Source organism: Phoxinus phoxinus (assembly GCF_949152265.1).
Source record: "Phoxinus phoxinus genome assembly, chromosome: 20".
Taxonomy (NCBI): Eukaryota; Metazoa; Chordata; class Actinopteri; order Cypriniformes; family Leuciscidae; genus Phoxinus; species Phoxinus phoxinus.
In genome coordinates, this window is record NC_136895.1 from 1,261,085 (window position 1) to 1,329,172 (window position 68,088).

A 68,088-nucleotide genomic window follows, 5' to 3' on the forward strand; every position below is an offset into this window, starting at 1 on the left:
GAACGGCGCGGCGCATGCTGTTGTTTACTACAGCTCGCGGAGTTTCGCTTTTAGCAAACTATCTATATTGCCTACTGAGATGAGTAAAAATCGACTGAATACGTTGAAATAAAATGTATTTGTATAAGCAACATATTAAACTGCAAATTAACATTTATTCCCTAATATATATTATAAAAGACCATATGTTACAGACGAAATATGAAAGACAAAATTTCGTTTTGGATAGATTATTTATAAAGCTTTTACTGCCACATCAAAACCTAATTTACAAGGTGCAAACAAAATCTTAAAAGGTCAATATAAGCCTTCTCTATAAATTATTTTTGTGTTTTATTAGTGACAAATTTGGGGAGAGGATAGCCTACATAATCCAAAACTTTCTGAAAATACGAATGAGAATTAACTGCACAATTACTAGAAATGTTTACCTTGGATATTATACAATTTGCAAGCATACAGTTTGTGGAAAAATACACTTTTTTCAAGATGTTTCCAACTCTGAACCAATTCTGTAGTAATATATATATATATATATATATATATATATATATATATATATATATATATATATATATATATATGTATATATATACCGGTGTATATATATGTATGTATGTATATATGTATGTATATATGTGTGTGTGTTGTCTTTGCATTTTTTCTTGTAGCCACAGTGACACCTAAGGCTCATTAGTATGCACTGCAGCATTAGCAAGTCTTTGTCTCCAGGTGTGAATGAGGACATTATTCATGACCTTCTTGGATCATTCACGCCCACCTGCATATTGCCTTTCCAAACAAAAAGTGTCTTACAAAATTTAAATCAATCTATTGTTTAATGTGAACGATTAGCCCGGATGATTTTCAGATCATTTTGAAGTAAATACTCTAGCCGACAAGATCCATTAGTCAACAGTATTGTGGGAATATGTGAAGTTGGTCGTTTGTGGTCTTATATCAGAAAATTTAAGTTTGAGTTTTTTGAATAACCACGCATAAATAATATTCTCTCAAAAATGCAAACATGTACATATATGTTGCTCACATATTATGATAGCCATGTTCGTGCTAAATAGAGTGTAATTACACCTTTGCCATTAATATGTTTATAAGCAACTGAAAAAAATACAAATATCAGGGCATTTCAAAACATCTCAAGGACCCCAAAAACACCTTAGACTCCAGAGGGTTAAATGTCAAGAAGTATCCCAAATCTTTAAGATAATTATGTATAGACATCATACATCTCTTGTGCTCAACAAGGCTTAATTTATTTGATCCAAGATACAGCAAAAACAGTAATATTGTGAAATATTTTTACAATTTGAATTTTTTTAAAGTTTTTTATTTGAATAGATGTTTATTCTGTTTAAATATCTTTTCACACAATCCTTCAGAAATCATTCTAATATTCTGATTTGCATATGACACATTCATTATTATTATCATCAAATGTTGACAACAGTTGTGTACAATTTATTTAAGGATTATTTGATTATTATTAAGTTCAAAAGAACAGCATTTATTTGGAACAAAAAGCTTTTTTAAAAGTAAAATAATAAATTGAATAAATGTATGCCATGTACATTACGTACTTTCTATATTATTGGTAAGGTGATGAGGTGATGGGCTTACACATACTGTTGCTGTAGGACTGAAATAATGACAGTTGTTCACTTTTATGCTATTAACTGTGATCTTGATCCTCATCTTTGCATTTTTTATGTTTAGGTTACTGCAGCGGAGTTGGCCCATGTTTACCACACTGTAAAGCACAATATGAGCTACGTCAGTGCTGACTGCGCTAACAAATTACTGCATTGGACAGTCAGTGATTCAAACATAGTGAAGAAGATGTCCTGTGGACGTACAAAAGCTGAGACCATTGTCAAAAACATTCTTGCCCCTAAGTCAGTTTCTGAAGTGGTTAATATTTTGAAGGGCTCAAAACCTATCCCATTTTCCATACAAACAGATGCATAACAAGGGCAATCAAAAAATGTTTCCCCTGTCTATTCAGTATTTCACTCCTGAGAGTGGAGTGACACAAAAAAATGATTGATTTTGTGGAGAATCCTAATGAGTCTGCTGATGGTATTGTGGCATGTATAGAGAACAGTCTTGAACAACTGTCCCTTACTCTGGATCAAGTGTCTGCATTTAGTGCAGACAATACAAATGTGAATTATGGTGTTCACAACTCAGTTTACACAAAGTTGAAGAAGAAAAACAGCTACCTCCTAACAGGCAACTGTCATGCCCACATTGTCCACAATACAGTAAAACATGCACTGGATGAGTTTTCAGTGGATGTAGAGAACGTTGTTCTCAAAATCTATGCATTCTTCTCAATCTCTGCAAAAAAAAGAGAAAAACTTAAAGAATTTTGTGAGTTTTGTGATGTTGAGTTCCGTGAGTTTTTGCGTCATGTTGTGACCAGATGGCTATCCCTGAACCCTGCAATCACTCGCCTAATGCAAATCTGGACTGCTCTTAAGTCGTACTTAATTAGCCTTGGAGATGACTGTCCAAGGCACCTGAGGATTTTGCTGAACCTCAACATGGATGCAGAAGAGCTGCAAGAGGAAGGAGATGTTGTTGAGGTTTATCTTCTCTTTTGCAATAATATTCTCCCACTCTTTGAAGAGGTGGTGAAGAATCTTGAAAAAGATGGCACAACATCTGTTGATTTGTATGCCATCATGAAGTCTTTCATGGACAAGTTGATTCAGAGGAGAGATGATGAGTTCTATGGATATTTGACAAAACTGAAGCTCCAGCGTCTTCCCCCATCTGATGCAAACACTGCCAAAAAGGAGTTCAAAGCCTTCCTCAGCACTGCCATCAGGTACATCAAAAAGTGGTTTGACTTCACTGAGGACAACTGGCTTTTTCACCTGCAGCCTTTGTCTCTCCGGTCTGAGAAAATTGACTTTGGTGATATGGAGAAGGTTGCAGTGAAACTAAACCTTGTTCAGAAGCTGCAAATCAACATGGATGCACTTTACGATGAGTGTGTCACTACCAACTCCATTTTGGTGAAGCTGAGAGAACAAGACCAGTGGCAGCATTCAGACACCGCTAAAAAGTGGATGACAGTGCTTCAAGCAGCAGATCTTCCAAACATACTGGCTTTAGTCTCATTTGTCCTCAGCATTCCATCATCCACAGGCTACGTGGAGAGGATATTCTCCATAATGAAAAACAAGTGGAGTGACTCAAGAAACAGATGCTCTGTTGAACTCATGAAAAGCGAGCTGCTTATCACCATGAACTTCAACACACCATGTTATGAATTTTACAAAACTGTACTTCATGACAAACAAATCCTTGCCGCTGTAAGAAGTGAGAAAAAGTACTCATGGAAAAAATGAGTAGGTTCTGAGAACAAAAAAAAGAAGAAAAATACCAAAATCAAAACTTTTTATGCACTTGAATTAGTTGAATTCTAGCACATTTGTTTGTACCGTTCATAACAATATAAACAATGAAATTGTGGTTTTATACATTTATTGTAACTTTTCTACAAGGATGTCTACATTTAATCAGTTGCTGTGGTTATAAAAAAGTTGAGCTTATCAAAGCCTACATGCACATTAACTTTAAAAAAATCTATTTTCATGTTAAAAATGATAATTAAAAATAAACATGCACTTAAAGAAACAATTTGCTCCTCAAAATTTTTGTGTAGCTACTAGTGGTATTGCTCAGGCATTGTGATATTACATTTTAATTCTGATTAGATTTAAATTGTAGCCTACATAAATTGCTTAAGCTAATATTTTAACTCAATTAAAAAAAAAATACTTTGTATACACATTTATACACAGTATGTGTATAAAAAGTATATTTTTTTTAATGGTTAAAATATGAGTTTAAGAAATGTATCTGCAATATAAATACTGAAATTGAAATTCTGAGACTGAAATTGCACAAACTATGTGATAAATTACTAATATTTTGAGTGTCCCTTATAATGTCCCTTATTTTCCTACAAAGAACCAAGCTCGTTCCTTATTTTCCTTTGCTGAAGTTGGCAACCCTACGAGTTAGCTTACTTACATTAGTTAGCTAGCTAGTTAAATAACTGCTTGATAGAAAAACAAGCATTATCTTGACATTTTAATGTAATAATGATGTAATATAGTTCAACATAATACACAACATTACCTTAACTGCAACCATCTCCAACGAAAAAAAATCAAATAATCCATGCCCCGCCTCCTGCTGTCGCTGATTGGACGACTGAGAGAACCAATAAGATGCAATGCTGCCCTAAGAACATATGTCAATAACTAAAAGTCTAATCTGCGAAAATCGCACAGTGAGCCGCCTTTAGGCCTTGTCCATATGAGCGTGTGTATTTTCAAAACTGCAGCTGCGGTTTGGCGGTTTTGTCCAAACGCAGAATCCGGTCACTGAAATTTTTTTTTTTAAAACTCCTGCCAGGGTGAAGATTTTTAGAAACTCTTGTACATTGTTGTCGTGTGGTAACTGGAGATTTTGACTGGAACTGATAATAACCTTTATCCAGGCTTCTGATTGGCCAACATGGCTTTATGGTTGGGGTTGTATCACCACCTGTTGGTTTGGCATGATCTTGACGGCTCTTCAAATTATTATTATTATTTTTAACGAAGGAGGAAAAACTCTGTTTATGAAAATACCAGTGTACGTGTGGACTACGCCTCATTATAGGTGTAGTGATTCAGGATAAGACAAAAACACGCTTTGGAAGATGGATTCATGATGTACCTGCTCATTTTATAAATTTTGTAAAATTTGAACAAAAATACAGACATCCCAAGTCTCCGGGAAGTTCCGGGAGTCTCCCGCATATCGATAGCGGCTCCCTGATGCCCGCAAATCAGTTAAAATCTCCCGGAATCCAGAGCGAGCAAGAGCCAGGAGATTTCTTGACTCCCTGAAATTACTTTGTGCTGGTTGGGATGTCTGAAAACATGTTCCATTGTGTGGTTTAATGTAATCTGCTAACCTAGGTAGTTATTTTCATTTCTTCAGTTTTTTTTTTTTCAAATGTAATATCCAAAAACAATTTTTATATATCAATATGTATGTGATGAACATGGTTTATGCTCATTTTTAGTAGCTCCTTTAAATGTCTGTTCTTGGTCTTGGATTTTGTGAAATAAATTTCTAAATAAATGCGACTAAGGGCTGCAGGGCTTAATTCCGATTTTTTGAAGAAATTTTAAAATTTTGCAAGGCCGTTCACATTTCCAATTAAATGCAACCTTTTGTGATCTCATGTGTGAATGTGAACTTGAAATAACCCAGAAGTGACCCGCATGCGCAGAAGAGTACTCAACGGTCAACGACGTCACTTGTTGTTTGTGGAAGTAGCTAAACATGGATGTCAACAGTGGAGCTTGTTTAGCAATATTAAAGTTTTTTTTTAAGTGATACGTTGACGACCACTTCGTTTGTTCCAGTCTTTAACCTCCTTGTATTTGGCTCGGAGGCTTTTTATTTTTCGCTGGCATTGGAGCCAGGATCGTCTGTAACCACGCTCGGCCATTTCGCTGGAAATGTTTTCATAAACCGCCCAGTTCCGATAAGAGCCCTCAAGTTTGGCCTGAATAGAGCTGTCCCCCCAAATATTAATTAAATTTGAAACCTCGCTTCCCTTCCATTGACTGGTCTCAGCATCATCCGCCATAGTTGTTGTTTATCTTCTCATTCCCGCCTACTTCAACGCAGAATTATGACGTTTGTAGCGTATCAATGACGTGCGGGTCGGATACATGTGACCTGGCCGTTCAGACTGAAGTTTCAAAAGATCGGATACGTATCGGATTTGGACCACATACCCAAGTGGCCTGGGTCGCATTTGAAAAGATCGGATCTGTGTCGTTCAGACTGTCATGAAAAGATCAGAAACAGGTCGCATAGGGGCAAAAAAAATCGGAATTGGGTCGTTTCAGCCTGCAGTGTGACCGTAGCCTTATAGTCCAGTGCGACTTATATATGTTTTTTTCCTCTTCATGACGCATTTTTTGACTGATGCGACTTTTACTACGGAGCGACTTATAGTCCGGAAAATACGGTACATGTTGCTGACTGCCTGCAAACCACCAACAATTCACATTCTACATGTCCCACAGCTGGAAGCGAAAATCTGTTTGTGCCGACAAATCTCAATGCACAAGTTCAACTTCAGTCTATGTTGACAGATTTACTGGAGTGGAGCAAATCAGAAAATTACATGTATAGTAGTGACCTGTACACTACAGTGAAGAGGCCACACACAGTGGCCTTCAATCGTTTTGGCATTGTGTCAAGAAAACGAAAAATACATGCACTTCATGCTTATCGCCAGCGGATAGAGCAAGCCAAATGAGAGCTTTACAAAAAGCGCAAAAAAAGAAGATACAAGCGATTGTAGCACCATTGCCAGATGTTGATAGATAAAGCATACATGTTCTATTTTGTTGACTTATTGCATGGCTAAGAGGTTTCTTGACATTTTGCTAAACTTAGACAAAACACAGACTTTGTGATTTAATGCATTCCAAATTGTCTTCTCCCCTTTTGCCAGAGACATTAACGCGTGCTGAAAGCTTTTAGTTGATTCTCTGCCTAGATAAGGTGAGATACCCCGGAGTTTTAATTGAATTTATCGTCGGGTGAAGACGCACACAGCGTCTGGGGTCTTTCAACCACGGACCTCCCCGTCGTGAGAAGCTATTCACGCATTATTTCAAAGCTAAACACACGCACACAAACACATGTTTTACACCCTTTTAGGTTAACAGGTCAACTGCGCGGTCAACAGGTCAATTTGATGAAGAATGTGCGTTTACCGGATTAAAACAACCAGTAGAAGCGCATAATACCCAAAAATCAATATAGCTCTCTTTAACCAAATCTAAACTCTATCAAATTTGGTATGATCAGAAACCAGAAAATTAGACGAACCCGAATCTACGTTGAAAAACAAGCTATTATGCATTATTAAACATTTACCGATGTGTAGAATAATGTCAGAATAAATTCTGACCTCTCCCCACGCGCTGAATAGGCGTGTCGTCACAGACAAAGGAATCTTGGCGCCACAAGAATCCCCACTCGTGACTGGCTCCCAGGCTCAGAATGGGCGTGCTCCTGTTTCATTCATATTTCGGAGACGCGCTCATCTTCGGTGTCTTCCGCTCTTCTTCACTTCTGCGCTACAATTCTAGTTTACCACTCTAGCCTCTAGTTTCTAGTTCTAGTCTAAACGGCTAGCGTCTCTAACTGCTAAACTTCAACCTCGCTTCAGAGAGCCTTGCTCTCCGTTTACTTTCCGTTTCTAAGACTAAGTCTTTATTTTTATACAAGTTTTAAAGCTACTTCCTTGATCCAGCGTTTTAACGACCGAAAGCTTAGCGTCTCCACTCTGCGTAAAAACAACCACGTGACGCAAGCTGGAAACCCGCGAGGCTCCAAAAGAAACAGCGCTCGCACCAGACGACTTTCCAACGACAAACACAGTAGGCTAATTCCAAATCTGATCTTTGAAACAAAGCGAGTTAAGGTTGTCTGAGAATCCTCCGGTCTCTTGATTATTGAAAGTATTCCTTAAACGGTGTAATCTCTCTCTCTCTCATACCTCACTCTCTCTCTCTCTCTCTCTCTCTCCATCTCTTGGTTAATATCGTGTTACTATATATACACGCTACGTAATCGTTTTATAATCATTTGTCTTGTTTATGCATATTGTTAAGATTGATCGTATACGTACTTTAATGTGTCTTTTATTAAACTTCATTTAATCCTTGCCTGAGTTCACATGTGTTTTATGAATCCATAAAATCTGAAATCCCTGAAAATCAGATCTTCTATGCTACCTTTTAAAAACGCTCTACCACGCTTTTAAACATTGCATAGTTTAAATATTCCCGATCTGATCTCTTGGGGGGTAAGTTATCTCCATTAATGGCCATATGGATGTAATTTTGCTTGCCAAGAACTAAACGGATCGAAGTGTTGAGGTAAATATTATATGTTATACGCATTAGTGGTTAAAAGTTGTATTTCCAAGTACGACTGATTAAGATCATTCCTTTTCTCTGTATGTATATTGTCCGGAGTAATCCTGATACATATTCATATGGTCAAAACGGTATAAGCCCATATTTGGAACCATTTTAGAGCGTATGCAAATAATATTCATCAAAACCATGAATATTTAATTTCCCATTTGAGTGCTAATTTCCCCAAGTTATACTTAAAGTCAGTATTGCTACACGCTAAATAATAATAATAAACAGATTTAACCCAAAAATATTGTTTAATTGCATTTTTTGCAGTGATTTAACAGTGAACAGTTTGCAGCACAGTGTAATTGTGTCAGAAATAGTGTCAAAATTAAATTTTCTAGAGCCCTTGCTTTTGCAACAAGGCACTCTCTGATGATCTGAAACACAACCTGGCATACTTGGGGTCCAAGTGTGTGTGTGACGTTTGAATACATGTCCATGTTGTTGCCCAACACTTGTTCGATTATGTCGAGTTCAGCACTGTAAACAAACAAAAGAAATCTCTGAGACAAGTTACATTATATACAGACAGTACAATTATGAATTGAGTGACAGCACTGGCATAACAATATTGTGCCAATTCAGAAGGAGAAAGACTTAAAAAGTGGAAGGAAAAAGTACGCATGTTTTACCTCAAGTCATGATCCTCTCTTCTGGAGCCTCGCTCGGCCAGCTGCTGGCCTATGATTTTGAAGGGTATTTCCTTGGTCAAATATCCTAGGTCTTTAGCAAGACCTTGGCACTCCTCTGTGACACAAAAGGAGCCAATGAGTAAATGAGACCTTAACATGTTACTAATGTAGTTTATATTTTAGTTACTAAACCGTTTACATTTTGTAATTGACATTTGTTTGCCTATGCCTCATTCATTCACCTAGGCTACTTATGCCTCCAACATGGCTGACATTCTAAAACTTGTAGTTCTACAACCTTTGGTGGGAACACCTAATCCAATAATAAGGGAATCTGTTTGAATGTACACCTTTAAGAAATCGCTTAGTTCTGACTGCATACATGTTACCTTCAAATAGTTTGGTGCACATTATAGTGTTTGAGCCATACGGACTCAGCTGCACCCCTGCCTCTTTCAATTCCCTCAAATAATTGAAAGGGATAAGTAATATAAAGATATAAGCAAATAATTGCCTTCCTCAAATAAGTCACCATGAGGTGACTGGAGAACCTTTCTGGTGCAGAGCTTCTCCTCTGCAGCTCCTCTACTGAAACAAAGTGCTTGTGTCTACAGATATGTTGGTTTTTGATGTTCACAAAAATGATGTGTTAGGATTGCAAAGATCACCTATAAAACCATGAGGCTTAAGTGAACAACATCATATTGTTTGACAAATAAGCCATTACTCTAGCCATAAGTCATTACTCTACTCAACATAGTTGTGGTGCGCACATCCAAAAAAATCATCAATTGTATCAAATATAGTAGAAGAGGTCTGCTTTTGTGGTGTGGTCTGCCCCCTGTTTAATGCTCCAAAAGGAAATGTATTTACTTGAAAACAACGCAACGTTTCAATCCCATCAGATCTTCATTAGGCATTGAAAACACGGGGCGAGACGGCCTATATCACATAGCCCAACCTTACATGTATAGATAGAACATAAAGTACAGTATCATAATATTATATACCCTTTTCCCCCGATGCCTCCTCCTCCTCTTCCTCTGCATCTGAAGTATCTGCATCATTTGAACAGACAGGAAGTCAAATTGACACATTCAAATTTTATAAATAAAAAGGATGATCCTGTATAACTCAACAGAACTAATTAATTGTTTACCTGCAACAACCTCCACCTTCGTTTTTGCTACTATTGACACGTGAAAAAAAAAAAAAAAAACGGTGTGAGTGTAACTGAATAAAATCTCAGAAATACATGTTTTACCTTCAACTGCCTCTGCAGTCTCCGTCTCAGCTGTTTCTGCCTCTGTTAATACATGAAAATAATCTACATCGCAAATATGTGACATATTCTCAAATTGTGATTTTCAATACGTTTTTCAGTCACCTTTAACAGGGGTGCCTACAAATTTGTTGGGCGCTGTATGAAACATTACATTGCTTGTGTAATGTAACGTGCATAAATAGAATATAAAATATGTCTAGCCACTGCAATCCAACTAACATCAGTAACAACGCTGGGGCCAACTGAGAGTAGCCTCCGTAAACAAACCTGTTTGTGTGTGTGTTGTCCTACCTGGTTTTGGACTCTTTTCTGTAGAGCAGAATGTGCATGTCACCTGCAAAATATTTTGCATGATAAATAGTTATGCCAAGTACACATCAAACCATTATTTTGTCACAGACCTGTCACGCCGGCGTGATTTGCACGATTTTTTTCACATAGCAGCTAAATAAACGTAAAATACTCCCTCATTTATGGTCATACCCAGATAGCAATGAGTCGGCGGACCACCGGAGGCAGTAGAAGCGTCAGAATGGCGTAATCGCAAACACGTTTGCGGGCGCACCTCTGGCGGCAGCCGCTTTTTAAAAGCGGCAGCCGCCTTCCTACCGCCTTCGTTCCGCGGCCGGCCCGTAGGCCAACCGCTGTCCACCACCGTTATATCGAAGGCGGCCCTTCAGCGGCCCGTCGGAGGCAAGCGCTGTTTGAGCGATCTGCCGCCGCTTATTGTATATATTTTGTTTTATATTTATAGCATGCAGTTTCAAACCAGACAAATTTACATTTGGCGTTTTAATTCCACATTTCAAAGTACAGTAACTGTCATTGAAACAAAATTTGTAAGATCACTTAAACATAAATAATAATAATTAAATATATTTATATATATATATAAAGACAAGATAAAGAACATGCAGGTTTCCAAATAAATGTTGGTAAAAAAAAACAGCCTTACAGTAAATTATAGCACTTGCAAATAATTGTTAATAATATAAAGAGGTCAGCTCTAGGATGAAAATAATTACCAGTAAACATAACAAGTAATGAGGATATTTGGTACCAAAGAAAGTGCAGGATACCAAATAAATCAAGATATAACATCACATTTTCAAGCCATTTCTAACAATAGGATAAGTGGTAGCCTAATAATTTAGAGTAAAGCTCTGGACTAGAATATACCATTATAATGGCATTGCTGACCTGGGGCACAATATTTACACTGTGCTGCAATAAGATCTGTCTCTTGTATCTGTGATTAAACAAAACTTGACATGTATATATACATGTATAAAATGTATATATTAAAATACTAAGGTAAAAACAGTAGTAGAACAGACCATTATAACTACAATGCTGACCTGAGGCACAAGGATTTACAAGCTATATTTAACAATAGAATAACAACAGTTAAAATGCTGTCAGTTCCACTAACTCCCAACCTGCGTTTGCAACATGGCTGGTCGATTTGAGAGTAGAAATCTGTATTTCAAAGCGGCTTGCCGCCAGCTGGCCACGGTCCATTAGACGGAGGCAACCGCCAGAGAAAATGAAGCAGCCGGCCCGCGGGCTATTCGGCGGCGGCATCTCGCAAAAAATGGGTGTGACGTATTCGGCGGCAAACGTTTCATCCACGCCAGCGGGACGCACCTATAGCCGACAGCTTAGCGCCGGCGGCAAAAAGAAGCCGTGTGGATATTTTTTGCTATCTGGGTACAGACTTAATACATATGAAAAAAGAATCTGCAGTCTTGTCTACTTTTGTATGTGTCCACTTACAATCAAAACAAAACATTGTGCTTTTGTAAAATAAAGAAATTAAACAGGGTGTGCTTTCTGCCTCTCCGTCTCGTGAACTTTTTTTTTTGAGCACGTCTCAAAACATAAACAAAACTCAGCGAATACTTGTCACACATTTATGAGCTCTGTATCTTAATCATTTAAGTGTGTAGTTTTAAATTATGTCGACTTGGAGTCATTTTTTATGAATCGTTAGAAGACCGAAGCTTTTTCTCTGACTAGATGACGTCAACTTGTCAAGTTATTTGAATACGATACGCCCACTTATTGCGCTCCAAGGCCAGCAGGAAAAATATCATGGCGACGAGATGCTGTGTTCTGAAGTGCGACTCAAAAGCCAACTTTTTTCATCTGCCCAAGGAGGAGCATTTGAAGACTAAGTGGCTACAATTCATATATACAACTATACCACAGAAGTATAGTCTGAGCCTTGAGCTTTGTTCGCGCCATTTTGAAGACGATTGCTTTACCAACTTAAATGCAATCAAACTTGGATTCGTGAGCCGGCTGATATTGAAGGAAGGTTCATTTCTAAGTGTATTTGCATCAGCTTCCTCCTCCGCATCACAACCTGTAAGTGTTATTAATAATTGTTGATTTTATGTTTTATGTAGCATGCTTAATAATTATTTTGTTTGTTGTGTAAGCACCGTTTAGCTTCTAGGTCTTCAATGACAATTGTATTGAGATATGTGAAGTGTTTGTCGTTGTTTTCGGAGTTGTCTTAAAGAATAGAATAATACCTCGTAGTAACTGCATGTTTTTTTTTTTTTTTGTAAAAACGTTATGTTTATGCATCGGGCTAATGCAAACAAAGACTGATTGTGCTTTTACAATATGAACTCTGGGCTATGCTCGCTAACATAACATTAAATTCTTTATCTTACTTTTAGTTTTTTACTATAAACTACAAAGCAGTGGACTATAATCATTATTATAACACAATTTAATTGATAAAAGCATCATTGTCCTCCGTGTTAAACAATAAGTATTATCTCTGTAAACACTGCTGGGTCATCTGACCAATCAACGCAGATTAGCGTCACGCAAAGGAGGGGTTTGGAAAAGTGAGTCGTTGAACGAATCATTTGGGAGTCGGTGAACAAATCAGGTAAAAATAAATGCATATTATACGACAACAAAAGTGTTTTTTGTCATTGCATGCATGTAAAACTGTTGTTGGGGACTCCCTAAACAACATTAGGAACATTTTAAATGTCATAATAGGTGCCCTTTAATGTGACCACACCCACACGCGCAAAACATATCAGCAAATGTCGCGTGAACGCGCTCATTACCTCAAAAACAAAGCGCTGCCAAACTTTATCAGTCCTCTGCAGTCGTCGAGTTTGGAAGACACTCTGTGAGATTATTGGATTTACATCAGAAGAAGAAGAACGTGATTTGAAGACAAGAAATATTTTAAGGTAAGAAATAATTCTGAACTATATTAGGTAGTGTTATTGTTGCATAAACTTCATATTGCCATTGAACTGTTGCTCGATGCTTCAGGGAATGTTCCCTGCACGCGCTGTGAGAGTTTGAGTCAGTCGCGCGACGTGTGTTTGAAAAGCAAAACGCACCATGTTTTTACTCCAATCTCATTTCATAACGTCATATCGATTGTAAACATTTGAAGTAACCCAGACAACAAATTAGCTCTTGCCGACGTTGGAGCGCGGGTACCTGCCCGACATAAAGTGCCTCGGTGAGATGTCTTATGGAGATCGGTAGCTAATCGGCAAGATATCTGGAAGATGGTGGCATTAGAATGATCGCCGACCGTGATCCAACGTAAACCCGAAATGAACGCCGACCGTGAGCCAACGTAAACCCGATATAATTATTATGACCTATGCGGCGCGATCCCACTAGAGCGAGGAAAGCATTCGGTCGCCTCGCTCTCCCATTGTCTTAACACTGGAACAGCTGACCCTTACAAAAATAACCTACAGGAATCCTGCAGGATTTTCATTTTTTCTGCAGGTATCCTGCAGGAATGATAAAATCCTGCAGGATTTTTCACTTGTGCTGCACAGCAGTCCTGCAGGAATTATAAAATCCTGCAGGATTACATTTTTTTTCTGCAGGAATTATAAAATCCTGCAGGACTTTTCACTTGTCCTGCACAGCAGTCTGGGCTGTCGTGCACCTCATGCAGAAACAAAATGTTTCCTTACATGAGTTTTTTCCTTTAAATAAAAAATAAATAAATACAAAATGACAAATACATACCTACAGGTTTTGGATTCAGGATAGGCTATATAATGTCTAGACTAGAGAATAAAACTCTGATAGCTGCTGTAGTTTTATACAATTCATGCAATTTATTTAATTAGATTCATTTCATGGAACTATTTTTTTATATTTTATGCTCTGTCTGTTGGCAGCAATAGAAACAATGAATCTTAACAAATAAATTAATAAAATTAAGAGTAAGAAAAGATATATGCAATTATAAAAAATTAACCATTTCTCTAAATCATTTCAAAATTATGCATTTATGCAAGCATCCGAGACATTTCAACATTCACGAGATAGGAGTCTGTATACTGTACACTTTTACCTTGTATAACATTAAGATGCAAATCCAGCTATTTATTTTTAATCCAGCTTATTTTTAATCCAAAAAAAAATTTATTTGCAATACCTGGTAGGTCCTTGAGGTAGACACAGGTTGAATGTATGTCTGTGCATTTTACAAGTTCAACTGAGTCTATTCCTCTTTCTTTTAAAATGCTTGTTGCTGTTATCCCCGATTCTCTGTCTTTGCTGATGTCATTACTTGTTGTTTTCATAACATCAATGAAAGCATGACCCTCTCCTTGTGCATTACCTACATCTATAAATGATCGTATTAATGCTATAGACCCATGTTTGGTTTGAACTGCATGATTGATTCTTTTAGATAAAGATTTTGCTCCTTTTGAATGGATTCGCTTGCCATTAACCACAGCCCTAGAATAAAAACTGAAAGCTTTATTTACACTAAAACCTGACTCTTGAAGGAGATAAGACTCTTGGGGTTGGCTGTCGTACATGTGGGCATCCAAGAAACATCACGCTAGAACTACCAATACACTTTTTCACAATCTTGGTGCCTCCCAACATTTTTTCAACAAAGCTTTTGCTTTGCTGTGTTTGTTCATCATTGAATACAGCAGCAATGAGTCGTGGAACATGTTGGTAAAGATTAAACATGTAAACAATTTGTTCTGCTACAGCTTGTGTGCCATGAAAGAGTTTCTGAAGGTGTCCATTATGGGACTCATATAAGAATGCACTGTGACTCCATAAAGGACCCCAATTTTCCACAGATGCTGCTGCATGTACAAGTATGTGGACATTATAAGACACATGACACTTTCCATACAGAGACTCAAAACGGCCAACAAATGCTTTTAAAAGGCCATCAGCTTTATCAATGTCGTGGGGGGGAATTGAATCTTGAAGAAGAATGTATGTAGCCTGTACTAGAAGTAGTACATGTTCAAGATATTTTCTGGGTAAAATGCCGAACAAACAAGGAAGGCTGTAAAATAAGAGAAAGTGTCTGTATTCCGAAGCTTTCCAATATTTACGCAAAGAAATTGAACGAGGTGGTCTGGTTATACTTGCAGGTGGTTTAATGGCAAGTAACCTTCTTTCAATTTGCTCGATTTCTCTTCCAATGTACCAAGGCTCTGTATGGTATTTGGAGTCAAACCATAGGGTAGTCAGCTGGCGACAAACACCAAGTAATATGCCATGCATGTAATCATATGCAAATCCAGAAACCATGTTAAAAAACATCAGCAGCATTAGAGGAGATGGACCTTTTACACCATTTATGCATGTTCCAGAATCAACAGCTTGCTGAGCTTCTTTAGTGTGTTTTTTGTGTGATCTCAGCTCTGGCTCCGTTGACTGCAAAGGATACACCCTTGTAAACCCATTACCCTTTTCTACAACTTCACCCTTTTGGTAACACCAGTTACAACCATGCTCTCCATTAAATTGCTTGACATTTTGTACAGCACACCGAGCCACTGAATCACAAATGCAAAGCAAACTGTAAACATGGACTATTGAGTTTTCTCCTTTCCACTGACAAGGTAACCCTTGGTTTTCAAGACTTCGCAATTCATTAACAAATGATTGCAGAAATGAGTTCATTTCTGGCTTTCTTGGGCCAAACCACAAACCGCCAAGAATGACATGCTTTGCCCTAAGATTAGGGGGGAGCTCGTTAATTGTAACTTGAAGTGGCCAGATATGAAAAGGAGAAGATTTGAAAATTGGAACACCATCAACATTCCATGACACTGAAATATTCGCCAAATGTGGGTGATTTAGTGCATCAACAGATTTGTACATAGTGCCATCAAATATGTCTTCAACATTTTTTGAGTTGCGCTTTGTCCTTGACCATTTGTAATTCAGAGACTGACAAAAATCTGTATCCTGAAATTTACCTCTTAATTGATCTGAAATAGATAACTTGATAAAGACAGAGCCAGATTTGATTAGGTGTTCCATGTCCCCTGGGGTACCATTGCATGAAGAACAATGGGTGGGGATTTCATTACCAAAGAAATATTGGCAGGATGGGCAAATATACTGGACTTCAAAAGTGTCACAGTGAAAGGATTTCATGAACTTGTATAAGCTATCTGGAACACCATTGGTTGAATCAGGACAGTGGAGATTGATAAGATCTAACAAGTCACTCAAAGCCACTTTGGATGTTGTATGCCTGAGGCTGTAGGCAAGTATACACAGTAGAGATTCTTCATTAGTGATTTTGGCATTTGGATATATTTTTTCCTCACTGGCACACACCACTCTTCTCTTTCTTCTGTGCTTCCCTCACAAACTGCACTGTGGTTTCTGTCAATCTAGAAAGTAAAAATTGCACTAATTACAAGCTTACACATAAAGAAGTGTGTGTTTTTAAAAAAGTATGAGACTATAGACTAGATACAAATTCAAAGCTGCATTCTCACATGAGTCTGTGGAAAGTTCTCATAAGCAGCGCTAAAAACATCATCCTCGTCATCAGCGGAAAAGCTTTCCTGTCAGAAATTGCGCATTTATTGCACATTAAAACAAAATCCATATATGAACACAGATATTTACAAATGTATGCAAAAAACATTGGATTAAAAAAAAAGATCGGAAAAAACACTCACATCAGCATCTGAAAAGTTCCCATCAGCATCGCTGACGACCTCATTCTCATCATCAGAAGAAAAGGTTTCCTGTAAGACGTACAGATACTTGGACCACCAGTTTTATGCATGTAAATTCAATTGAATTCAATATACTAGTGTATATACTTTTCACTTTCCAATTTAGATATGTAGGCTACTGGCTGAAAAGGAACAAAGAATTGCCAACCTTATGACAATAAAGAATCACAATTCTAAAAAATTTTTTAAATAAACTATTCTCACATGAGCATCAGGGGAGTTCCTGTTAGATTGGCTGATATTGTCACCACTGTCATCAATGGAAATGTTTTCCTATGCAATTATAAACATACAGGAGCATGTTAGACATGGCTTCTTGTCTACAACAAATGACCATGAATTTATCACTGAAAATGTTTTTAGGCCAACATCAAAACCTGAATTACTTCAACTATATCGGGAATAAGCCATGTCTTGTATGATCTTCTCTTTTTTGCGCCTGAAGAAGAAGAAGAAAGAGCAGACGTCTTGCTTATTTGATTAATGTAAGTCAATGTGTAACTGTACAATAAGAAGCAAATTGGCTGAATTACAGTTATTTGCATATTCTGAATTCAGCAACCTATTATATTCTGTGTCCATCGTCTTTTTGTAGCTGCTGGAACAGGTGCCTCTTCGTTTAAGTATACTTTATACTCCATTTGTATCCTTCAAAAAGAAACAATTTAGTGTTATTTCTTTGTAAATATAATGTTTTTTTTTTTTTCATTAACCAAATAGCTTAATCCAAATTTTAATGAGAACATTTTCTAAATGGCTACAATAACGAATCTGGGTATTTGACAAAATTGACTTAGTATTAATAGGATCACATTGGCCTATTTTATTTTAGAAGGCTATTTTTTTTAAAAGAAAATAAAAGTTTGGTCGTGAAAGACTCTGTGTTTCAAGGAATGTTGAATAAGAGTCTTTCCCCCCTTAAAAAAGACGCTCGTGTAACTTACATAAACAACTGGTAAATGAATCTTTTTAGAGATTCGATTCACTGAGGTGACGTGTTTCATTGACGCCCTACTCGCTACACGTAGCCGATTCACGTGACGTCATTAAACGTCATTCAACTGTCACTTTGTCTTGTGAAGGTAAGTCCGCCTTTTATTATATATTAATTGTATCGTTATAATGCTTTAAATTACTGTTCTGTTATACTTTTCTAAATTAATGTGTATTTGTAACACTAAAACATATGAAGATGATTTTTTTCTTTCTTTTTTTTGCTGTCGATGACATTATAGGCTATATTATAGGCTAATGATACAGCCTATCAAAACTTTTTAAAATAAATTACTATACAAAAATTTGCTTTATCTATTGTTAACAAAAAACATTAATTTGTTTTGTATTATTTTCATCACTAATAATTGATATATTGTACCCTTTTCTTACCTTAGATTAGAAATAAATTATCTGCACCGGACGAGACCGCTGGCTTGTTGACGTTAAAGGTAACACTGTTGTCATGGATACAATCAGCTGAAGGCAACAGATGAATGTGAATGATGAGACTTTAGAGTTTTGTACACCTTTGGATTAATATATATTTTATTAATGTATACATTTATTTATGTACATTCTATTGTATGTATGTAAATATGTATGCATGTAATTATTTATTTAGAAAATGAACAAAACATGGGTTCTGGTGGAATGGAGGGAGGAGCCTCCCACCTATGATATTGTCCCTATAAAAGGACATACTAAAAAAAAAGTTTGAACCTGGAGATGTTGTGGATGTGGTGTATGAAGAGGAAAGTTCCCCAGCCACAGTTATAGATATTGATGGTAAAAGTTCAGCAAACAAGACTCAGTCATTTGAGTATTCCTACTTGAGTATTTTTTGTCCCTTTAGAGAGCAAAGAAACCCTCAGGAGGATGTTTAGGCTAGAGGGGAAAAGAAAAAAACAGCCATGCATGCTAAATGAAGCAAAAAGAGTGGCAAAGAAAAAAAAACCATACACTCCAACTCAGTCCCCATCATCTGACCAAGAGCCTCCGGTCAAACATCAAGTAATACCTACATCTTTTAAATGGCTACTTTTATGATACTTTTTTAAATCACAAATATGAATGACACCGAGATACTAATATTGTGTGTCCATCTTTAGGTCATCCAAAGAAAGGATAGCGTTTTAATGCAAGTAATAAACAGCATGGACAGTCAGGCTGGAGAGCCTTCAAGCCGAGAAACTCGACTTGAAAACGAAATTCGCAAACTGAAACAAGAAAATGAACATCTCAGAGCTCTTAATATATCTCTGCAACAAGGTATTATTACTTTATGTATTTCTGTCTATCCATATATCAATGTATCTGTCATTGTGGTTGTCTGTTAATAATCTTTGTTTTATTTTTATTTGTTTAAAGAAATTCTTCCAATGCTCAAGAGCATGAACCATGAACCTCTTGTTAATCAACCACAAGATAGTTCAAGACAGAAGAATCCCCCTGAAAAGGTGAATAAAAATATATTTGTTTGTTTATATAGCCTATATTCACGTAACGTGTTCTGCAGAAGTCGTAGAGGGCATGTTAACTTTTGTAACAAAATACAAATTTGGTATAATCACCCCCTTGCCTATAATACAGCTGGCACACTAAAGCAAAATATAGAACTTTTTAGAATCTATAAGCCTAACACTTTTGCACAGTATCTATGTAGTCAACGTTAAATGCTTTTAGATATAGTGTCCCTCATTTTTTTTCTTGACAGACACAGGGGCTAGGAGTTAGTACAGCTGTCCTGACAAGTTGTGGACGGGGTGTTCAACACATCATGTTCTGCCATGGTAAAAGATCTGGCGGTGGCAGTGTTTGGGAGAGAAACATTGGCCACACATGGGCTATCTGGAAGAGCTGGCAATGCTAACAAAGACGCTATAGCAAAGCCAGCTCTTGACCAGGACAAAGTTGTGCTGATCCTAGGTGAGTAAAATGTAATGATGAAAACATGATTTTGCAGTACAGTGTAAAATTGTAATCATGTTATCAGATATGATAAGTGGAATTGCATTTACAGACACAGTGCAAAAAAGTTTCCTGATGTTCCCAAAAAGTTAATCAGGGCAGCACTAAGGGAAAAGCTAAATGATGAGCACAAGTTACAAGTAAGGTAATAATTTGTCATTCGCTCGCCTCTCTCTCTCTCTCTCTCACTCTCTCTCTCTCTCACACACACACACACCTCACACATTCATCTCTCTCTCTCTCTCTCTCTCTCTCTCACACATTCATCTCTCTCTCTCTCTCTCACACCTCATACGTTCATCTCTCTCTCTCTCTCTCTCTCTCTCTCTCTCTCTCTCTCTCTCTCTCTCTCTCTCTCTCTCTCTCTCTCTCTCTCACACACACACACACCTCACACATTCATCTCTCTCTCTCTCTCTCTCTCTCTCTCTCTCACACACACCTCACACATTCATCTCTCTCTCTCTCTCACACGTTCATCTCTCTCTCTCTCTCACACCTCATACGTTCATCTCTCTCTCTCTCTCTCTCTCTCTCACACACACACACACACACACAATTAAAAACATTTTTTGTTCTTTTTTTTCAGGAAACCAGTGTAGAGGCTTTATTATCTGATAGAGCAACATTTGGCTGTGAATTGGACTCCGCTTCGCTCTGCTCTGACAGTTTCAATAAATAAAATAAATCATTTGTGAAAATACATTGTTTGTTGTGAAGTAAATTCCCCTGCATGAATCGTGCAGAAGACAACTTGCAACTCTGCAATAATTGCATCATGCACAACAGTCCTGCAGGAAGTTAAATATTATATTATATTATATTAAAACCCTGCAGGGATGTAATTCCTGGAGGATATAATTCCTGCATAGCCTGGGAAAACCCAGACCACTTCCGGCAAATTTAGATTTGCTCTGCAAGTGGGTCTGGCAAAGAGCCCATTGAAACCCATTTCCAATCCGTCGAAATCGCGGCACCAATCAGAAACGTTGGGGCGGGCTTTACACGATGACGACAGAGCAGAGACGGTGACGCAGATTTTGTACATTACAGAGATGGATGCCGCCGTGGAACATCACAACATCACTCGTTCGAATCAGCTATCGCGTCTGTTTCAAGCGATTTAAAATTGTCATTTTCGTTAACACAAACAGAGAATTGCTGAGAGTCTCGAGATGCTTCTCCGTCGCTCTGCATACGTCATGTCATTCATCGCTCTGATTGGTTTTAGATCTATCCGACGTCCGTTGGTGACGCCCCTGTGGAAATGAATTGTCTATGGAGCTTTGCCAGACCCTTACTCAGTTACAACTGAGAGTGGTCTGGGTTTTCCCAGGCTAATTCCTGCATGTTTTCCTTCATAAAATTCCTGCAGGTATTCCTTCAGGAAAATGAGCTGAAAATCCTGTAGGAAATCTGCATAATATTCCTGCAGGATTCCTGTAGGTTATTTTTGTAAGGGTTGAACCAGGTTTTGGTTATTTTGGCAGTGTGGGCAGGTGAAAATCCTGCTGAAAATCATCTTCATCTTCATAAAGCATCTTCATAAAGCTTTTCTGCTGAAGGAAGCATGAAGTGCTCTAAATATCCTGGTAGACGGCTGCATTGACACTGGACTTCCAGGACATTAGAGCACTTAATGCTTCCTTCAGCAGAAAAGCTTTATGACATTTAGATTTTGTGGGTTTCATAAGCTGAAAGCCACAATCACACTTTGAAAAAGAAGACAGGGAAAACAGAACAGGGCATTGCTAACATCACATCCAGTCAGCCAGCTCCGTTTCTCGTAACAAGCGCGCGTAAAGCTCCGTTTGTAATGATATTGTCGTCCTCTGTCACTTGCCTGCTGCTGGATGTGTACATCTGGTTGTTCCGGTCCGAGATCCTTAATCTTTTTTATTTTTTTCTTCAAGCGAAAGTCTTGAGAAAGGGTTTTTTGTAAATAAATAACAGAATTTGGATTAACTGCTGCCATTGCGTAATAAAAAGTGATCAGCCTAGTAGCAAGCAAGGTTATTTCTCGCCGCGTACAGTTGAATGGCAGGTGACGAGAACCAATCAGATTGGATAAAATAACATGTATCCAATTATGATTGGCCAGGGACGCAACGACTTGCGCCCCGAGGAGGATCTTTAAGAAACCAATCAGAGACCAGCTTCAGGTCACATGCTGCCCGAGAATTTGTGTACTCACATAAACACCCATGTGTCCGGCGTCCCTCGACCATGAAACGTATTGAAAATAGTAAATAGTTAATCGATTAAAGACAGTTTTTATTAAATTCTGAGGCTCTTACTACCAGCCGGCACATGAGTAAACTATTTTTTATTATTACATTTTAATATAATGTTTTTACACATGTTAATTTCTGAAATGTTGATGGGGGGACAAGCCGCCACTGTTTGTTATAAAGAAGTTCATTTGTGTATACTTACGAGTTCAGCCAGTTGTGTAGCATGTCTGTACATATGATTAAGGTTCCTATTAGGGCTGTGCGATATATCGAAAATATCGAAATATCGCAAATTCGCATATCGCGATATGCATATCGTAATGATTTGCGATAAATGAACAAAATAATACAAAGCTATATAGTTTTACGACACAGATCATCTGACATGCGGACGTTAGTTGTGTGTGTGCGCCCGCATGCTCACTGCTCTGACGTCTGACCATCAACAAGCCAGCACGCAGTGAGTGACGCGCTCATAGCAAACTAATATGATAAAATGAGCCAGCCTGAGACATCCGCAGCTGCTGCCGACGATTTAGTGCCAAAACGAAGAAGCACCTCAAAGATATGGCAGTTTTTTGGATTTAAAAGAGATGACCACATGCAGACTGAAGTTATATGTAAAACATGTAAATCTCGTGTAGCAACGAAAAAGGGAAACACTTCAAATCTGTTCAGTCACCTCAAAGCAAAGCACAACGATTTGTATCAGCAATGCTCGGCAGAAAAATCTTCAAGCTCAGGTGAATCAACCCTCGTTCACCAACCCAAGCAACAATCCATATCATCAAGCTTCGAAAGCATAACACCATATCCTGTAAGTTCCCGCCGTCATAGTGAGATAACCAAGGCCATTACACGCTATCTGGCAAAGGATATGGTTCCGATCGCCACAGTCGGGAAACCAGGGTTTTTGCACCTGATGAATACCATCGACAAACGGTACAACATTCCCTCTCGAACCTATTTTTCACGCATTGCTATCCCCCAAATGTACGAGCATACTCGCGACCGTGTCATGTTGGAACTGAGAGATGTCGAACATTTTGCGTGTACAACGGACCTCTGGTCCAGTAGGACAACAGAGCCGTACATTAGTTTAACGGTTCACTTTATTGACAAAGCCTTTAAGATGAGAAGTCTGTGCTTACAGACAGCATATTTCCCCAGTAAACACAGTGGGGAAAACATAGCGCTGGGACTGCGAGAGGCTTTGTCTGGTTGGAATTTGAATGAGGCGCGTCTAGTGTGTTTTACCACGGACAACGCAACCAATATGATCAAAGCGGCGGAAATAAATGGTTGGCCCCGACTACAGTGCTTCGGGCACAGACTGCACCTTGCTATTGGTAAGTCTTACTTTTTTATATCAGAATATTTAATTAGTTATCTTAACATATAATAACTTCATTAAAGGGTAACTAAACCCCTGGTCAGAGCCTGACTCCACCCACTGGCAATATTTGAAAAATGCTGGAAAAGTGGGCAGAGCCCAACGGACGAACCGAGGGCGGGGCTGAGCGGGTGATTGACAGACCCGCAGTGACTGACAGCTGCTGTCAGACTCGCTAAGATGGAGAGTGACGCAAGTAGCTTTGCAACAGAGCGGTCATTTGAAGTTGAGGACTTTTCTCACCTGAAGTGGAGGAATTGTCTGTGGACACAGAGCTAAAATCATATCAATTCGAGCCGCTAGCTCAAACTGCGGTGTCGCATCGCATTAACTCCCGCCTCGCGATCGGCATCCGACGATGCTAGCGAAGCAGCCGCGCTAGAGAGAATGGGTCCAGTATCTGAGTGGATTATTATTACTATTGACCTACGTTAAGCATATTTTGCCGCTATGTGAAAAAAAAAAATCCAGCAAAACGCGCCGGCGGTTGTGGAGTCCATGCAGGAAGAGCAGCGTTTGGCACACAAGTGCATGTAAACACTGGCGCCTAATTTCTAAGTCTGGTGGGAAGTTATAACGTTACAGTCCAGCAGTGCTGTTGCAACCGGCAACACTAACTTACACCTATACCAGCCTAACCACTGTACTAAATACAGATAAAGCTAATGCTAAAAATCTACACTATCCTAACTGATGCAATACTATGCTACTAACTAACTATGCTTCTAACAACACTGACAACTATGCTAAATAACTACCTAGGCTACACAAAATAATCTAAATAACTATAAATGCTATGCTAACTAGATGCTAAAATACGCTATCCTGATCGTTTTCAAAACTCGTAATTCCAATTTCCAGCTCCTGACTCGCTCTGGTGTTGACTGAACCAGATGCTTTTATACCAGGGGCTGCCAGGGGCGTGGTGACCTCGCAGCGTCAGAGAGTACCCTACGTCAGAGAGTACCCCTACTTCAGGAGATTCCGTTTGACCTGAAGAGGGCAGCACTCAGACGTTTTTACACCATATATTTGAAAATTAAAACACTTTATACTCAAATGTTTAAAAAAGTACTCGAATCAATGAACAGCATTTATGAAGCTCCATTCGTACAGATCATTAACTAAAAAAATGTTGGTTTAGTGTTTAGTTACCCTTTAAACACATTTTATTGTATACTGTCACAGATATTTTAGTGTTGATGATATTTAAATTAATTGTTTAATTGAATTATACATTAAATTATAGATGTAAGATTTATTCAAATTAATGTTTAAAAAATATGAAACCAAAACTTAATTAAAACGATTGAAACTATTTTATTTCTATTTATCCAGAAAATGCTGTCAAAGGTGATACACGCATCAGTCGTGCTCTAGGAGTGTGCAAAAAGCTAGTGGGACATTTTTCCCATAGCTGGAAAAAGAAAGAAGCGCTAAAGAAAGCACAGAGAGAGCTTAACCTGCCAGAACATGGTCTGATCACAGAGTGCCCTACACGATGGGGCACTAAGCAACAAATGATGGAAAGGATCCTGGAACAGCAGAGGGCTCTGTCACAAGTTCTCTCTGAAAATCGGAGTACAAGACATCTGGTTCCATCTTGGCAGGACATTGAGGTCCTTGAGTCCGTAAACAAGGCATTGAAGCCACTTCAAGATTTTACAGATGCTTTGTCTGGGGAAGAATACGTGAGCATTTCCTATCTACTTCCAGTTCTTCGTTTACTGAGCACACAAACCCTTGCTGCTGACGAGGAAGACACAGAGCTGACATGCTCAATTAAAACCAAAGTGCTGGGCTACATGGAGGCAAAATATGAGGATCCTGAAACCCAAACTCTCTTGAACATTGCCACTTTTTTTGATCCAAGGTTCAAAAAAGACTACATTCCTAAGGAACAACTGGAAGAAATTAGTGTAAGGATAAAATCAGAAATGAAGGTAAGAATATTTTATATAGCAAGAATGATTTGAGCTCATTAATAAAATATGGAGGTACTAATCATTATTTTCCTTTTCTTTTTTTTCTAGGAGGCACAACCTGCTGTTGCCATATCATCATCAGTGGGTGCTGCTGTGTCAGGTGCTGAGGCTGAGCCATGTCAAAGTGCCACAGCCACAAGTACAAAGAGGATGAAGAAGTCTTTAGGAAGCCTCTTACAGACCTCAGTCACATCTCCCTATGAATCCTCTGACCATGCAACCATTGAAGCAGAATTTAACAGCTACATTCTGATCCCCAAAATCCACAGTGAGCAGGACCCTTTGGCATGGTGGGGAATTCACAAGGTAAATTTCCCCCACTTAAGCAAGCTGGCGGAAAAATATCTTTGTGTGCCTGCCACTAGCACACCATCTGAAAGACTTTTCAGCACATCAGGCAATGTAGTTACATGTCAGCGTGCATCCCTGAAACCAAGCAAAGTGGACATGCTGGTTTTCTTGTCCAAAAATCTTTAACAATTTTAGCATGAATGCTAAAATCTGACTTGGCAAAAACAAAACAAAAAGAGAGCAAAGTAGTAACTCCACTGTTTCTCAAGTGTTTTTGTTTACTTGAATGTTCATGTTTTCAGGTTGATGTAGGCCTAACTATATAGTGGAGCAAAGTATTAGTGATATTTTTATTTTCTGTTTGTTTACATTGTTAAAATGTAATTGTAACATTTAAATGTAATGTTAAAATGTAATTTGTGTTAATGCAACATAAAAAAAACTGCTGTTGTTCACTTTCAAAAGTTGTAGTGATTTCTTTCCCCTAAATAATTTGAAATTTTGGTTATATGATTTCTCTTAGTACAATTTTAATTGATTTTAGAAAAATAAATATCGTATCGCATATCGAATATCGCATTATTTAGCAAGATATCGCATATCGCATTTTTCTTCAATATCGCATTGCCCTAGTTCCTATCTTGATTTATTTATTTACTTATTTATTGTGATTTGATTTAAGTATATGTTATATGCATTTCAATGTATTTATGAATCATGTGATTCAAAGTGTCTTTATGACTCTGAAGTACAATTGTTTATTACTGTATACACCCTGTTTAATCAACAGTTAAATTTAAGACTTTTTAATACCACATCTAAATAAAATTTAAGACCAAACTTATGATGGAAATACATATCAAGTGTAAATATACAGTAATCTTTCCAAGTAAACACACTGATGTTTGTTCAAAATGAACAGTATGGTAACATGACAATCAGTTGAGTTTAAGAACATTTAGAAATGTGTGTAATGCAAAAAGATAACACAAAAATGTAATTGCGGTCCAAAATTATTTTTACATTATTTATTTATTTATTATTACAATATTTTCAGAACATTTAGGTCCCATGAACAAATGCTACAATCAAGTAAATGTGAATAGATGTGTGTGTGCGTGTATGTATGCGTGTATGTGTTATGTCTGTGTTCTCATCTCTCTATATAACCTGTATGTTTACTCCTGAACTGTTGTGAATATACTTGGTAAACAATCCTTTATATACTGTATGAATATTTTTTTTTCCTCAACTTTTTTCTTTACTTAAAATTTTTGCTTTGCACATGCGATTCCACCGCTCTGATCCCCATTGTCCCAAGTTGAAAATTCTTCCGACACACAACGCAGTATGCTTCGTGAGCATTTCCAGGTACTGACCTTAACCAAGAATACTCGTTCTTTTCAAGCCATTTGTTATTGAACTTGCATTTCTCCATGTTGCTAGCAATATTAGCTACCTACTGTATCAACCGTTGCCGCGCATAGGCTACACCAGGGACGGACTGGGACTAAAAAACGGCCCTGGACTTTGACTAGGCCCGGCCCAAAGCAATCGGCGCGCGGAAACTCGTCAACAACAACAATAACGCCTGGCATGAGTGTCACAAGACTTTAATTTTGGCTCATGATACTATACCATCTAAATTATAGCAATATGTGATGCCCTGTTAAAAGCATATTATTCTATATTAACTTGAATACTACATATAAATGTCTCAACACACTGCAGTCCTGTGTAAAAAACATCTAGGCTGTGATTGTCTGACTTGGGGCACTTAAAGTAATTTAAAGTTGAGCTGGAGTGGGTGTCTTTCTCTGCTCTTGGTCTAAGCTCAACCTGAATAAACAAATGATGGAATGGATAAAAAAAACAAAAAAAAACAGGTTTTATTCCAAGATAGCATGGAATAGATAACAGCATATTATATAATCTATTCCATGCTGTCTTAAAATGAATTTATTACTTTAATAATCTAATAATTAATAATCTTAATTAATTTATGCACTAATTAATCTTACACAAGATTAATTAATCTTGCACAAATAATAATACCACATCTAAATGAAAATACACCATTACAAATGTAACCTCTGTATTCAAAATCTTCAAAGTTTGTAAGCAATTAGCCTAACTGTAACGTTACCAAAATATTTAAAAGTAAAAGCACAACATATTTCTTAATATTAGCTACTGCATGTGGCATTTTACAGCTAAAATGTTGAAGTTTTGCTGTTTTAACTACTGTACTGTAATCATTAAAAATGTAGCAACCTGAATATCACTTCCTAACATCATCCCTAGCAAGTAACTCTCTTTCTCCTCTCATGTTCCATACTTACTTGCCCTGGATCTACCTGTGGAACAGCTCATCTTTCTGTCCCTCATCATCACTGGTGGCATGTTGCTGCACAGCTGTCTGGCTCACTTTTTCACTGCTGCTAATATTTAACTGCGAGGTGCTGCTGCTGGCTGTGCTGCTAAATATTTCAGTTAGTTTGCGACATTTAGCGGCTTCAGTATCTAAATTCCGCAAAAAAAATAAATTATTTTGCCTTCTCAGCCCCGCCCTTTTCTTTCCGTTTTTTACCCGCGGCCGCGTTAACGGAAAAAAAACAGGTGATGACTGCGTGCGTGGCGGGTGGTGGGCCGGCCCGCCGGCCGTCCTGGAGTACCGGCCGTTCTGTGATTCACCAGATCACACAGATGGCCAGTCCGCCCCTGGGCTACACTCGCTAACGTAATCAAAAGCTGAGCAGTAGGCTACGCTCTGTTACTATGGTTACGTTCTGAACTAACCATAAACAACGCAGCGCATAGACTACCGGGAAGAAATATATTTGGCTGAACAGATTGACTGCATTTTCGCGGTGACATGAGAAAAAATATTTAAGACCCATCAAATCTGAAAATAAGACAAAATAATACTTTTTAAGGCCTTATTTTCAGGAAATGTAATATAAGACTTTTTAAGGACCCGCGGCCACCCTGTTAAAAGACAACAAATAGGACCTTTAAGCAACCACTAACTATTGTCTCTCTCTCTCTCTCTCATTTACTGTTAAGTTTTTAAACTGCTTACAGTCCTCCCGACTGCCCGGGACCTGTACATATATATAAAATGTATATAAAATGCATAAAAAGAGCCTCATTGATTAATTTTGCCTGATTTTCTGGAGCTCAGAAATGGGTAAATGATTTATTTCTTAAAATTTTAACTTTGAAATTGTAATAATAATATAAAGATTTGTTAAAAAGGTTAATCTTAAGATTAAAAAATTATTTTTAAAGCCTAATAATGTTGAAATTGATGGCAGTTATACTGTAATGTAAATGTCTATATGTAAAAAAAAAAAAAAAAAAAATCTATTTCATTATTTTCATAGAAACATCAGTACCACTATTAGTTTCAGTGATTAGTAACTGTTAAAACTATTAATTTTTGAGTCCCTGACCTTGACCAATATGTATTCCTTATAGTTAAACATGTCACTATTTTGGTAGAATGCTAAAAACATGAAAATCATGTACTTTTTCGAAGCCTATAACACCGCATACCAGGAATGACCATATATATGTATATGTTGATTTTCTCTCTGACAGGTTTGCCGTTTCTCACCTGAGACATCAACACCAAGGGCATGGAGACACAGAGTGTAAAGAGACAAAAGGTGTCTGATTTATTAATATGTAAACAAGAATGTATTTTCCTCAGAATGAGTTTCTCCTCATACAGGTTTGTTATGAGGAGATTAATCATACATTACCTGTATGATTAATCTTAATGTTTAGCTGACAGAGTGTTTATGTCAGAATGTTTATTTTTATACCACAGAACTCGCCAGAAAAAAATAAGAAATCCTTGTACCAGCCAATGAAACCCACAGCTTCACATTTCCTACAAGAAAAGTGGGATAAGGCGGACTATGTTTATTTTTATACCACAGAACTCGCCAGAAAAAAAGAAGAAATCCTTGTACCAGCCAATGAAACCCACAGCTTCACATTTCCTACAAGAAAAGTGGGATAAGGCGGACTATGAGAGGCAGTGGCGCAAAAAGTGGGTATGCGCTATATGCGGCGCATAGGGGCGCCGCACCATGGGGGGCGCCAAAGCGATGGTTTTTTTTTTTTTTTATAAAAGTTATATAAATTTTAGAGGACTAACAGGCTAGGCGCCGGTGCTATAAGATTCCATCATATAATTTATTTAGACATAGAAGGGTAATATCGCGAGTGGGCGGGGCGCCGTGAGCGCTGAGTGGGAGCAGCAGTAACGTTAGTGAGTTGTCGTTGAAATTTGAAAAAGATGGATAAACCAAAAAAGCTGTCGGGGGCTACAAATAGAAAAAGAAAGAGTGAAAAGGAGATGGCATGTCAAGGGATGCGACAACAGCTGAATAAGTGGATGGTGGTGAAAGGCAACAGGTAGGATTTAAAATGTGATGTCTATGCTTAGAGGCTTGCAAATACGATATTCATGTTAACAAACAAGCTAGCGTTTGCTAACACTGAGAATGTATCAGACAGAATATTTAGCTAGCTTAGAATATGCAAAACCGAGGTTGCTGAGCTGAAAACTGAAAAATATAAGGTAGCATGTACAATAAATGACAAAAATCTGGAAACCGACTATAATATCTCTGAATCATGCATAGATTTTCTACCAAACTCGGAGGCTTGCAAATATAAATGTTGAATGGCAAGTGTTTGCTAACTTAATGCAAAATAATGTTGCTGCTGATATCTACATTTAGATTTTGGTTAAACCCTATATTGTACCAATCCCATGCATGACATCTCAATTTTATTAAAGTAAAATAACAACTGGTAAATATAAGGTAGCATGCACAATAAATGACTAGAAGCTGGAAAACTTATGCAATAAGGCTGGTTTATCATGGAAACAAATATATATTTTTTTACCATTAGCTGTTCATGTTAGCTCAGCTGTGCTGTCAGACATACAGGCTACAGTTACATCTGCTGGGTGACATGGACGCTGTAATCTCTCTCTCTTTAAAGATCTGTGCTATATGTGTGTGTATGTCTATATATGTGTATAATATATATAGCACATACCTTTAAAGAGAGAGAGATGTGACACTGTAATTACTTTTCTACACGTGTGTGTGCCATATTTGTACTTTTTAAAATCCAAAATGTTAATGTAATTTCAACAGCAGCACAACCTTACTGCATACTAGTTGTCTTATCTGATGCCATCACTAGGCTGATTTAAAAATTGAATTTAGGCTGCTATATTTAACAGCGAGTTTATTTTATTCAGGTGTGAGGATGGTGGATCAGGAAAGACAGGGGAAGGCAACAGGTAGGTCTAACATTAGGTGGAAGTGTAGAGGGAGCTTGATACCAACTTGATACTTGATACCAACAGATTAATTTCTTAATATTATTAATATGGAAAAAAGTAATATGGAACATCTATTACATAATGTTTGTTTGACAATGTCTTAGTGGAGAAGAACACAGGCAAGGGGTAAAAGAGACAGACATGAGGTCGGCGATGGCATCAAGTAAAGATGAGACCAGTGATGACATCAGGTAGGAGTTATATTAGTTAGACCACACCAAACTAAATGTCCAGTATGGTTTGAAGTTCTGTTGACCAACCTATTCACTGTGTCCTTTTTGGGTAAAAATTAGTGCAGAAAGAGATGGAAAGCCACTCACCACTGAGGAGGAATTGGAGGAGAATGTGGAAAAGGGAGGTGAAGATGAGGTGGAAGAGAGAGTTGAAGAAGACAGGGAGGTGGAAATGGAACAGAGAGGTGAAGAAGAGAGGGAGGTGGAAATGGAACAGAGAGGTGAAGAAGAGAGGGAGGTGGAAATGGAACAGAGAGGTGAAGAAGAGAGGGCTGAGACAAGGCATTACTCAGAAGATCATCTGACTGGCCACCACCACACCAGATTGGGGACTCATTTAGGCAGTGTATGGTTGAGAATGGCCCACAGAAATGTCCTGATGGACCATATCCAAGATCAGACAAGAGTAGAAGGTGTTTTTCCAAAGCATACTGTTCGTTCAATGTCCAATGGAGAAAAAGTGCAGCGGGATTGGTTACTGTACTCCAAGAGCACAAATAAAGTGTATTGTTTTGCATGTAAGCTTTTTGGTGGAGCTAGAGTTGTTGACACACGCTTTGTGGTGGGGTACAATAACTGGCAGTGTCTTTCAAAAACTCTGCAGCACCATGAAACCAGTGGTGATCACATAAATGCTTATCTGTTGTGGAAAGAATTAGCATCACGCTTACGCCTTGGTAAAACAATTGACAGAACACTGCAAAAAGCCATAGATGCTGAAAAGGCACATTGGAGAAGTGTGTTAACGAGAGTGAATTGACTGCATATTATTCCTTGCAGAAAGAAACTTGCCACTAAGGGGGAAGAATGCTAAGTTAGGAGATCCTAAAAATGGAAATTTCCTGGGTGTCCTTGAGATCATAGCACGATATGATGTCACACTAGCAGAGCATCTTAGGAAGGTAGCTTCTAAAGAAACCACAGGATATCTTTCCTGGTGCACTCAAAATGAATTTTTAGATTCAATTTCACAATGTGTACTTGGTCAAATTTGTGCCCAGGTCAAAGCCTCCAAGTACTTTGCTGTGGAGTTGGATTGCACACCTGATATTTCAAAGCAGGAGCAGGCCTCCGTAATAATCCGGTATGTTCATACAGACGACAAGAAGAATGCCACCATCAATGAGTCTTTTGTTGGCTTCACAGTCGTGAAAGACACAACTGGTAAAGGCCTCACAGAAACACTGACTGGGGTGCTGGATAAACTGGGGTTGGAGTTGGCTAACTGTAGGGGGCAGAGCTATGACAATGGCTCAAATATGAGGGGTATACACAAGGGTGTGCAAGCACTGGTTCAGCAGAAGTGTCCAGAGGCACCATTTATCCCCTGCTGTAGCCACAGTCTGAACCTTCTGTTATGTGATGCTGCGTCATCAAACAGAATGTGTCTAACCTTTTTTGGCACTCTCCAAAGACTGAACACCATTTTTTCAGCTTCAGTGAAGAGGTGGGATATTTTGAAAGAATTTGTGGACATAACACTGAAGCCTCTGAGTGATACCAGGTGGGAAGCAAAAATAGACTCCGTCAAAGCTGTACGTTTCCAGTTAAGGGGGATTCTTGATGCTTTGGAAAAGCTTGAGGAAGTGGAAAAAGACAGCAAAACCGTCTCAGAGGCAAAGTCGCTGTCTAGCGAGATTGTCAGCATGGAGTTCCTCATGTGCCTCCTGGTTTGGTATGATCTATTGTCAGAGATCACCTACGTCAGCAAGGCAATGCAAGCAGTGAACATCTCAATGGACACTGCCATTAGAATGATAGATTCGCTTAAAGAATTCTTGCTTAAGTATAGAGTGGAGGGCTTTCAAAAATCCCTTGACATTGCATGCCGAATAGCCATTGAGATGGATGCTTCCCCTGAGTTTAGAGAGAGACGTTTCAGAAAGCAAAAGAGATTTCATGGTGATGATTCCAGCACTGGCCATCATGAAAAGGAACCTGAGACCCATTTTAGGTGCATGGTTTTCAATGCAATTGTTGACACAGTAATTCAGGAGTTGTCTGACAGATTTTGCAATCTTCAGCTTGTGTCCGAAAAGGTTAAGTTCATTTTTAAAATGGAACACATGACAAAAGCTGAGTTGGAGGAATCAGTGACAAGATATGCCCTAGCTACCAATGATGTTTCAAGGGATATCATTGCCAAAATTGTTTCTGCATACCCCCCTAACACTGGGTAGTTGCGCCCCTGATGAGAGGCACAAGGAGAAGGTGTGACTTCGCTTTTTTTTAACATGTTTAATATTGCGTGAAATTTAACTAATTTGGGCCACTCAGTTTTAGTTATTTTGTAACTTTAACTTTTTAACTTAACTAAGTGAAAATTAGAAATGTTGGCAACCATAGCTGGAAATGGAATAAGTTAGTTTTATTGTATTTCAGTTGATGCCTATGCTTTTATCGGGTTGTTAACTATAATAATCCTGCTTTGTGTGTGTCAGAGAGTGTGTGAGAATATATTATATATATGTATATGTTGATTTTCTCTCTGTCTTAGGTGAGAAACGCCAAACCTGTCATTAACACCAAGGGCATGGAGACACCGGCGCAACACAGTGTAAAGAGACAAAAGGTGTCTGATTTATTAATATGTAAACAAGAATGTATTTTTCTCAGAATCAGTTTCTCCTCATACAGGTTTGTTATGAGGAGATTAATCATACATTGTCAGCTAAACATTAAGATTAATCATACAGGTAGAGTGTTTATGTCAGAATGTTTATTTTTAAGAATTGTGTGTTTTTTTATTTTTTTATTCAACAATTGCACAGTTTACAGGAACGTTCATCCCCATTATAACAATAACATATTGTGCAGTTTCCAAAATTGCAGGTGTTTTAACAAACAAAACATAAACAAAAGACTCACATCATCACATTTGCCAGGGGAAGTACGGATTTACAAAAAAATATCAAATTGTTTACACACATTCACAGTTTTTGTTGCCTTTTGATTAAGAGAAAACTTAATCGTGTTAACATATTGCTTGACCTCAATGTTAAAAGCGATAAAAGATGTTTTGGAATGCACAAACTTACATTTATGAAAGTAAAATTTTGCCAAGAGAATAATGAGATTAATTAAAGCTGCAAGCAGCATTTATCGGGGTTCAAGCTTTTAAGGCCTTTAAGCACATTAGCATCAAAAGACATTAAGATTTATTTAGCAAGCATTTAACCACTGACATAGATCGAAAATACCATTTACAGCCAATACAGGCAATTTACCAAAGGAAATATGGTTTTCAACACTTTTTTACCAGTTATGGCACCACCTATGGTCCGATCTCCATGATATTTTGCATGCTTGTTAAGGATGTTATGACACATATGCCCACCATTTTTGCAAAGTTCTGAGTTTTCCTTTAGGATTTATAAGCTTTTGAGTGTATTTTGCCACGCCCCTTTTCTAATTGACCCGGTTATAGCCATCTAAATGCAAAAGTTAAACTTTTGTAGATAATTATTGATCTAGATTGTCCTAGACTGGTTTGATTCCGATCGGGCGAAAAACCTAGGACTAGTTTGCAAAAGTAGGTTTTAAACATAATCGTGAATATTTAATGAACGATTTGATTGACAGTAGTGGTTTTATAGGCAAAGTTGTTCAGTATGAGAAGATCTATCAAATTATATGCATATATTGTGTTGATGTGTGTCACACCACGTGATAACAGAGCCGTAAAATTTAATTTTATTAAATTTAATTAATTAAAATTTAATTAAAACTAGTGGCCGCTCTCTTTCAAAATTCTTACAGACCTCTAGGATCACGAGTTGAATATGCCCATTGAGTTTTGTTCCAATAATACGCTCCGATAATATAGTCTAATAGGTGCTCAAATTCATTGGCCGATGGCTGCCATGTTTTTTGAGATACCTCAAAGACATACATGGCTCCTTGGACCAAGACACTGCATACCAATTTTCCAAGTCAAACGGTCAGGTGGTCGTAGCCCTTTTAATGTTTTTTTGATGTTATAGCACCACCTAGTGTTCTAGTGTACATTATTCTCTTCCGGGTCTGTTGTCAATCTGCGTTCACGACTCCGCAGTGACACTGCTGACGTAAGACGTGCTGACGTGTTATCTCGTCCGTGTAGTATTCGGGTTCAAATAAATATGGATGGGCAAAAAAATGCAAGTCTTCCTCTGTGTAGAAATCCTTAGACATGTTTGCGCAGATTGTTTTGTTTACATCGTGCGTCTCCCTCAGACTGTAAACGACGCTCGGGCGCACCAGATAACACGTCAGCAGCGTCTTACGTCAGCAGCGTCACTGCGGAGTCCTGAACGCAGATTGACAACAGTCCCGGAAGAGAATACAATGCTGAATAAAGTCGTAGTTTTTGTTATTTTTGGACAAAAATGTATTTTCGATGCTTCAAAAATGTCTAACTAACCCACTGATGTCACATGGACTACTTTGATGATGTCTTTATTACCTTTCTGGACATGGACAGTATACCGTTCATACATTTTCAATGGAGGGACAGAAAGCTCTCGGACTAAATCTAAAATATCTTAAACTGTGTTCCGAAGATGAACGGAGGTCTCACGGGCTTAGAACGACATGAGGGTGAGTCATTAATGACAATTTTCATTTTTGGGTGAACTAACCCTTTTTAAAAAAGTTAACTGTCTAATGGGACAATGTGTATTTTATAATGGAAGTTTTTCAGATGTAAAAGAGTTGCAATGTGGTGTGTAGTGGTTGGCCTATATTCAGCATTTTTAAAATATCGGCATCGGCCAATAAGTTTTTCTGATTTGCCGATGTATTGGAAGCAGGACTTTTATGTTGACGGACGGCGCTGAGAACACCAGTGCCTGAGGAGAGAACGGCAGCGCCTAATCACACAGTGCTCACTCACATTCTCCATCTTCATTAGTGCACGATCTCTGTCACTCATAATACTTTGTTAGATAGAACTGGTAAACAAAGAAAGTAAATGGTATGCGAAAAAATAAAGCGTTTGCCTTAATATTATTTGTAACAGAAAAGGCAAACAATTAGGTTAAAATACTTAATTTACTGTCTACATTCAGCAAATGCGCATCTACATCATTTAAACAAATATCTAATAAACATTTAATTTCACAAACCTTGCAGATTAAAAAGTTGTTGTTTTTTTTTCTTCGTCGGAAGAAAACAGAGGTTGCGAAGCAAGTTTGGTTGCATGAACAAAGGGCGTTTTCCACGAGCAGAGCCCCTCCTCTGGCCGCGCGCGCACTCTCACAGTCTTCAAACTGTCTTGCTCTCCCACCCTCACGCATATTAATCAAAATGTATATTACCATCAAAATCAATTTATAATTGACACGATGGTAATAGGTCGGAAGACCGAAGTTTCACGTGAAGCATTCAGACATTGTTTTCCCTGAATTACCGCTAGGGCTGGGCGATATGAAAAAATTATTTTATCAATAATCGCCTTAAAAAATATTGCGATATCCGATAATATCGTCTACCCAAGCCCCGCCCCGCGGATACCACGCTACCGACATACACCGTTAAAAAGTCATGTTGAGTTTGGCTGCACTTTATCTAATGATAGCCTGCGATTTAATTAGTTTCATTTAATGATTGAAACGTTAAAGGTTTTACTTTGGTTAGTTTGAGCTTAAACGAGCATAAAACATTCGCTTTGCTGTTATGTTAGTGTTGCTAATAATTTCCACACTGTTCTATCGCATGTTTGAAACGGATTTCGTTTCGCGAGGAGAAATGTTAAATATAACTGAACTGAAGAGAATCTGGTGATGTACTGGTGAATGCATGTTGATGTTATAGCAAGGTGTCTAGCCTATTTGTTTTTCATAAGGTCCGATGTTTCTCGTTCTTTCTTTTTCGGCGGTACGCCTACCTATCGCCTAATTTAATGATGATCAGTTTAATTTCCGTATATGTAGCGCTGTTTTTAAACTTGTATTTAAACTATACTATATTTATTATTTGTCTAAAATTAGGAATTAAAAGCGATTTTTTTCGTTCTGCAGGAGCAAAAACCTTTTTTTTTTCCTCCTCCTTTTTGATCTTAGAGTTTCTTAAGCCGTTTACGAAATAAAAATGATAGCTTTAATTATTTAGAGACATATAAGTCATTAAAAGTTATATTTGCATATTATTTAGTTTCTTTTGTTATTTTTTTTTATTTAAAGCAAATATAACGCTTCCAATATAGCCTGTAACGGAGCTGCCAACATTGTAAACTCCAAACGCGTGCATGAGAGATTCAAATCAACGAAATTTCTTCATCCGTTTGCAATAAAACTTAATTTTAATCTTAATTCCAATGTCATGTTTGTAGGCTATAGGTAGCTATCTCTGCTTTTCTGAATTAACAGGATAGTTTTTTTTTTCGTCTGCAGAATTTTGTTTTTATAAAAACGAATAGCATATGAAAAAAATAAAAATCATATAAAGATCAAGAAATCCAGAAAAAAATGTTTAAAAAAATAACGAAAGTAAGGATAAAGGATGTATGACTGGGAACGCATCTTAAAGTCGCGGCTACACAGACTCATGTTGCCGTTAGAGCAGTCAGCACCGAAAAACGGGCATATAAAATGTTAGTTAAAGTTACAAAAGTTCAGTGAGTTATTTTCTTTTTCCTTTGTTTTTTGATCATCATTAATGGTGGCAGCGAGTATTTTTCTTTCTCAACCGAAGACAATCGACTGTGTTCACGGGGATATTAGAACTTGAAAAAAGGTGTGTACTGACGTCTTTCTGTGGTTGAAACAACAATTCTTCTGATGTTTATTGTGATTCTATAAATTAACTAAGGATAATTGTGAGATATAGTGCTGTGTGTGTGTGTCCGTGCACTATGTGAGAGGCGGCTCGTTGTTTGAGTGCGCAGCTCAGAACACATCGCGCATGCAGAAGTGTTCATTCGTCTTGCGCTTAAAGAATTCCATCAAGAATAATCGATTTTCTTTTCCTAATCCTAACTAGCCTATAAAACATATTTCATTCATATTATTGCATGTGAATAAATATGTATAACTATAGGGCTATGTGAAATATAGGCTATGTCATTTTTTTATATTGATGATTATCGTCTAGAAACGAATGTTATAATCGACATCGCGATACTTGGGAGACATCGTCGATACACGATAATATCGTCATATCGCCCAGCCCTAATTACCGCTGGGTGTGAATTGTACTAAAATAATGTTGCCTTATGTTCTCTGAAAAGCGTTCCGCACATTCAGCTGACATAAACTACACTTTAAATAAACGAACAAAACCTATCCAGTGATGAAATGTTTTCTGTGTTGATACAAATCTTGTGCGATGTCCTAACTACCGGGATAATCATTTGCTGTCGCCGCGTCTGGTAGGTGCGCCTTATATTTTCCTGCTTTTTTGTCCTTTGCCAATCACAGACACCTATGAATCAGAGGAAGGTTAAGTTTTAAATAAAAATGTTTAAATGCAATATATTTTTCTCCTGGTACTTATTTTAAATGGGTCATAAAAAACTAAGTAATTATCGATATTGACCGTTATGAAACACTTATATCATGATACAGTTTTCAGCCATATCGCCCCGCCCTAACCTAAAATGTACAAAAAGAAATGTAATCATATATTGGATTTGACTCAAAACACAATGCGATTTTTAATTCCTTCCAATAAACCACCTTTACTTTCAATAGTAAAGAGTATGTTCAACAATATGAATTGGAAATGCTAGCAAGATTAATTGATTCAGTTGAACAAAGTTCATGAATCAAACGACTCAGTTGATCAGAGTTTGTGAATCAAACGAATCAGTTTAAAGAGTTGGTCAAACTTCTCTCGATCAGTTCAAGTACAAAAAAACAAAGTCTCTCCATTTCAGAAGCTAAAAAATAAATAAAAAAAATCAACCAATTCCACGAATCAAAGTCCTTTGAGTCCAAAAAACGGGAAACATCCTACCAGTTGATGGTTTAAAATTACGGTTCAAATGGGAAACAGGTCAGCTCGCCATTTGTGCACATTTAACAGCATCCACTTGACTAGGCAGACGATTCATCTCCAAAGGATTATGGCACAAAACAGGATACACTTGCCGATCACGTTCACATAGGAAAAAAACAGAGAACAAGAAAACTCAGCCTTGCAAAACACAAGGCAAACGTACAATAATTAATTTCTGATTAAATATTTCAATAACAAATCATATACATGCGCATCTCAAATGACATATTAAACCAACTTTTCGACAGTTGTTTAACACATCGACACTTAAAAATCACTCATTGTCTCAACTCATGATACAATGACTTGTAACCATTACACGTGGTAGCTTTAGCCCACGGCTAACTAACGTTAACGTTAATTCAGCTCGAGCTGTGAGCTACTCAACTCAGCTCATATCAAATCATTTCTGAAAATGACATATCTTTCATATGATAAAAACATTTCACTCACCAAAACGAGATTGCATCACATATTCACTTAAAGAATATTATTGTATATCAACAGTCTAGGATCCTCTTATGTTAAATCTTTTCACTTTTCTCTCTCTGACGACAACACTCCAGGCTGACGCATGCATCCAAAGTTTCCAAGTGCACTCAATCACAGTTCCCGTTAGATTATGATTATCATTTAGTGCAAGGAGATTATAGAGGAACACTCTGTGCTGCTACAGATCTGTTCTGATCAGTGTTGCCAGATTGGGACGGTGATTTCCAGCCCAACAGCTCACCAAAACCCGCCCACTCCAAGAAAAAACCGCCCAAAATTTTACTACCAAAATAATGTGATATAATTTTATGGCCATGTCATTCAAGGTTGATAAGCACAATTTGTATCTCCTTAAAACAAAATAACGATGGTAAATTAAAAATTAAAAATAAACAAATTTCCAAGGAAAACGCATCAAACCAGGGCAATAATTAAGGAGAATTAGCAAATATGACTTTAAATGTCCAGGTGGACACTGTCAAAACGGCAATCAAGAAATGAACAATGACTTTAGCCCTCGGAAGCACACTGCAGAACATAACGCAGAATTTAGCAGTCAAAACTGATTCATCGTTGATTCAAACCTTTTTCAGCAGCTTTCAGGGACAAGAGTGCATGCAGTCTGGACGGTGTAAAAGTGGCAGATGTCTGGTTAGGCTAGTGTGCACATGATATGACCATGGAAATGACTCTGTGTCGTCTCATATTCAGTTTCAATTCAAGTAATTCAACTGTGCTCTCCTCTCAGTTATTCACCATCAAGTCATCAACCCCCACATATGTACGTTTATTGCTCACTATCTAAATTTTTACTGTAGATGCAATTTACTGCATGTCACTTTGGCATTAGCGATCACTTGAATATACAGCTACAAGTTATCGCGCTAAATCGCGTCTTCCTGCTGATCCCTCGTTGATTGGCTGAAAGTGCGTGCTCGCCGGTGACGTCAACACCAACGCCAGCTGACTCTGCGCTGCGTGTGTGTGTGTGTTGTAATGTCATGATGACCGATTTTATGCACTACATGCACACTTTAGTTTAGTTTTTTAACCAATTATACTTTAAAATGTAGATGTTTGAAAACCGCCGAACTGACCCCAAACCAGCCCAAATTTTGTCCACCCGCCCAAACCCTTTTTTACCCGCACAATCAAATTCAAAACAGCCCAATTGGGCGGGAACCCGCCCAATCTGGCAACACTGGTTCTGATTCTCTCATCTGTTCAGGCTGAAAAGCAGCGCCGGCGCGACCTGTGGGCGGGCCTTATGAATATGCCGCTACTGTTGGCTCTCAGGGGTGTCAGTCACTGCAGCACAATCCGTGATTGGATGAATCGCGTTTCTTTCTAGAACACTTTAATTCTTTATTTTTCTTAACTTTTTCCAACTCTTAACTCATTTACTGGTGGCATGGGTTACCCGGGTTACAACTGTATTTCTAAAATTGTGCAAACAATGGTATATAATAGGAATGCACTAGTGAAGGATTGTCTCTCTGTCAAGAGACTGCCTCTGTTTTATAAGAAATATTTCGAAATCTTTGTCTAGAGTTCCTAATGTCTTGTAAATAATCTCAACTTTTGTATAGTAGTAGTCATAATTTTAACACCAGGCATGCATATAAGAAGTTTTTTTTATTTCTGGTTTCGAAAACAACTGCAAAACAATGGACTGTAATGTATAGAGGAATGAAAATATGGAATGATTAACCATTGATCTACACATTTTTCAAGTTTAAAAAAAAATATTTAAAGGAACATTTAATGGCACAATAGCCTGTAGTAAATTGTTGATTTTGATATTTGGAATGAATGTTGGATTAGTATGTCTCATTGACTTGACTTTTTATTGTTGTTGATTAAATGTAGTTTTGTATTTTTTACTTGAAGAGTAGCCACTGCCTAGGTAGTGGCTAATGGGTATCCTAATAAACAAATAAACTTAGATCATAGATGGAAAAGACAGCTAATACAGGCAATTTACTAAGGAAAAATATGTTTTTTAAAGTTTTTTTGACTGTTAAAGCACCACGTCTTGCCTGATCTCCACCACTTTTATTAGGTGTCCTCAAAGTGTGCCCATACATATGTGTGTCAAATTTGTTGTAAATATCTCATTTCGTTTTGAAGTTTAGACACTTCTATTTATGAGAGCATAAAAATTATCCATGGGTGACATTGATTGGATTTTATTTTTGTCAGTTCCTATCATAATTTTGACATTTTGGTGTTATTGTTTAGCTATTGACCTATGTTTTCAAATTTCCTGTGGTGTTTTTGTCTCGATTGGACTAACGCAAGTTTTTAAGCGCTAAATGATACCATTACACAAACCATAAGGCGAAACCTGGCATGTTTGGTATCGTTGGACTCGGAGAGGATTCAGGAGTCTAAGGAGGTCACTCTCATGAAAAATGCTGGCCTGAGACTTCTCAGGCTCCTTCAGGGCATTGTACCGATGCAGTATACTGAGTTTTTTTAGATACACCAATGTTGTCATACACTATCATGGCACCCTAGACAAAGACACTGCATGCCAATTTTCATCGGACTACGGGTTTTATGTGGTTATACCCATTTTCATGATTTTTTTTCCAGTTATAGCGCCAAAAAGTGGCCAATCGTCGCGATTTTTTTCATGTGACCTCAGAATGTGTTCATGAACATGTGTCCCAAGTTTAGATAAAATATCTCTTTCCGTTCACAAGTTATAACCTTTTAGGTAAAAGTGTCTCTGGTGCCATCAAACATTTTGGTTCCCCTTAGCGACCGTCAATTTAAATTCAGAATTTTTTTAATGATTATTGATAGTCAGACTCCAGAGAATATTTCTGCAGTGGTTTGGTTCCGATCAGGCAAAAAACCTAGGAGCAGTTCGCAAAAGTAGGTTTGACAAAAAACCTCAATTTACTCAAAATTGGCGCCCGAAGGGCGAGCCAATCCGAGGCATGCGTCTCGTCCGCCTTGAGCCAAGGATTCCAGCGATGTAAGACACTTGAGCCTACGCCTAGCGGTTTAGGAGTTATGAGCCGTTTCGTACTTTTGACCGCTGTAGCGCCCCCGTCAAGTCTCCACGACTTACGGTTCGGCCTGCCCGATCAGTTTTAGAGGAGAATGGTGCATCATGGGAAAATTAACAATAACAATAGGGTTTCAGCACTACGTGCTTGAACCCCTAATAATGAAAGTTTCATTAGGCCTAGTCTTAGTTCTGTTGAGGTCATAAAGGCCAAAAAGAACATCCTTCCAAAACAACTTGAAATCTTTCTCAATTTTCTCTGCAATAAAATTACAAATGTCAAACCAGAAACTTTGGACAAAAGGGCAGTGCCAAAACAAATGGGTAACTGTTTCAATACTCATAGAGCAGAAAGTGCACATTACATCAATGTCTTTTTTAAATTTTTTAACAATATGATCATTAGACGGGTAAAACTTATGAATTATTTTAAATGATATTTCTCTAATTTTATTGGTCAGCAAATATCGGTTGGGTAAGAGCCAGACCTTCTTCCAGTCAATGTTTTGCACAAATTTATTCCAGTATGGAACCACATATGGGACTGTGATAATATCTGTTTTGAACAGGGATCTAATTAGTTTATTGTTCTTACCATTGTTACAAGAAAAACAAATCTTACCAACTGAAGTGTCAGTCAGCGATAACAAAGTTAGTTGTTGTGTGTCCAATCTTGGTTGAGCTCTATATAACATGCAGACACCAGAAGAGATTGCTCCAAAAACTTTGGCATAATCTCCAAGAGACACAGGAATTTTGTATTCTTCTAGAAACTCATTATAAGAGTAAAGACAACCATCTCTGTTAAATAATTGGTCAACAAAAATAATGTTATTATTAAACCAGTAATCAATAAATAAAGATTTGTGTTTAAACAGTATGTCTTTGTTGTTCCATATGTAATAGTTGTTGGGTGAAAAGTTGTGTTTGAAAACAAGAGACCATGAAAGGAAGGCCTGGCGGTGAAAGGATGCCATTTTTATCGGTACCTTATCAATATTATAATTACAGGTTAAGAAATAGCTCAACCCACCCAGTTTTGACAGAATGTGACATGGTATGACATTCCAAATGGAATTAGGATTTTTAAAGAAATGTTTCAACCAATTTACTTTAAAAGTAGTATTAAGAGTACAGAAATCGATAAAGTTTAATCCACCCTTTTCATAGTCATTTGTTAGAACAGATTTCTTCACATGATGAGTTCTATTTTTCCATAAGAAGTTAAAAAGTAGCTTGTCAATCTCAGTAATATGTTTTTTGTCCACATACAGAGATAGAGCTGGATATGTTAACCGTGATAAACCTTCTGCCTTAGACAGTAGGGTTCTGCCTCTGAGGGAGAGAGCCACTGGTTCAGTTTTTTTCTGGTTCTTTGAATAATAGGGTTGAAGTTCAATAAAGTCCTTTTTTGTTGGTCCTTGGTAATTGTGATACCTAAGTGAACAAGTTCACTTTTGACTGGGATACTACATATGGAAGATTTCGCACAGTCCTTAATAGCCATGATTTCACACTTATTGATATTCAGCCTTAAGCCAGAGGCCATGGAAAATTTTTCTATGGTATTTATTGCAACAGAGACTTGATTTTCATTACTATTGTTATATAGACTTTTAATAGCTGAGGAAAAAAACTCACCAAAACCGAATTTTTTAAGGGACTGTAAAATGAATGGATGTTCAACGGTGTCAAATGCTTTGTAGAAATCTACAAACAGCATAAGCCCACCCTCCTCTACCAATTCTGGGTAATCTAAAATATCTAAAATGAGCCTAATGTTATTTCCTATATGCCTTTTGTTCATGAAGCCTGATTGTGTTTCGTCTATGATGGAGTCCAGAACAGACCGTAATCTTCTAGCCAATAAGAGAGCTAAGATTTTATAATCGTTGTTAAGTAAACAAATTGGGCGCCAATTATCTAAAAATAATTTGTCCTTGTTTGGTTTAGGAATTAGGACTGTTATTCCTTGGGTCAGAGAGGTGGGAAGGCCTTCCTTTTCAACAGATTCTATGAAAACTTTCAATAAAAAAGGGGACAGTTCAGCGATAAAAGATTTATAAAATTCGGAGGATACCCTTACGAAAATTAACCATGGTTTTACTACAGTAAAATTATAGTAACCAAACCATGACTGTAGTAACTGGTATTTTTAAAAACCATGGTTTTGATTCCATAGTTGTACTACAATAAAATCATAGTAACCATGACTGTAGTAACTGGTATTTTTAAAAACCATGGTTTTGATTCCATAGTTGTACTACAATAAAATCATAGTAACCATGACTGTAGTAACTGGTATTTTTAAAAACCATGGTTTTGATTCCATAGTTGTACTACAATAAAATCATAGTAACCATGACTGTAGTAACTGGTATTTTTAAAAACCATGGTTTTGATTCCATAGTTTTACTACAATAAAATCATAGTAACCATGACTGTAGTAACTGGTATTTTTAAAAACCATGGTTTTGATTCCATAGTTTTACTACAATAAAATCATAGTAACCATGACTGTAGTAACTGGTATTTTTAAAAACCATGGTTTTGATTCCATAGTTTTACTACAATAAAATCATAGTAACCATGACTGTAGTAACTGGTATTTTTAAAAACCATGGTTTTGATTCCATAGTTTTACTACAATAAAATCATAGTAACCATGACTGTAGTAACTGGTATTTTTAAAAACCATGGTTTTGATACCATAGTTTTACTACAATAAAATCATAGTAACCATGACTGTAGTAACTGGTATTTTTAAAAACCATGGTTTTGATTCCATAGTTTTACTACAATAAAATCATAGTAACCATGACTGTAGTAACTGGTATTTTTAAAAACCATGGTTTTGATACCATAGTTTTACTACAATAAAATCATAGTAACCATGACTGTAGTAACTGGTATTTTTAAAAACCATGGTTTTGATTCCATGGTTCTACTACAGTTATATTGTAGTAATACTATAGTAAAACTGCAGTTTTACTAAATTATCTTGAAATTACATTTAAGCCATTCTGTCACAACAAACATCTACAAAATAACAACAGAAAGAAGTTCTCATTAAATGATACAGACTTTATTACAAAAATTACATAATCTGAAAGAAAATATAAACTTGCATTTGTTCTCACATGTGACAAAACAATAACCTACAAAGTTATAAAAAATGATTGGTGATAAAGTGGTGCTGTGCAATGGTTAAAAATTCAGTTTCTAATTTACAAATAAATAAACAGCAATTTGTTCCACTGCAATAATGATTTAGATACAAAAATAACATCTTGTACAAATAAACATGACTTAGAGCACCTTTAAATACACAGCATCTACCTCCTCTAAAATGTCTATAACCTGTGAACACGTGTCCAACACAAGCATGTTTGCAATTTATACTGTATATACATTAACACAATTACAACAATATTACTTCACAAGAACAATAAATACTATAAGTTCAGAAGAAATGAGCAGTTCTTTCAAGAATGTTTTAAATGATATCCACTCACAAGAGATGAAGACATTGAGTCTCCTCATGATGAATACTCCACACTTTAAATTCTAGGTGAAAGTTCTTGTTGAAAAGCATGTGATGCAGCATCCACGCCGGTAGTTGTCAGTATGAAGTCTGTCATATGGCCAGTAGATTACAGTCCAGCTTTGGTTTGGTTCTGTCTCGACCTTCAGCCCAAATGGACGCAGGAGCTAAAATGAGAAGAACACACACCACATTAACACACAAGCTGGAATACTCAACTGTTATTGGTCAGTTGCACTATCGAGTAGCCATGTAATAATGTCCAAGTGCAATTATGTCCATTCAGCCAGTTTTTTCATAAATAACCCATACATTATTAGCAAAAAGTACTAGTCTCATATATACATAATTTCACGAAAGAGAAAATGGGTTGGAATAAAGGACAAAAGAGATGTAGAGATTGGTTTGAGTAGAGACATCTGTAACCAACAAAGGCATAGAGCTCTAGACACTCAATACAATCTTAAATACATAATAATAAAGAATTGAGAAATACCCAGACAGATAATCAAGAAAGGGTTTTTCTCACCCAAAGCTATTGTATTGTTTCAACCTGGAAAACAGTGCATGAGTCATGTGGACCTATTTTATGGTTATTTTTTATTCCGTTTACAGTTGAAAAAAATATTGGCTCTGTTAAATTTCACTACATGGAAAGAACAGATCAGAACATTCTTCCAAAGTTCACGTTTTGTGTTCCACTAGGGCTGGACAATAATTCAATATCAATATATATCGCAATATATTTTTTCTCAATAACGGTTATATGATTTTTAAACACATTTCCGATTTTTCTATATAGATTACAGGCATGGGCTACATTTACATTTTTTATGCGTGATAAATATAAGCAGCACGGCACAGCGGTTCATATGTTCATTGTCTCCAAATTGACCGTTTGCAAAGACCCAACAAGCCACGCCGGCCGCTCTCTCACACTACACCATGTTCTCACGCAGTGAAAAACACATAGCGGAGCAGAGACACTGACAACACACCGACAGACCAGCTTACTTTTGATATTAAACGAAGTCTCAACTTTCAAATTTGCCAATTTTGGCAAGAAATTTAAACAATAAATAGCGTTTTGTGGCTCTTTAATGTGTGTGACAGATCGCTGTCGCCTCAGTTAAAGCCGCTCGTGAACCGATCAGCTCTTCCTTCTAGTTCATTTATTGCATCAAATAAACATTAAATTAATGAACATCAGAAGGAATGTTGTTTTAACCGCGTAAATACGTCAGTACACTCCGCTTCTCAAGCTCAAATCCTCCAATGTTAATCTACTAAGTTAACTCTCCTGACTGCTTTGTAGGACAAAAATGGTGGATTCGGGAATGGAGTTATTATGTGCAAACAGCTGTAAACTATATCTGTGCAGTGTGTGCATGTAAAAAAAAATCTATTCTGATTTGAAGCTTGTGACATAAACGCGCACAACAATCTGATCACGTGTTTAGCGTTCATGTAAACACTACATTCAGATTCATCAATCAAAATTAATTCAGTGTGTCATCAACACTCAATGCTGAAGCACTTCAATCTATAAGAATATTTATTTTCTATATTCTCTATATAAGAATATTTATTTTCAATCTATAAGAATAATATAATCAATGTTAGCCTATAGCTTATTAACTTATGTTTATTTGACAGTGATTTTACATTTCTTGTATGAAGGCTAAATACAAATAAAATATTAACAATAATTTATTTGGACCATTTTTTTATCATAAAGTTTTATAGGTTTCAGAGACTTGGCAAATACATTTTTCAGAAGTTTGTAGGTAGGCCTACAGACATTAATTGTGGACGTTCTTGCCAGTTTTTTCTGAGGCTTTTATATTGTTCATATCGATATCGGAATTTTATCGTATCGACCGAAATGAATAAATATATTGTGATATAAATTTTGCCCATATCATCCAGCCCTATGTTCCACAGAGTCATAAAGGTCTGAAAAAACATGAGAGTAGATGACGACAGATATAAAATATTTTTTGGTAAGTTATTTATCCCTTTAATGTTTACCATATTTTATTTGGGGAGTTATACTGACATTTTTTAGACAAAGATTAATTGGTTTGTAAATGTACTTACCACTAATACACTCTAATTGCCAATAGAACTCACTTTCTTCCAGTCCAATAATTATTTATTTCCTGTTGGTATAGATTGGACAGGTCTTTTTTGGCAGGCTGGACACACACACACACAGACACACACACACACACACACACACACACACACACACACACACACACACACACACACACACACAAAAACGATTTAAAAAGAAAACAAATTGAGATATACAGTGCATACCATTTAATCATTATGTTTATTAATGGTATTCACTACGACTCCACTATTTACCTGGCAAACAGCTGATGGTTTCACACTCTCTCTTGTCTGTATTAAAGAAGATTATAATTAGAAATTACATTTTTGTAATTTATCCACAATTCTGTGTGGATGTCAAAATATATTAACAATACAGAAGAAGATTTTAGATTCAAATTCAATTTATATTGGTTATAGATCTCCCAGGTTCTCACACCAGCCAATCACAGCGCACTCCCTCTCCCACTTCGGTTCACTTTCGGAACACAAATGAAGAGGGCTTTGAATTCTGAGGGCTTTCTGTCCCTCCATTGGGAGCAATGCAACTAACCCAGAACGATAGGAAAGACATCATTGAAGTAATCCATGTGACTGCAGTGGTTTAACCAATTTTATGAAGCGATGCGGGTGCTTTGTTTGTTTTTGCAAAAACACTTTTTTTTTTACCATTTTATTTAGGAAAATACTGACCTGCAATCCAGTAGGAGGAGCACTGTGGATTGTGTTGACTCAAGACCGGAAGTTGTTCCGTGAATGTGCTTTAGATAATATTAATTTGTACATAGAGGTAAATTATATTGTTCTTTTTTGCGCAAAACAAAGCACTTGCATCGCTTTATAAAATTGAGCTTAAACTACTGGAGTCACATGGATTACTTTAATGGTGTCGTTACTACCTTTCTGTGGCTTGAATTTATTAGTTGCGTAGGCTCCCAATGGAGGAACAGAAAGCTCTTGGAGTTCATCAAAAATATCTTCATTTGTGTTCCGAAGATAAATGGGCATGAGGGTGCATAATTAATGACAGAGTTTTAATTTTTAGCTGAACTATACGTTTAAGGAATCCTGGAAACACCTTAAATCAACCACAGCATGCACACATCCATTTTCTGGAAGAACTGAAATGCAGAAGAAAAAAGTAAAAAAAAAAAAAAAAAAAAGCATTTTTAAATGATTCACTTAAAGCTTCATATAAAGTACCCAGAAAAGTAAAATGTAGCTGCAGCCCTGTTTTACAGTGCAAATCCTCCATACTTTGCACTTCTATGATAGACGCTTGTTCCCATGTTTGAGAAATTGTGTTTACACAAATATATTGCTTTCACTTTAGCATAATTTAAGCATGGCCATTGTGAACAGGATTTATCACATCATATCAGGATTTATCAATGTGCAAAGTAGAGCTAGGGCTACTGTATGGTGAAAGGCAAGATGTTCACTAAAAAATAAGATAAACAAGTCACATGGACAATATTTTTGATACTTTCAAAATTTAAATTAGGTTAATAAAGGGTTAGTACACCCACAAATGGAAATTCTGTTATTAATTACTCACCCTCATGTAGTTTCAAACCTGTAAGACTTTAGTTCATCTTTTGAACACAAATGAAGATCTTTTAATGATATGGGAGTTTTCTGTCCCTCCATTGACAGCTATGCAACTACCACTCTGACGCTTCAAAAAGTTCATAGAGATTGTAAAACTAATCCATTTGAATTAAGAGACTATACAGCTTTATATAATTGAATTAATATAAGATTGAATTTAGGATTTTATTCACATGTAAATATTGCCCAAATAGAAGCTCAACCGCACTTGCTTTGACAAGCGAGAACAAACCTCATTGGTTCTTGCTGAACTCAAACGAGCTGTGAAACACACGAGAGTGAACCTCATCAGTTTACACACGTCAAGCAAACACGCTTGAGCTTTCGTTTACCACAACATGTATATGTGCGAATTGATGTATATGTATATAAAAGCCTAAATTAAATCTGTTCATCATATAAAACGATCGTATCTCTACAGAAAAATGTTGACTATACTGCTTGATTTAAAGGGCACCTATTATGGAATTTTGAAATTTACCTTTCATGTAGTGTGTAACATAGATCTAGGTGAACAAAAACATCCTGCAAAGTTTGAAATATGAAAGTGCACCGTATATAAAGTTATTGTCTTTCAAAAGTGAGAGTCGACTCGGAGTCATTTTTATGAATCGTTAGAAGACCGAAGCTTTTTCTTTGACTAGATGACGTCAACTTGTCAAGTTATTTGAATACGATACGCCCACTTATTGCGTTTCAAGCAGTATGCTATGTCTATGGTTCCAAGGCCAGGGAAAATATCATGGCGACGAGACGCTGTGTTCTGAAGTGCGAGTCAAAAGCAAACTTTTTTCATCTGCCCAAGGAGGAGCATTTGAAGACTAAGTGGCTACAATTCATATATACAAATATACCACAGAAGTATAGTCCGAGCCTTGTGCTTTGTTCGCGCCGTTTTGAAGACGATTGCTTTTTAAATGCAATCAAACTGGGATTCGCGAGCTGGCTGATATTGAAGTAATTTAAGGTTCAGTTCCAAGTGTATTTGCATCAGCTTCCTCCTCCGCATCACAACCTGTAGTGTTATTAATAATTTTTGCTTTTATATTTTATGTAGCATGCTTAATAATTATTTTGTTTGTTGTGTAAGCACCGTTTAGCTTCTAGGTCTTCAATGGCAATTGTATTGAGATATGTGAAGTGTTCGTCGTTGTTTTCGGAGTTGTCTTAAAGAATAGAATAATACCTCGTAGTAACGCATTTTTTTTTTTTTTGTAAAAACGTTATGTTTATGCATCGGGCTAACGTTAATTCAAACAAAGACTGATTGTGCTTTTACAATATGAACTCTGGGCTATGCTCGCTAACATAACATTACATTCTTTATCTTATTTTTCGTTTTTTACTACAAACTATAAAGCAGTGGACTATAATCATTATTATAATACAATTTAATTGATAAAAGCATCATTGTACTCCGTGTTAAAAATAAGTATTATCTCTGTAAACACTGCTGGGTCATCTGACCAATCACCGCAGATTAGCGTCGCGCAAAGGAGGGGTTTTGAAAAACGAGTCGTTGAACGATTCATTTGGGAGTCGGTGAGCAAATCAGGTAAAAATAAATGCATATTATACGAAAACAAAAGTGTTTTTTGTCATTGCATTCATGTAAAACTGTTGTTGGGGACTCCCTAAACAACATTAGGAACATTTTAAATGTCATAATAGGTGCCCTTTAAATAATTTTACAATCTCTTTAGAATGGTAGCATACAGGTAGCAAAAGACTATTTGAAATGTAATATGTAAAATGGCAATGTATTATTTAAATTAAAATTTTCCATACTATGCAATGTTTAGGGCAAAGTGACAATTCAAATTCAATAATAATTAAATTAGCCATTTCCTACACTTGTTTTAACATAGATTTTTTTTTTTAATGTATGTTTAAATTATAAGTTGTACAATTAAAACGAAAATGTATTACAAAAATGATTAGAGATGTTTAAAGGCATAGTTCACCCAAAAATGAAAACTCTGTCATTAATTACTCACCCTCATGTCGTTCCAAACCTGTAAGACTTTCGTTCATCTTCAGAACACAAATGAAGATCTTTTTAATTAAATCAGAGAGCTTTCTGACCCCCCATAGACAGTTAAGCAACTACCACTTTAACGCTTTTAAAAGGTCATAAAGAGATAGTAAGACCAATCCATTTGAATAGAGCAGGGCCGGGTTTCCCGATAACGATGTATCTTAGCTCTTAAGAGCGCTCTCTACGTGCAATGTTACGAACGCTCGCGGCAATTCCACGCGCGTTTCCCAAAAATGCACTTAACATGAACGCGCGAGAACGCGCTCTACGTGCTACTTAAGAGTCGCTGTCCAATTGCGAAGTGCTGAAATATAACCTTAAATGGATTCCTATTCTGAACGTTTAACCTAATAATCGTCATCTGTTGTGGATTAGCAATCAAGACAATCAAGTCTATATAAAGCACCTACAGGCGGAGGCACTGACAAAATGGCTGAAAAAAAAAATGAAAAAAAAGATACCTTTCAAAAAGATTACGTTAAAGAGTGCCCTTACTTAACAGGGAGGAAGATGAAGAGGTGGAGGAGGTGGAAGATGAGGACGACGACTAAGATGGCATGGGACCACAAGGCCAACCAAGAAAACGCCAATACATGGCTGGTTTTTGTGAACGTCATTGACAGATTTTTTTTAAATTCATTCCTATTTTGCCCAGTCTTTGAAGCATATTTTCCACATTACTTCTTTTATATATTTTTTTGTTAATTCATTTAATTTAGGTGTGTATTTCCAGCCCGATCTCATCCGAAGGCGTCATATACTTGCTGTTGACATTTCGTTCACATACGACGCGCATATAGCACCCTTTCGCGTATTTCTATATTTTTCTTCCCTTTTTAATTATTTCATTTATAAATTCATGTAAACAAAAAACGAGTATAATAAAGTGTACAATAAAGTACAATCAAAACATTATTATATTACTCACGTTGCAGTGTGTTAAATCCTATATAAAAATGTAATTGCCGGTTGTCCTGCAGGTGTCCTTATAAATCTGTCTTCTTACGATGCACTTGGGGATGTACGATTACTCCAGAGCACTCGTAGTTCTACGAAGATTTTCAAGTGCTACTTAAGCTACGATGCTTTTGGGAAACAGACCATAATATTAAGATCAGTCGTACGATCGTTTTTACGATCAACTTAGGCTTACGATGCTTTTGGGAAACGCAGCCCAGTTTAGTTAAAATTTTCTGAAGAGACACGATCGCTTTATATGATGAACAGATTTTTAATTTAGTCTTTTCTTCACATTTAAACAATGATCAGCGAACATAAACAGAAGCTCAACCGAACATGCTTGACAAGTGAGAACAAACCTCTTCCTCAAACGTGCTGCGCAACACACGAGAGTGAACCTCATTTGCGCTCGCATGTCAAGCGAACATGCTTGAGCTTCCGTTTACCGTAACTGATGTGTGAATGTATTAATATTTATGTGAATAAAAGTCTAAATTCAACCTGTTCATCATAAAGGAAGCAATCATGTCTTCACAAAATTTAGACTAAACCATTCAATTCATATGGATTAGTTTTACAATCACTTTATGAACTTTTTAAAGTGATAAAGTAGTAGTTGCTTAGCGGTCTATGGGGGATCAGAAAGCTCTCATATTTCATTATTAAGATCTTCATTTGTGTTCCAAAGATGAACGAAAGTCTTTCAGGTTTGGAATGACATGAGGGTGAGTATTAATGAAAGAATTTTCATTTTTGGGTGAATTATGCCTTTAACATATTCAAGCTAAAATTGTAGCAAAATGATCATTTAAATGCTTTTTTATCTTAATTGCATTTACACTCACAGTTAAGACACTTACGATTACATTTTTATTAAATACCCGCGACGAACGTAGCAAAATTCAATGTGGATTTGAAAATGCAATCATTGCATCAAACGGCTTAACTTTGAGTGTAAAAGCAACTAGGAAAAATAACTTAATTATCATTTTGCTACAATATTTGCTTGAACATGTTAAACATCTAATTTATGCAACACATTTTTTATGTAATTTTTAAAAACGTATAAAAATGTTCAGATGTTTCAATTATATGTTAAAGCTATAGTGTAGTAATGCAAATTATTATATTATTGATTTATTATTATTATTATTTTTGCTCCAGATGTTGCGCATATAGTATGGAAAATGTAAATGAAAATACAGAAATACATTGCCATTGTGCATGTTACATTTATATACTTTATAAATGTCAGAGTTTTATGTGAATATAATTAGGTGACAGAAATCTTTCAGATTTCATTTGAAGTGCAGTTTTACTGTGATTTATCAAGATTTACATCACTCTGTCTTTATGGCAAACAAACTCTTAGGACTAAAAATTTAACCTCATCAGAAAAAATTATATCATAAGATTAAGAACCTCAAATAACTGATTGTAAGTTACTACTGATACTTGACTCACAGCTGAGGATGCAGTCAGACTTTCAGATGTGTGATCAGTGAGACAGTTTACCCCATCATCTTCATGATCTAAAAATCAAAAACACATTTGCTGAGTTTCAACAAAGTTTTCTGATCAAATGAATGACATGTATATGACTTAGGGCAGAATCAGGTAACGTTAATCGCATTCATTTAAACACAGAGAACAGTGCACTGTTCGGTGGCGTTCAATCACGTTCTTCAACAACTGCATATACAGTATTATGGACTAATGTAAAGTACATGGCACCTCTGGTTAAGCATTCGTTTTCAATAATTACGTATTAAATGTGTACGTTACTTATGACACAGAAATTCAATAGCTTTAAAATATATTTGCAGACGGCAAATATCACTGGATTCGTAAGTTACCTAACGTTAATTACGCTATTTACACTCGCTAATGTCATGTTGAGTGGCTGTATAAAACGCTTTTTACTTTTTTTTATTTGGTTAAACATAAAACCCACCTTTGAGTCTTCTCTTTGTCTTGTAATTCGAGTCCAAGCTCCAAAGTTCTTCTGGATAAAGAGGGCGACGCCATGGTGGTGCTCGTGCTCGGCTTCCCGCTCTCCGGTCTATTTGAAAATGCAGTAACAGCTAGCCTGGGAAAACCATAGACAGTATATAAACTGGACACAGCGACCCCATAGGTTTCAACGGAGATAAATAAAGTCAATTAGAAGCACTCACTTCCTGATCGCAAGGCGAACTGCGCAGGCTCAAACTGAGCTTGACGACGTAGATGTGACGTGAGCAACCTGTAGGTCTTATAGTAGCTGTGCCGAGAGAAATCTGAATCATTCCCTTCCGAATCTCGCAGAGACGGAGAGCGTGAGCATTAGCTGTCCATGAGCTAGCAACGGGAGCAACTTTATCACTCTCTATGGGCTTCTCCCTTGACTTTATGCTCCACGTCCTCCCGATTGCTTGCGAGCTTCTCTGCCTGTCCATACGGTAATTTTTCGACTTGTGCGATAGAGTCGCGCGGGTATGACGCAATCGTTAGCCTATTTTTACAAAAACTGCTTCTACGGGGCCATAACGTAAGATACAAGGTAATGGAGCCTTTTATACATTTTCGTGTTTCTTTAGAAATAAACAATGGACAAACGGTGTCTTTAAACGCCTCAGATGTAAAGTTATTCGCTGTCAAAGTGACGCCAAAATGAATGGAAGTCAATGGAATGCTAACAGCAGGTGGGGGTCCGCTAGCCAATGGCGGCGCCCAGGTCGGCTTCAATGTATTTCGGAACACTGCCCCCCTGGGGAAAACCCAGACCACTTCCGGCAAATTTAGATTTGCTCTGCAAGTGGGTCTGGCAAAGAGCCCATTGAAACCCATTTCCAGTCCGTCGAAATCGCGGCACCAATCAGAAACGTTGGGGCGGGCTTTACACGATGACGACAGAGCAGAGACGGTGACGCAGATTTTGTACATTACAAAGATGGATGCCGCCGTGGAACATCACAACATCACTCGTTCGAATCAGCTATCGCGTCTGTTTCAAGCGATTTAAAATAGTCATTTTCGTTAACACAAACAGAGAATTGCTGAGAGTCTCGAGATGTTTCTCCGTCGCTCTGCATACGTCATGTCATTCATCGCTCTGATTGGTTTTAGATCTTTCCGACGTCCGTTGGTGACGCCCCTGTGGAAATGAATTGTCTATGGAGCTTTGCCAGACCCTTACTCAGTTACAACTGAGAGGGGTCTGGGTTTTCCCAGGCTAAGTAACAGCTGCAGCGACCCAGGGCAATCAGCTTCATGTTGCTTGCTATAGCACTGCGGTCACGCCATCTGCGCCTCTGAGAAGCGCGGTCGCGCCATCTACGCTTAAAAACACACTGCGCCTCTACACGAGGTTGCGTGGTAGGCTCAATGTGTATGCGTTTGGTTGTCGGCAGACTTTTTTAAAGATATTTATAATAAAATCAAATTGTTTTCTGCAAACTCCACCAGATTCTTGTTCTACATCTCACAGACTACCACTGTGGTGATTTTCATGATGTTTTACTGTTTTATTATTTAATAATTACCTGCCAAAGTCCAATACTGTATACCTGGGTATATAGCAATATTTAATAAATTCATAAAAAATGCAAATCTAATTGTTTTCTGCAAACTACACCAGATTCTTGTTCTTAATCTCACTGTCTACCACTGTGGTGATTTTCATGTTGTTTTACTGTTTTATTATTTAATAATTACCTGCCAAAGTCCTACACTGTATACCTGGCTATATAGCAATATTTAATAAATTTATAAAAAATGCAAATCTAATTGTTTTCTGCAAACTCCAACAGATTATTGTTCTTCATCTCACAGACTACCACTGTGGTGATTTTCATGTTGTTTTACTGTTTTATTATTTAATAATTACCTGCCAAAGTCCAATACTGTATACCTGGCTATATAGCAATATTTAATAAATTTATAAAAAATCGAAATCAAATTGTTTTCTGCAAACTACACCAGATTCTTGTTCTTAATCTCACTGTCTACCACTGTGGTGATTTTCATGTTGTTTTACTGTTTTATTATTTAATAATTACCTGCCAAAGTCCAATACTGTATACCTGGCTATATAGCAATATTTAATAAATTTATAAAAAATCGAAATCAAATTGTTTTCTGCAAACTCCAACAGATTATTGTTCTTCATCTCACAGACTACCACTGTGGTGATTTTCATGTTGTTTTACTGTTTTATTATTTAATAATTACCTGCAAAGTCCTACACTGTATACCTGGCTATATAGCAATATTTAATAAATTCATAAAAAATGCAAATCTAATTGTTTTCTGCAAACTACACCAGATTCTTGTTCTACATCTCACAGACTACCACTGTGGTGATTTTCATGTTGTTTTACTGTTTTATTATTTAATAATTACCTGCCAAAATCCTATGCTGTATACCTGGCTATATAGCAATATTTAATAAATTTATAAAAAATCGAAATCTAATTGTTTTCTGCAAACTACACTAGATTATTGTTCTTCATCTCACTGTCTACCACTGTGGTTTTTTTCATGTTGTTTTACTGTTTTATTATTTAATAATTACCTGCCAAAATCCTATACTGTATACCTGGCTATATAGCAATATTTAATAAATTTATAAAAAATCGAAATCAAATTGTTTTCTGCAAACTACACCAGATTATTGTTCTTCATCTCACAGACTACCACTGTGGTGATTTTCATGTTGTTTTACTGTTTTATTATTTAATAATTACCTGCCAAAGTCCAATACTGTATACCTGGCTATATAGCAATATTTAATAAATTCATAAAAAATGCAAATATAATTGTTTTCTGCAAACTACACCAGATTCTTGTTCTTCATCTCACTGTCTACCACTGTGGTGATTTTCATGTTGTTTTACTGTTTTATTATTTAATAATTACCTGCCAAAGTCCAATACTGTATACCTGGCTGCAAAGCAATATTTAATAAATTCATAAAAAATGCAAATCTAATTGTTTTCTGCAAACTCCAACAGATTATTGTTCTTCATCTCACAGACTACCACTGTGGTGATTTTCATGTTGTTTTACTGTTTTATTATTTAATAATTACCTGCCAAAGTCCAATACTGTATACCTGGCTGCAAAGCAATATTTAATAAATTCATAAAAAATCGAAATCAAATTGTTTTCTGCAAACTACACCAGATTATTGTTCTTCATCTCACAGACTACCACTGTGGTGATTTTCATGTTGTTTTACTGTTTTATTATTTAATAATTACCTGCCAAAGTCCTACACTGTATACCTGGCTATATGGCAATATTTAATAAATTCATAAAAAATGCAAATCTAATTGTTTTCTGCAAACTACACCATATTATTGTTCTTCATCTCACTGTCTACCACTGTGGTTATTTTCATGTTGTTTTACTTTTTTATTATTTAATAATTACCTGCCAAAGTCCAATACTGTATACCTGGCTATATAGCAATATTTAATAAATTCATAAAAAATGCAAATCTAATTGTTTTCTGCAAACTACACCAGATTATTGTTCTTCATCTCACAGACTACCACTGTGGTTATTTTCATGATGTTTTACTGTTTTATTATTTAATAATTACCTGCCAAAGTCCAATACTGTATACCTGGCTATATAGCAATATTTAATAAATTCATAAAAAATGCAAATCTAATTGTTTTCTGCAAACTACACCAGATTATTGTTCTTCATCTCACAGACTACCACTGTGGTTATTTTCATGATGTTTTACTGTTTTATTATTTAATAATTACCTGCTAAAGTCCAATACTGTATACCTGGCTATATAGCAATATTTAATAAATTCATAAAAAATGCAAATCTAATTGTTTTCTGCAAACTACACCAGATTATTGTTCTTCATCTCACAGACTACCACTGTGGTTATTTTCATGATGTTTTACTGTTTTATTATTTAATAATTACCTGCTAAAGTCCAATACTGTATACCTGGCTATATAGCAATATTTAATAAATTCATAAAAAATGCAAATCTAATTGTTTTCTGCAAACTACACCAGATTATTGTTCTTCATCTCACTGTCTACCACTGTGGTGATTTTCATGTTGTTTTACTGTTTTATTATTTAATAATTACCTGCAAAGTCCTATGCTGTATACCTGGCTATATGGCAATATTTAATAAATTCATAAAAAATGCAAATCAAATTGTTTTCTGCAAACTCCAACAGATTATTGTTCTTCATCTCACAGACTACCACTGTGGTGATTTTCATGTTGTTTTACTGTTTTATTATTTAATAATTACCTGCCAAAGTCCAATACTGTATACCTGGCTGCAAAGCAATATTTAATAAATTCATAAAAAATGCAAATCTAATTGTTTTCTGCAAACTACACCAGATTATTGTTCTTCATCTCACAGACTACCACTGTGGTGATTTTCATGTTGTTTTACTGTTTTATTATTTAATAATTACCTGCCAAAGTCCAATACTGTATACCTGGCTATATAGCAATATTTAATAAATTCATAAAAAATGCAAATCTAATTGTTTTCTGCAAACTACACCAGATTATTGTTCTTCATCTCACAGACTACCACTGTGGTTATTTTCATGATGTTTTACTGTTTTATTATTTAATAATTACCTGCCAAAGTCCAATACTGTATACCTGGCTATATAGCAATATTTAATAAATTCATAAAAAATGCAAATCTAATTGTTTTCTGCAAACTACACCAGATTATTGTTCTTCATCTCACAGACTACCACTGTGGTTATTTTCATGTTGTTTTACTTTTTTATTATTTAATAATTACCTGCCAAAGTCCAATACTGTATACCTGGCTATATAGCAATATTTAATAAATTCATAAAAAATTGAAATCAAATTGTTTTCTGCAAACTTCACCAGATTCTTGTTCTTCATCTCACTGTCTACCACTGTGGTGATTTTCATGTTGTTTTACTGTTTTATTATTTAATAATTACCTGCCAAAGTCCTATGCTGTATACCTGGCTATATGGCAATATTTAATAAATTCATAAAAAATGCAAATCTAATTGTTTTCTGCAAACTACACCAGATTCTTGTTCTTCATCTCACTGTCTACCACTGTGGTTATTTTCATGTTGTTTTACTTTTTTATTATTTAATAATTACCTGCCAAAGTCCAATACTGTATACCTGGCTATATAGCAATATTTAATAAATTCATAAAAAATGCAAATCTAATTGTTTTCTGCAAACTACACCAGATTATTGTTCTTCATCTCACTGTCTACCACTGTGGTGATTTTCATGTTGTTTTACTTTTTTATTATTTAATAATTACCTGCCAAAGTCCAATACTGCATACCTGGCTATATAGCAATATTTAATAAATTCATAAAAAATGCAAATCTAATTGTTTTCTGCAAACTACAACAGATTATTGTTCTTCATCTTACAGACTACCACTGTGGTGATTTTCATGTTGTTTTACTGTTTTATTATTTAATAATTACCTGCAAAGTCCAATACTGTATACCTGGCTGCAAAGCAATATTTAATAAATTCATAAAAAATGCAAATCAAATTGTTTTCTGCAAACTCCAACAGATTATTGTTCTTCATCTCACAGACTACCACTGTGGTGATTTTCATGTTGTTTTACTGTTTTATTATTTAATAATTACCTGCAAAGTCCTATGCTGTATACCTGGCTATATGGCAATATTTAATAAATTCATAAAAAATGCAAATCTAATTGTTTTCTGCAAACTACACCAGATTATTGTTCTTCATCTCACAGACTACCACTGTGGTTATTTTCATGATGTTTTACTGTTTTATTATTTAATAATTACCTGCCAAAGTCCTACACTGTATACCTGGCTGCAAAGCAATATTTAATAAATTCATAAAAAATGCAAATCTAATTGTTTTCTGCAAACTCCAACAGATTATTGTTCTTCATCTCACAGACTACCACTGTGGTGATTTTCATGTTGTTTTACTGTTTTATTATTTAATAATTACCTGCCAAAGTCCTACACTGTATACCTGGCTATATGGCAATATTTAATAAATTCATAAAAAATGCAAATCTAATTGTTTTCTGCAAACTACACCAGATTATTGTTCTTCATCTCACTGTCTACCACTGTGGTTATTTTCATGTTGTTTTACTTTTTTATTATTTAATAATTACCTGCCAAAGTCCAATACTGTATACCTGGCTATATAGCAATATTTAATAAATTCATAAAAAATGCAAATCTAATTGTTTTCTGCAAACTACACCAGATTATTGTTCTTCATCTCACAGACTACCACTGTGGTTATTTTCATGATGTTTTACTGTTTTATTATTTAATAATTACCTGCCAAAGTCCAATACTGTATACCTGGCTATATAGCAATATTTAATAAATTCATAAAAAATGCAAATCTAATTGTTTTCTGCAAACTACACCAGATTATTGTTCTTCATCTCACTGTCTACCACTGTGGTGATTTTCATGTTGTTTTACTTTTTTATTATTTAATAATTACCTGCCAAAGTCCAATACTGCATACCTGGCTATATAGCAATATTTAATAAATTCATAAAAAATGCAAATCTAATTGTTTTCTGCAAACTACACCAGATTATTGTTCTTCATCTCACAGACTACCACTGTGGTGATTTTCATGTTGTTTTACTGTTTTATTATTTAATAATTACCTGCCAAAGTCCTACACTGTATACCTGGCTATATAGCAATATTTAATAAATTCATAAAAAATCGAAATCAAATTGTTTTCTGCAAACTTCACCAGATTCTTGTTCTTCATCTCACTGTCTACCACTGTGGTGATTTTCATGATGTTTTACTGTTTTATTATTTAATAATTACCTGCCAAAGTCCTATGCTGTATACCTGGCTATATGGCAATATTTAATAAATTCATAAAAAATGCAAATCTAATTGTTTTCTGCAAACTCCAACAGATTATTGTTCTTCATCTCACTGTCTACCACTGTGGTTATTTTCATGTTGTTTTACTGTTTTATTATTTAATAATTACCTGCCAAAGTCCAATACTGTATACCTGGCTATATAGCAATATTTAATAAATTCATAAAAAATGCAAATCTAATTGTTTTCTGCAAACTACACCAGATTATTGTTCTTCATCTCACAGACTACCACTGTGGTGATTTTCATGATGTTTTACTGTTTTATTATTTAATAATTACCTGCCAAAGTCCTATGCTGTATACCTGGCTATATGGCAATATTTAATAAATTCATAAAAAATGCAAATCAAATTGTTTTCTGCAAACTCCAACAGATTATTGTTCTTCATCTCACAGACTACCACTGTGGTGATTTTCATGTTGTTTTACTGTTTTATTATTTAATAATTACCTGCCAAAGTCCAATACTGTATACCTGGCTATATAGCAATATTTAATAAATTCATAAAAAATGCAAATCTAATTGTTTTCTGCAAACTACACCAGATTATTGTTCTTCATCTCACAGACTACCACTGTGGTTATTTTCATGTTGTTTTACTTTTTTATTATTTAATAATTACCTGCCAAAGTCCTATACTGTATACCTGGCTATATAGCAATATTTAATAAATTCATAAAAAATGCAAATCTAATTGTTTTCTGCAAACTCCAACAGATTATTGTTCTTCATCTCACAGACTACCACTGTGGTTATTTTCATGATGTTTTACTGTTTTATTATTTAATAATTACCTGCCAAAGTCCTACACTGTATACCTGGCTATATGGCAATATTTAATAAATTCATAAAAAATGCAAATCTAATTGTTTTCTGCAAACTACACCAGATTATTGTTCTTCATCTCACTGTCTACCACTGTGGTTATTTTCATGATGTTTTACTGTTTTATTATTTAATAATTACCTGCCAAAGTCCAATACTGTATACCTGGCTATATGGCAATATTTAATAAATTCATAAAAAATGCAAATCTAATTGTTTTCTGCAAACTACACCAGATTATTGTTCTTCATCTCACAGACTACCACTGTGGTGATTTTCATGATGTTTTACTGTTTTATTATTTAATAATTACCTGCCAAAGTCCAATACTGTATACCTGGCTATATAGCAATATTTAATAAATTCATAAAAAATCGAAATCAAATTGTTTTCTGCAAACTTCACCAGATTCTTGTTCTTCATCTCACAGACTACCACTGTGGTGATTTTCATGATGTTTTACTGTTTTATTATTTAATAATTACCTGCCAAAGTCCTATGCTGTATACCTGGCTATATGGCAATATTTAATAAATTCATAAAAAATGCAAATCAAATTGTTTTCTGCAAACTCCAACAGATTATTGTTCTTCATCTCACAGACTACCACTGTGGTGATTTTCATGTTGTTTTACTGTTTTATTATTTAATAATTACCTGCCAAAGTCCAATACTGTATACCTGGCTATATAGCAATATTTAATAAATTCATAAAAAATGCAAATCTAATTGTTTTCTGCAAACTACACCAGATTATTGTTCTTCATCTCACAGACTACCACTGTGGTGATTTTCATGATGTTTTACTGTTTTATTATTTAATAATTACCTGCTAAAGTCCAATACTATATACCTGGCTATATAGCAATATTTAATAAATTCATAAAAAATGCAAATCTAATTGTTTTCTGCAAACTACACCAGATTATTGTTCTTCATCTCACAGACTACCACTGTGGTTATTTTCATGATGTTTTACTGTTTTATTATTTAATAATTACCTGCCAAAGTCCTACACTGTATACCTGGCTATATGGCAATATTTAATAAATTCATAAAAAATGCAAATCTAATTGTTTTCTGCAAACTACACCAGATTATTGTTCTTCATCTCACTGTCTACCACTGTGGTTATTTTCATGATGTTTTACTGTTTTATTATTTAATAATTACCTGCCAAAGTCCAATACTGTATACCTGGCTATATAGCAATATTTAATAAATTCATAAAAAATGCAAATCTAATTGTTTTCTGCAAACTACACCAGATTATTGTTCTTCATCTCACAGACTACCACTGTGGTTATTTTCATGTTGTTTTACTTTTTTATTATTTAATAATTACCTGCCAAAGTCCAATACTGTATACCTGGCTATATAGCAATATTTAATAAATTCATAAAAAATTGAAATCAAATTGTTTTCTGCAAACTTCACCAGATTCTTGTTCTTCATCTCACTGTCTACCACTGTGGTGATTTTCATGTTGTTTTACTGTTTTATTATTTAATAATTACCTGCCAAAGTCCTATGCTGTATACCTGGCTATATGGCAATATTTAATAAATTCATAAAAAATGCAAATCTAATTGTTTTCTGCAAACTACACCAGATTCTTGTTCTTCATCTCACTGTCTACCACTGTGGTTATTTTCATGTTGTTTTACTTTTTTATTATTTAATAATTACCTGCCAAAGTCCAATACTGTATACCTGGCTATATAGCAATATTTAATAAATTCATAAAAAATGCAAATCTAATTGTTTTCTGCAAACTACACCAGATTATTGTTCTTCATCTCACCGACTACCACTGTGGTTATTTTCATGATGTTTTACTGTTTTATTATTTAATAATTACCTGCCAAAGTCCAATACTGTATACCAGGCTATATAGCAATATTTAATAAATTCATAAAAAATGCAAATCTAATTGTTTTCTGCAAACTACACCAGATTATTGTTCTTCATCTCACAGACTACCACTGTGGTTATTTTTATGATGTTTTACTGTTTTATTATTTAATAATTACCTGCTAAAGTCCAATACTGTATACCTGGCTATATAGCAATATTTAATAAATTCATAAAAAATGCAAATCTAATTGTTTTCTGCAAACTACACCAGATTATTGTTCTTCATCTCACTGTCTACCACTGTGGTTATTTTCATGATGTTTTACTGTTTTATTATTTAATAATTACCTGCCAAAGTCCAATACTGTATACCTGGCTATATAGCAATATTTAATAAATTCATAAAAAATGCAAATCTAATTGTTTTCTGCAAACTACACCAGATTATTGTTCTTCATCTCACAGACTACCACTGTGGTTATTTTCATGTTGTTTTACTTTTTTATTATTTAATAATTACCTGCCAAAGTCCAATACTGTATACCTGGCTATATAGCAATATTTAATAAATTCATAAAAAATTGAAATCAAATTGTTTTCTGCAAACTTCACCAGATTCTTGTTCTTCATCTCACTGTCTACCACTGTGGTGATTTTCATGTTGTTTTACTGTTTTATTATTTAATAATTACCTGCCAAAGTCCTATGCTGTATACCTGGCTATATGGCAATATTTAATAAATTCATAAAAAATGCAAATCTAATTGTTTTCTGCAAACTACACCAGATTCTTGTTCTTCATCTCACTGTCTACCACTGTGGTTTTTTTCATGTTGTTTTACTGTTTTATTATTTAATAATTACCTGCAAAGTCCTATGCTGTATACCTGGCTATATGGCAATATTTAATAAATTCATAAAAAATGCAAATCTAATTGTTTTCTGCAAACTACACCAGATTCTTGTTCTTCATCTCACTGTCTACCACTGTGGTTTTTTTCATGTTGTTTTACTGTTTTATTATTTAATAATTACCTGCAAAGTCCTATGCTGTATACCTGGCTATATGGCAATATTTAATAAATTCATAAAAAATGCAAATCTAATTGTTTTCTGCAAACTACACCAGATTATTGTTCTTCATCTCACCGACTACCACTGTGGTTATTTTCATGATGTTTTACTGTTTTATTATTTAATAATTACCTGCCAAAGTCCAATACTGTATACCTGGCTATATAGCAATATTTAATAAATTCATAAAAAATGCAAATCTAATTGTTTTCTGCAAACTCCACCAGATTATTGTTCTTCATCTCACAGACTACCACTGTGGTTATTTTCATGTTGTTTTACTTTTTTATTATTTAATAATTACCTGCCAAAGTCCAATACTGTATACCTGGCTATATAGCAATATTTAATAAATTCATAAAAAATCGAAATCAAATTGTTTTCTGCAAACTTCACCAGATTCTTGTTCTTCATCTCACTGTCTACCACTGTGGTGATTTTCATGTTGTTTTACTGTTTTATTATTTAATAATTACCTGCCAAAGTCCTATACTGTATACCTGGCTATATAGCAATATTTAATAAATTCATAAAAAATGCAAATCTAATTGTTTTCTGCAAACTACACCAGATTCTTGTTCTTCATCTCACTGTCTACCACTGTGGTGATTTTCATGTTGTTTTACTGTTTTATTATTTAATAATTACCTGCCAAAGTCCTAAACTGTATGCCTGGCTATATAGCAATATTTAATAAATTTATAAAAAATCGAAATCAAATTGTTTTCTGCAAACTACACCAGATTATTGTTCTTCATCTCACAGACTACCACTGTGGTGATTTTCATGTTATTTTACTGTTTTATTATTTAATAATTACCTGCCAAAGTCCTATACTGTATACCTGGCTGCAAAGCAATATTTAATAAATTCATAAAAAATGCAAATCAAATTGTTTTCTGCAAACTACACCAGATTATTGTTCCTCATCTCACAGACTACCACTGTGGTGATTTTCATGTTGTTTTACTGTTTTATTATTTAATAATTACCTGCCAAAGTCCTATGCTGTATACCTGGCTGCAAAGCAATATTTAATAAATTCATAAAAAATGCTAATCTAATTGTTTTCTGCAAACTACACCAGATTCTTACTCTACATCTCACAGACTACCACTGTGGTGATTTTCATGTTGTTTAACTGTTTTATTATTACCTGCCATAATCTATCTATCTATGCTGTGTTTTGGGGGATATTATAATTATCATTATTTTTAACTTACTTAACTACACCATTAGAATATATATTTAATATGATTTTTATTGGAGGGAAAAAAGTTAATGATGATCAAAATTAAATATGTTTTGGTTATATTTAAATATGAGTTGTTTCTGAATATATAGATGCAGAGTTCCACCATCTGCTGGTAAGAGAAAAGATTACGGTTGTTTTATTTTATGAGCCATAACTCATGTAGTTTAGCTAATTTGACAAACGGTGTACGTAAAGTTATTTGAAGGACAGCTCCTCGTTACTTTTCACTTTTTCTTTTAAGATACGAATAGGCCTACCTATTATTTAAAACAATTGTCTTTTCAAATCTACATTTTGTTAAAACTATTAGTTTTGAAACCTAAGGCTATTGTAGCCTTAAAGTTACCGAGCGAAAAATACTTGATCAGAAGATAGCAATGACAAAGGGACGAAAAAATGGGTGAGTTCGTTTTTGCTTATTTCAAATATTTGTCTGTGGTTGTTTTTAATAATGTTTAGTGCTTCTTTGATAATTAATATGATTGTTATCATTCGTTTCCTGAGAATATGACTATATCATATTTAATTAGCTACATTTAACTTTATTGTCATTATGCAAAGTAATGAAACATGTATTTTGCATAGTATAGCGACATATACAGTTGCTATTACAATCCTCAAGTATAGAAAAAACATTAATTGTGTGTTTTATTTCAATTGTATATACAGAATTGTCTTCAAAACATTTGGAAAGGTAAGAACTAGTATAATGTTTTTAGTTGCATGGAAGTAATTTAGCATTTGTAGCATTAGGCCTATATTAAATTATAAGCTTCAAATTTTATTTCTGATATGTTATTGACATTACTGTATGTATGTAAAACACAAAGAAATGCATGGATGTAATTTAGCATTTGTAGCATTAGGCCTATATTAAATTATAAGCTTAAAATTTTATTTCTGCTATGTTATTGACATTATGTATGTAAAACA

The 68,088-nt window shown here is 35.8% G+C and overlaps 3 protein-coding genes and 2 long non-coding RNA genes across 10 annotated transcripts; 3 read left to right on the plus strand and 2 right to left on the minus strand.

The window, feature by feature from the left end:
- Positions 1 to 8,280: 8,280 nt before the first annotated feature.
- Positions 8,281 to 41,092, minus strand: LOC306988267 (uncharacterized protein). 5 transcript variants are annotated; one of them, XR_013795362.1, is made up of 7 exons: positions 39,895 to 41,092; positions 39,400 to 39,528; positions 10,254 to 10,296; positions 9,942 to 9,983; positions 9,688 to 9,735; positions 8,678 to 8,792; positions 8,281 to 8,525 (listed from the first exon to the last, which is right to left on the minus strand). XR_013795362.1 is itself a non-coding variant. In XM_079593074.1 (5 exons), the coding sequence occupies exons 1-5, from the start codon at positions 10,312 to 10,314 to the stop codon at positions 8,297 to 8,299; spliced, it is 483 nt and encodes a 160-aa protein (XP_079449200.1). In that variant the 5' UTR covers positions 10,315 to 12,486; the 3' UTR covers positions 8,281 to 8,296. The 5 variants fall into 5 exon arrangements, 3 of the variants coding, with proteins under 3 accessions (XP_079449200.1, XP_079449199.1, XP_079449198.1); XR_013795363.1 differs by having other exon boundaries at positions 39,400 to 41,092; XM_079593074.1 differs by lacking the exons at positions 9,942 to 9,983; positions 39,400 to 39,528; positions 39,895 to 41,092 and adding an exon at positions 9,837 to 9,866 and having other exon boundaries at positions 10,254 to 12,486.
- On the plus strand, positions 17,926 to 21,388 carry LOC306988268. Its single transcript, XR_013795364.1, has 3 exons — positions 17,926 to 19,912; positions 20,007 to 20,099; positions 20,544 to 21,388. It is a non-coding gene; the product is annotated as an uncharacterized lncRNA (long non-coding RNA).
- On the plus strand, positions 21,583 to 29,322 carry LOC306988096 (E3 SUMO-protein ligase ZBED1-like). The gene is made up of 3 exons (XM_079592836.1): positions 21,583 to 23,537; positions 24,920 to 25,524; positions 25,615 to 29,322. Exons 1-3 carry the CDS (start codon positions 22,685 to 22,687, stop codon positions 26,041 to 26,043), a joined length of 1,887 nt encoding a protein of 628 aa, XP_079448962.1. The 5' UTR covers positions 21,583 to 22,684; the 3' UTR covers positions 26,044 to 29,322.
- On the plus strand, positions 30,184 to 32,224 carry LOC306988266 (uncharacterized protein; the record flags this gene model as incomplete). The annotated part of the gene is made up of 4 exons (XM_079593071.1): positions 30,184 to 30,285; positions 31,148 to 31,189; positions 31,336 to 31,422; positions 31,525 to 32,224. The coding sequence occupies exons 1-4, from the start codon at positions 30,227 to 30,229 to the stop codon at positions 32,222 to 32,224; spliced, it is 888 nt and encodes a 295-aa protein (XP_079449197.1). The 5' UTR covers positions 30,184 to 30,226.
- Positions 41,093 to 46,105: 5,013 nt separating the features above from the next.
- LOC306988064 lies at positions 46,106 to 49,752 on the minus strand. 2 transcript variants are annotated; one of them, XR_013795316.1, is made up of 4 exons: positions 49,674 to 49,752; positions 48,873 to 48,908; positions 48,597 to 48,694; positions 46,106 to 46,663 (listed from the first exon to the last, which is right to left on the minus strand). It is a non-coding gene; the product is annotated as an uncharacterized lncRNA (long non-coding RNA). The 2 variants fall into 2 exon arrangements; XR_013795317.1 differs by lacking the exon at positions 49,674 to 49,752 and having other exon boundaries at positions 48,873 to 49,078.
- Positions 49,753 to 68,088: the final 18,336 nt, after the last annotated feature.

Bases quoted from the DNA above. Each gene is read 5' to 3' on its own strand.
- LOC306988096 (XM_079592836.1), top strand. From the start codon at position 22,685: ATGAGCCAGCCTGAGACATCCGCAGCTGCTGCCGACGATTTAGTGCCA. The intron at 23,538-24,919 runs GTAAGTCTTACT...CTATTTATCCAG, and splicing joins CAGACTGCACCTTGCTATTG to AAAATGCTGTCAAAGGTGAT. The intron at 25,525-25,614 runs GTAAGAATATTT...TTTTTTTTCTAG, and splicing joins GGATAAAATCAGAAATGAAG to GAGGCACAACCTGCTGTTGC.
- LOC306988267 (XM_079593072.1), bottom strand. From the start codon at position 10,314: ATGCAAAATATTTTGCAGGTGACATGCACATTCTGCTCTACAGAAAAG. The intron at 9,736-9,836 runs GTAAACAATTAA...CAAATGATGCAG, and splicing joins GAAGGTGGAGGTTGTTGCAG to ATACTTCAGATGCAGAGGAA. The intron at 8,526-8,677 runs GTAAAACATGCG...GTTTGTTTACAG, and splicing joins AGAGAGGATCATGACTTGAG to TGCTGAACTCGACATAATCG.